This window comes from Lepisosteus oculatus, chromosome 5, assembly GCF_040954835.1.
Source record: "Lepisosteus oculatus isolate fLepOcu1 chromosome 5, fLepOcu1.hap2, whole genome shotgun sequence".
NCBI lineage: Eukaryota > Metazoa > Chordata > Actinopteri > Semionotiformes > Lepisosteidae > Lepisosteus > Lepisosteus oculatus.
The window spans coordinates 13,456,546-13,528,634 of NC_090700.1; the positions used below are offsets into that span (position 1 = coordinate 13,456,546).

The 72,089-nt window shown below is 34.9% G+C and overlaps 1 protein-coding gene across 2 annotated transcripts; it reads left to right on the forward strand.

The window, feature by feature from the left end:
- Positions 1-22,579: 22,579 nt before the first annotated feature.
- On the forward strand, positions 22,580-51,179 carry slco2b1 (solute carrier organic anion transporter family, member 2B1). Of its 2 annotated transcripts, none has more exons than XM_015342397.2 (15): positions 22,580-22,662; positions 27,091-27,191; positions 32,057-32,194; positions 32,628-32,790; positions 33,758-33,985; positions 34,823-34,921; positions 36,208-36,338; positions 39,715-39,814; positions 40,685-40,849; positions 42,557-42,746; positions 44,246-44,402; positions 45,599-45,768; positions 46,732-46,796; positions 47,726-47,846; positions 47,996-51,179. In XM_015342397.2, the coding sequence occupies exons 2-15, from the start codon at positions 27,105-27,107 to the stop codon at positions 48,204-48,206; spliced, it is 2,025 nt and encodes a 674-aa protein (XP_015197883.2). In that variant the 5' UTR covers positions 22,580-22,662; positions 27,091-27,104; the 3' UTR covers positions 48,207-51,179. The 2 variants fall into 2 exon arrangements, with proteins under 2 accessions (XP_015197883.2, XP_006628463.2); XM_006628400.3 differs by having other exon boundaries at positions 22,607-22,662; positions 27,096-27,191.
- Positions 51,180-72,089: the final 20,910 nt, after the last annotated feature.

Genomic DNA, 72,089 nt, shown 5'->3' on the forward strand with positions numbered 1-72,089 from the left:
CATTTCCTAACTTTCTCTTCTGTCCTAAAACACAGCCATGCCATCAAACATCCTCTATGTTTTCTAATAATACTAACCCTAACCCTAGGTAAGGGTTTGGGTAGTTAGGGTTAGGGTTCAGATTTTCTTCAATGCAATCTAACACTAATTTAAGCAGAAAATATAACTCACGGCATGAAAATATTAGTCTGAAAAGACTTAGCAGCCTTGCCACAACAAATAAAATGTATCAACTGAGGCACAATTTCAGTTTCTGACAAGTATTCTGCTATTGAATTTTGTGGAATTTTTGTGGGATTGTACTCTCCATAAGCATGGTATCAGCATTAAATAGGTTAAGACTCGTGAATACACAATAGATATTAGCTACACCTGTTAAAATGCCAGTGCATTCAATGCCAAATGCAACAGATTAAGACATTTAACCACTTTCTTTCACTCTTTTCCTTTCTTGGGTTTTAGACAACATCCCCACAAGGCCAATGCAGTACTGTATTTAGAGCCAAAAATGCAAGAAAAAAAATGTGAAGAGAACATTAAAATATTACATTTCCTAACTTTCTCTTCTGTCCTAAAACACAGCCATGCCATCAAACATCCTCTATGTTTTCTAATAATACTAACCCTAACCCTAGCTAAAGTTTTGGGTAGTAAGGGTTAGGGCTCAGATTTTCTTCAATCCAGCCGAACACTCATTTACGCAGAAAATATAACTCACGGCATCAAAATATTAGTCTGAAAAGACTTAGCAGCCTTGCCACAACAAATAAAATGTATAAACTGAGGCACAATTTCAGTTTCTGACAAGTATTCTGTTATTGAATTTTGTGGAATTTTTGTGGGATTGTACTCTCCATAAGCATGGTATCAGCATTAAATAGGTTAAGACTCATGAATACACAATAGATATTAGCTACACCTGTTAAAATGCCAGTGCATTCAATGCCAAATGCAACAGATTAAGACATTTAACCACTTTCTTTCACTCTTTTGCTTTTTCGGGATATAGACTGCATCCCCACTTAGGCCCATGCAGTACTGTATATAGAGCCATAAATGCAAGAAAAAAAATGTGAAGAGAACATTAAAATATCACATTTCCTATCTTTCTCTTCTGTCCTACAACACAGCCATACCATCAAACAACCTCTATGTTTTCTAATAATACTAACCCTAACCCTAGGTAAGGGTTTGGGTAGTTAGGGTTAGGGTTCAGATTTTCTTCAATGCAATCTAACACTAATTTAAGCAAAAAATATAACTCATGGCATCAAAATATTTGTCTGAAAAGACTTAGCAGCCTTGCCACAACAAAAAAAATGTATAAACTGAGGCACAATTTCAGTTTCTGACAAGTATTCTGCTATTGAATTTTGTGGAATTTTTGTTTGATTGTACTCTCCATAAGCATGGTATCAGCATTAAATAGGTTAAGACTCATGAATACACAATAGATATTAGCTACACCTGTTAAAATGCCAGTGCATTCAATGCCAAATGCAACAGATTAAGACATTTAACCACTTTCTTTCACTCTTTTGCTTTTTCGGGATATAGACTACATCCCCACAAGGCCAATGCAGTACTGTATTTAGAACCAAAAATGCAAGAAAAAAAATGTGAAGAGAACATTAAAATATTACATTTCCTAACTTTCTTTTCTGTCCTAAAACACAGCCATGCTATCAAACATCCTCTATGTTTTCTAATAATACTTACCCTAACCCTAGCTAAAGTTTTGGGTAGTAAGGTTTAGGGCTCAGATTTTCTTCAATCCAGCCGAACACTCATTTACGCAGAAAATATAACTCATGGCATCAAAATATTAGTCTGAAAAGACTTAGCAGCCTTGCCACAACAAATAAAATGTATCAACTGAGGCACAATTTCAGTTTCTGACAAGCATTCTCCTATTGAAATTTGGTGTGGAATCGTGCTCTCCATAAGCATGGTATCAACATCAAATAGGTTAAGAATAAGGAATACACAATAGATATTAGCTACACCTCTTAAAATATCAGTGCATCCAATGCCAAATGCAACAGATTAAGACATTTAACCACTTTCTTTCAATCTTTTCCTTTCTTGGGTTTTAGACAACATCCCCACTTAGGCCAATGCAGTAATGTGTAGAGAGCCATATATGCAAGAAAAAAAATGTGAAGAGAACATTAAAATATCACATTTCCTATCTTTCTCTTCTGTCCTACAACACAGCCATACCATCAAACATCCTCTATCTTTTCTAATAATACTAACCCTAACCCTAGGTAAGGGTTTGGGTAGTTAGGGTTTGGGCTGAGATTTTCTTCAATCCTGCCGAACACTCATTTAAGCAGAAAATATAAGTCAGGGCATCAAAATATTAGTCTGAAAAGACTTAGCAGCCTTGCCACAACAAATAAAATGTATCAACTGTGGTACAATTTCATTTTTTGACAAGTATTCTCCTATTGAAATTTTGTGTGGAATCGTGCTCTCCATAAGTATGGTATCAACATCAAATAGGTTAAGAATAAGGAATACACAATAGATATTAGCTACACCTCTTAAGATGCCAGTGTATCCATGCCAAATGCAACAGATTAAGACATTTAACCACTTTCTTTCAATCTTTTCCTTTTTTGGGTTTTAGACAACATCCCCACTTAGGCCAATATAGTAATGTATATAGAGCCATATATGCAAGAAAAAAAATGTGAAGAGAACATTAAAATATCACATTTCCTATCTTTCTCTTCTGTCCTACAACACAGCCATACCATCAAACATCCTCTATCTTTTCTAATAATACTAACCCTAACCCTAGGTAAGGGTTTGGGTAGCTAGGGTTAGGGCTGAGATTTTCTTCAATCCAGCAGAACACTCATTTAAGCAGAAAATATAAGTCAGGGCATCAAAATATTAGTCTGAAAAGACTTAGCAGCCTTGCCACAACAAATAAAATGTATCAACTGTGGTACAATTTCATTTTTTGACAAGTATTCTCCTATTGAAATTTTGTGTGGAATCGTGCTCTCCATAAGCATGGTATCAACATCAAATAGGTTAAGAATAAGGAATACACAATAGATATTAGCTACACCTCTTAAAATATCAGTGCATCCAATGCCAAATGCAACAGATTAAGACATTTAACCACTTTCTTTCAATCTTTTCCTTTGTTGGGTTTTAGACAACATCCCCACTTAGGCCAATATAGCAATGTATATAGAGCCATATATGCAAGAAAAAAAATGTGAAGAGAACATTAAAATATCACATTTCCTATCTTTCTCTTCTGTCCTACAACACAGCCATACCATCAAACATCCTCTATCTTTTCTAATAATACTAACCCTATCCCTAGGTAAGGGTTTGGGTAGTTAGGGTTAGGGCTGAGATTTTCTTCAATCCAGCCGAACACTCATTTAAGCAGAAAATATAAATCAGGGCATCAAATATTAGTTTGAATAGACTTAGCAGCCTTGCCACAACAAATAAAATGTATCAACTGAGGAATAATTTCAGTTTCTGACAAGTATTCTGCTATTGAATTTTGTGGAATTTTTGTGGGATTGTACTCTCCATAAGCATGGTATCAGCATTAAATAGGTTAAGACTCATGAATACACAATAGATATTAGCTACACCTGTTAAAATGCCAGTGCATTCAATGCCAAATGCAACAGATTAAGACATTTAACCACTTTCTTTCACTCTTTTGTTTTTTCGGGATATAGACTACATCCCCACAAGGCCAATGCAGTACTGTATTTAGAGCCAAAAATGGAAGAAAAAAAATGTGAAGAGAACATTAAAATATTACATTTCCTAACTTTCTCTTCTGTCCTAAAACACAGCCATGCCATCAAACATCCTCTATGTTTTCTAATAATACTAACCCTAACCCTAGCTAAAGTTTTGGGTAGTAAGGGTTAGGGCTCAGATTTTCTTCGATCCAGCCGAACACTCATTTACGCAGAAAATATAACTCATGGCATCAAAATATTAGTCTGAAAAGACTTAGCAGCCTTGCCACAACAAATAAAATGTATCAACTGAGGCACAACTTCAGTTTCTGACAAGTATTCTCCTATTGAAATTTTGTGTGGAATCGTGCTCTCCATAAGCATGGTATCAACATCAAATAGGTTAAGAATAAGGAATACACAATAGATATTAGCTACACCTGTTAAAATGCCAGTGCATCCAATGCCAAATGCAACAGATTAAGACATTTAACCACTTTCTTTCAATCTTTTGCTTTTTTGGGTTTTAGACAACATCCCCACTTAGGCCAATGCAGTAATGTATATAGAGCCATATATGCAAGAAAAAAAATGTGAAGAGAACATTAAAATATCACATTTCTTATCTTTCACTTCTGTCCTTTAACACAACCATACCATCAAACATCCTCTATGTTTTCTAATAATACTAACCCTAACACTAGGTTAGGGTTCAGATTTTCTTCAATGTAATCAAACACTAATTTAAGCAGAAAATATAACTCACGGCATCAAAATATTAGTCTGAAAAGACTTAGCAGCCTTGCCACAACAAATAAAATGTAACAACTGAGGCACAATTTCAGTTTCTGACAAGTATTCTGCTATTGAATTTTGTGGAATTTTTGTGGGATTGTACTCTCCATAAGCATGGTATCAGCATTAAATAGGTTAAGGCTCATGAATACACAATAGATATTAGCTACACCTGTTAAAATGCCAGTGCATCCAATGCCAAATGCAACAGATTAAGACATTTAACCACTTTCTTTCAATCTTTTCCTTTTTTGGGATTTAGACAACATCCCCACTAGGCCACAGCAGTATATAGAGCCATATATACAAAAAAAATGTGAAGAGAACATGAATATATCAAGTTTCCTAAATTTCTCTCCTGTCCAAAAACACAGCCATGCCCTCAAACATCCTCTATGTTTTCTAATAATACTAACCCTAACCCTAGCTAAGGGTTTAGGTAGTTAGGGTTAGGGCTCAGATTTTCTTCAATCCAGCCGAACACTCATTTAAGCAGAAAATATAACTCATGGCATCAAAATATTAGTCTGAAAAGACTTAGCAGCCTTGCCACAACAAATAAAATGTATCAACTGAGGCACAATTTCAGTTTCTGACAAGTATTCTCCTATTGAAATTTTGTGTGGAATCGTGCTCTCCATAAGCATGGTATCAACATCAAATAAGTTAAGAATAAGGAATACACAATAGATATTAGCTACATCTCTTAAAATGCCAGTGCATCCAATGCCAAATGCAACAGATTAAGACATTTAACCACTTTCTTTCAATCTTTTCCTTTTTTGGGTTTTAGACAACATCCCCACTTAGGCCAATATAGTAATGTATATAGAACCATATATGCAAGAAAAAAAATGTGAAGAGAACATTAAAATATCACATTTCCTATCTTTCTCTTCTGTCCTACAACACAGCCATACCATCAAACATCCTCTATCTTTTCTAATAATACTAACCCTAACCCTAGGTAAGGGTTTGGGTAGTTAGGGTTAGGGTTCAGATTTTTTTCAATGCAATCTAACACTAATTTAAGCAGAATATATAACTTACGGCATCAAAATATTAGTCTGAAAAGACTTAACAGCCTTGCCACAACAAATAAAATGTATCAACTGAGGCACAATTTCAGTTTCTGACAAGTATTCTGCTATTGAATTTTGTGGAATTTTTGTGGGATTGTACTCTCCATAAGCATGGTATCAGCATTAAATAGGTTAAGACTCATGAATACACAATAGATTTTAGCTACACCTGTTAAAATGCCAGTGCATTCAATGCCAAATGCAACAGATTAAGACATTTAACCACTTTCTTTCAATCTTTTGCTTTTTCGGGATATAGACTACATCCCCACAAGGCCAATGCAGTACTGTATATAGAGCCATAAATGCAAGAAAAAAAATGTGAAGAGAACATTAAAATATTACATTTCCTAACTTTCTCTTCTGTCCTAAAACACAGCCATGCCATCAAACATCCTCTATGTTTTCTAATAATACTAACCCTAACCCTAGCTAAAGTTTTGGGAGGTAAGGGTTAGGTCTCAGATTTTCTTCAATCCAGCCAAACACTCATTTACGCAGAAAATATAACTCATGGCATCAAAATATTAGTCTGAATAGACTTAGCAGCCTTGCCACAACAAATAAAATGTATCAACTGAGGCACAATTTCAGTTTCTGACAAGTATTCTCCTATTGAAATTTTGTGTGGAATCGTGCTCTCCATAAGCATGGTATCAACATCAAATAGGTTAAGAATAAGGAATACACAATAGATATTAGCTACACCTGTTAAAATGCCAGTGCATCCAATGCCAAATGCAACAGATTAAGACATTTAACCACTTTCTTTCAATCTTTTCCTTTTTTGGGTTTTAGACAACATCCCCACTTAGGCCAATGCAGTAATGTATATAGAGCCATATATGCAAGAAAAAAAATGTAAAGAGAACATTAAAATATCACATTTCCTAACTTTCTCTTCTGTCCTACAACACAGCCATACCATCAAACATCCTCTATCTTTTCTAATAATACTAACCCTAACCCTAGGTAAGGGTTTGGGTAGTTAGGGTTAGGGTTCAGATTTTCTTCAATGCAATCTAACACTAATTTAAGCAAAAAATATAACTCACAGCATCAAAATATTAGTCTGAAAAGACTTAGCAGCCTTGCCACAACAAATAAAATTTATCAACTGAGGCACAATTTCAGTTTCTGACAAGTATTCTGCTATTGAATTTTGTGGAATTTTTGTGGGATTGTACTCTCCATAAGCATGGTATCAGCATTAAATAGGTTAAGACTCATGAATACACAATAGATATTAGCTACACCTCTTAAAATGCCAGTGCATCCAATGCCAAATGCAACAGATTAAGACATTTAACCACTTTCTTTCACTCTTTTGCTTTTTCGGGATATAGACTACATCCCCACAAGGCCAATGCAGTACTGTATTTAGAACCAAAAATGCAAGAAAAAAAATGTGAAGAGAACATTAAAATATTACATTTCCTAACTTTCTTTTCTGTCCTAAAACACAGCCATGCTATCAAACATCCTCTATGTTTTCTAATAATACTTACCCTAACCCTAGCTAAAGTTTTGGGTAGTAAGGTTTAGGGCTCAGATTTTCTTCAATCCAGCCGAACACTCATTTACGCAGAAAATATAACTCATGGCATCAAAATATTAGTCTGAAAAGACTTAGCAGCCTTGCCACAACAAATAAAATGTATCAACTGAGGCACAATTTCAGTTTCTGACAAGCATTCTCCTATTGAAATTTGGTGTGGAATCGTGCTCTCCATAAGCATGGTATCAACATCAAATAGGTTAAGAATAAGGAATACACAATAGATATTAGCTACACCTCTTAAAATATCAGTGCATCCAATGCCAAATGCAACAGATTAAGACATTTAACCACTTTCTTTCAATCTTTTCCTTTCTTGGGTTTTAGACAACATCCCCACTTAGGCCAATGCAGTAATGTGTAGAGAGCCATATATGCAAGAAAAAAAATGTGAAGAGAACATTAAAATATCACATTTCCTATCTTTCTCTTCTGTCCTACAACACAGCCATACCATCAAACATCCTCTATCTTTTCTAATAATACTAACCCTAACCCTAGGTAAGGGTTTGGGTAGTTAGGGTTAGGGTTCAGATTTTCTTCAATGCAATCTAACACTAATTTAAGCAGAAAATATAACTCACGGCATCAAAATATTAGTCTGAAAAGACTTAGCAGCCTTGCCACAACAAATAAAATGTATCAACTGAGGCACAATTTCAGTTTCTGACAAGTATTCTGCTATTGAATTTTGTGGAATTTTTGTGGGATTGTACTCTCCATAAGCATGGTATCAGCATTAAATAGGTTAAGACTCATGAGTACACAATAGATATTAGCTACACCTCTTAAAATGCCAGTGCATTCAATGCCAAATGCAACAGATTAAGACATTTAACCACTTTCTTTCACTCTTTTGCTTTTTCGGGATATAGACTACATCCCCACAAGGCCAATGCAGTACTGTATTTAGAGCCAAAAATGCAAGAAAAAAAATGTGAAGAGAACATTAAAATATTACATTTCCTAACTTTCTCTTCTGTCCTAAAACACAGTCATGCCATCAAACATCCTCTATGTTTTCTAATAATACTAACCCTAACCCTAGCTAAAGTTTTGGGTAGTAAGGGTTAGGGCTCAGATTTTCTTCAATCCAGCCGAACACTCATTTACGCAGAAAATATAACTCATGGCATCAAAATATTAGTCTGAAAAGACTTAGCAGCCTTGCCATAACAAATAAAATGTATCAACTGAGGCACAATTTCAGTTTCTGACAAGTATTCTCCTATTGAAATTTTGTGTGGAATCGTGCTCTCCATAAGCATGGTATCAACATCAAATAGGTTAAGAATAAGGAATACACAATAGATATTAGCTACACCTCTTAAAATATCAGTGCATCCAATGCCAAATGCAATAGATTAAGACATTTAACCACTTTCTTTCAATCGTTTCCTTTCTTGGGTTTTAGACAACATCCCCACTTAGGCCAATGCAGTAATGTGTAGAGAACCATATATGCAAAAAAAAAAATGTGAAGAGAACATTAAAATATCACATTTCCTATCTTTCTCTTCTGTCCTACAACACAGCCATACCATCAAACATCCTCTATCTTTTCTAATAATACTAACCCTAACCCTAGGTAAGGGTTTGGGTAGTTAGGGTTAGGGCTGAGATTTTCTTCAATCCTGCCGAACACTCATTTAAGCAGAAAATATAAGTCAGGGCATCAAAATATTAGTCTGAAAAGACTTAGCAGCCTTGCCACAACAAATAAAATGTATCAACTGTGGTACAATTTCATTTTTTGACAAGTATTCTCCTATTGAAATTTTGTGTGGAATCGTGCTCTCCATAAGTATGGTATCAACATCAAATAGGTTAAGAATAAGGAATACACAATAGATATTAGCTACACCTCTTAAGATGCCAGTGTATCCATGCCAAATGCAACAGATTAAGACATTTAACCACTTTCTTTCAATCTTTTCCTTTTTTGGGTTTTAGACAACATCCCCACTTAGGCCAATATAGTAATGTATATAGAGCCATATATGCAAGAAAAAAAATGTGAAGAGAACATTAAAATATCACATTTCCTATCTTTCTCTTCTGTCCTACAACACAGCCATACCATCAAACATCCTCTATCTTTTCTAATAATACTAACCCTAACCCTAGGTAAGGGTTTGGGTAGCTAGGGTTAGGGCTGAGATTTTCTTCAATCCAGCCGAACACTCATTTAAGCAGAAAATATAAGTCAGGGCATCAAAATATTAGTCTGAAAAGACTTATCAGCCTTGCCACAACAAATAAAATGTATCAACTGTGGTACAATTTCATTTTTTGACAAGTATTCTCCTATTGAAATTTTGTGTGGAATCGTGCTCTCCATAAGCATGGTATCAACATCAAATAGGTTAAGAATAAGGAATACACAATAGATATTAGCTACACCTCTTAAAATATCAGTGCATCCAATGCCAAATGCAACAGATTAAGACATTTAACCACTTTCTTTCAATCTTTTCCTTTGTTGGGTTTTAGACAACATCCCCACTTAGGCCAATATAGCAATGTATATAGAGCCATATATGCAAGAAAAAAAATGTGAAGAGAACGTTAAAATATCACATTTCCTATCTTTCTCTTCTGTCCTACAACACAGCCATACCATCAAACATCCTCTATCTTTTCTAATAATACTAACCCTAACCCTAGGTAAGGGTTTGGGTAGTTAGGGTTAGGGCTGAGATTTTCTTCAATCCAGCCGAACACTCATTTAAGCAGAAAATATAAGTCAGGGCATCAAAATATTAGTCTGAAAAGACTTATCAGCCTTGCCACAACAAATAAAATGTATCAACTGTGGTACAATTTCATTTTTTGACAAGTATTCTCCTATTGAAATTTTGTGTGGAATCGTGCTCTCCATAAGCATGGTATCAACATCAAATAGGTTAAGAATAAGGAATACACAATAGATATTAGCTACACCTCTTAAAATATCAGTGCATCCAATGCCAAATGCAACAGATTAAGACATTTAACCACTTTCTTTCAATCTTTTCCTTTGTTGGGTTTTAGACAACATCCCCACTTAGGCCAATATAGCAATGTATATAGAGCCATATATGCAAGAAAAAAAATGTGAAGAGAACATTAAAATATCACATTTCCTATCTTTCTCTTCTGTCCTACAACACAGCCATACCATCAAACATCCTCTATCTTTTCTAATAATACTAACCCTAACCCTAGGTAAGGGTTTGGGTAGTTAGGGTTAGAGCTGAGATTTTCTTCAATCCAGCCGAACACTCATTTAAGCAGAAAATATAAGTCAGGGCATCAAAATATTAGTCTGAAAAGACTTAGCAGCCTTGCCACAACAAATAAAATGTATCAACTGTGGTACAATTTCATTTTTTGACAAGTATTCTCCTATTGAAATTTTGTGTGGAATCGTGCTCTCCATAAGCATGGTATCAACATCAAATAGGTTAAGAATAAGGAATACACAATAGATATTAGCTACACCTCTTAAAATATCAGTGCATCCAATGCCAAATGCAACAGATTAAGACATTTAACCACTTTCTTTCAATCTTTTCCTTTCTTGGGTTTTAGACAACATCCCCACTTAGGCCAATATAGCAATGTATATAGAGCCATATATGCAAGAAAAAAAATGTGAAGAGAACATTAAAATATCACATTTCCTATCTTTCTCTTCTGTCCTACAACACAGCCATACCATCAAACATCCTCTATCTTTTCTAATAATACTAACCCTAACCCTAGGAAAGGGTTTGGGTAGTTAGGGTTAGGGTTCAGATTTTCTTCAATGCAATCTAACACTAATTTAAGCAGAAAATATAACTCACGGCATCAAAATATTAGTCTGAAAAGACTTAGCAGCCTTGCCACAACAAATAAAATGTATCAACTGAGGCACAATTTCAGTTTCTGACAAGTATTCTGTTATTGAATTTTGTGGAATTTTTGTGGGATTGTACTCTCCATAAGCATGGTATCAGCATTAAATAGGTTAAGACTCATGAATACACAATAGATATTAGCTACACCTGTTAAAATGCCAGTGCATTCAATGCCAAATGCAACAGATTAAGACATTTAACCACTTTCTTTCACTCTTTTGCTTTTTCGGGATATAGACTGCATCCCCACTTAGGCCAATGCAGTACTGTATATAGAGCCATAAATGCAAGAAAAAAAATGTGAAGAGAACATTAAAATATCACATTTCCTATCTTTCTCTTCTGTCCTACAACACAGCCATACCATCAAACAACCTCTATCTTTTCTAATAATACTAACCCTAACCCTAGGTAAGGGTTTGGGTAGTTAGGGTTAGGGTTCAGATTTTCTTCAATGCAATCTAACACTAATTTAAGCAAAAAATATAACTCATGGCATCAAAATATTTGTCTGAAAAGACTTAGCAGCCTTGCCACAACAAAAAAAATGTATAAACTGAGGCACAATTTCAGTTTCTGACAAGTATTCTGCTATTGAATTTTGTGGAATTTTTGTGGGATTGTACTCTCCATAAGCATGGTATCAGCATTAAATAGGTTAAGACTCATGAATACACAATAGATATTAGCTACACCTGTTAAAATGCCAGTGCATTCAATGCCAAATGCAACAGATTAAGACATTTAACCACTTTCTTTCAATCTTTTCCTTTGTTGGGTTTTAGACAACATCCCCACTTAGGCCAATATAGCAATGTATATAGAGCCATATATGCAAGAAAAAAAATGTGAAGAGAACATTAAAATATCACATTTCCTATCTTTCTCTTCTGTCCTACAACACAGCCATACCATCAAACATCCTCTATCTTTTCTAATAATACTAACCCTAACCCTAGGTAAAGGTTTGGGTAGTTAGGGTTAGGGTTCAGATTTTCTTCAATGCAATCTAACACTAATTTAAGCAGAAAATATAACTCACGGCATCAAAATATTAGTCTGAAAAGACTTAGCAGCCTTGCCACAACAAATAAAATGTATCAACTGAGGCACAATTTCAGTTTCTGACAAGTATTCTGTTATTGAATTTTGTGGAATTTTTGTGGGATTGTACTCTCCATAAGCATGGTATCAGCATTAAATAGGTTAAGACTCATGAATACACAATAGATATTAGCTACACCTGTTAAAATGCCAGTGCATTCAATGCCAAATGCAACAGATTAAGACATTTAACCACTTTCTTTCACTCTTTTGCTTTTTCGGGATATAGACTGCATCCCCACTTAGGCCAATGCAGTACTGTATATAGAGCCATAAATGCAAGAAAAAAAATGTGAAGAGAACATTAAAATATCACATTTCCTATCTTTCTCTTCTGTCCTACAACACAGCCATACCATCAAACAACCTCTATGTTTTCTAATAATACTAACCCTAACCCTAGGTAAGGGTTTGGGTAGTTAGGGTTAGGGTTCAGATTTTCTTCAATGCAATCTAACACTAATTTAAGCAAAAAATATAACTCATGGCATCAAAATATTTGTCTGAAAAGACTTAGCAGCCTTGCCACAACAAAAAAAATGTATAAACTGAGGCACAATTTCAGTTTCTGACAAGTATTCTGCTATTGAATTTTGTGGAATTTTTGTGGGATTGTACTCTCCATAAGCATGGTATCAGCATTAAATAGGTTAAGACTCATGAATACACAATAGATATTAGCTACACCTGTTAAAATGCCAGTGCATTCAATGCCAAATGCAACAGATTAAGACATTTAACCACTTTCTTTCACTCTTTTGCTTTTTCGGGATATAGACTACATCCCCACAAGGCCAATGCATACTGTATATAGAGCCATAAATGCAAGAAAAAAAATGTGAAGAGAACATTAAAATATTACATTTCCTAACTTTCTCTTCTGTCCTACAACACAGCCATACCATCAAACATCCTCTATGTTTTCTAATAATACTAACCCTAACCCTAGGTAAGGGTTTGGGTAGTTAGGGTTAGGGCTGAGATTTTCTTCAATCCAGCCGAACACTCATTTAAGCAGAAAATATAAATCAGGGCATCAAAATATTAGTTTGAATAGACTTAGCAGCCTTGCCACAACAAATAAAATGTATCAACTGAGGCATAATTTCAGTTTCTGACAAGTATTCTGCTATTGAATTTTGTGGAATTTTTGTGGGATTGTACTCTCCATAAGCATGGTATCAGCATTAAATAGGTTAAGACTCATGAATACACAATAGATATTAGCTACACCTGTTAAAATGCCAGTGCATTCAATGCCAAATGCAACAGATTAAGACATTTAACCACTTTCTTTCACTCTTTTGTTTTTTCGGGATATAGACTACATCCCCACAAGGCCAATGCAGTACTGTATTTAGAGCCAAAAATGGAAGAAAAAAAATGTGAAGAGAACATTAAAATATTACATTTCCTAACTTTCTCTTCTGTCCTAAAACACAGCCATGCCATCAAACATCCTCTATGTTTTCTAATAATACTAACCCTAACCCTAGCTAAAGTTTTGGGTAGTAAGGGTTAGGGCTCAGATTTTCTTCGATCCAGCCGAACACTCATTTACGCAGAAAATATAACTCATGGCATCAAAATATTAGTCTGAAAAGACTTAGCAGCCTTGCCACAACAAATAAAATGTATCAACTGAGGCACAACTTCAGTTTCTGACAAGTATTCTCCTATTGAAATTTTGTGTGGAATCGTGCTCTCCATAAGCATGGTATCAACATCAAATAGGTTAAGAATAAGGAATACACAATAGATATTAGCTACACCTCTTGAAATGCCAGTGCATCCAATGCCAAATGCAACAGATTAAGACATTTAACCACTTTCTTTCAATCTTTTCCTTTTTTGGGTTTTAGACAACATCCCCACTTAGGCCAATGCAGTAATGTATATAGAGCCATATATGCAAGAAAAAAAATGTGAAGAGAACATTAAAATATCACATTTCTTATCTTTCACTTCTGTCCTTTAACACAACCATACCATCAAACATCCTCTATGTTTTCTAATAATACTAACCCTAACACTAGGTTAGGGTTCAGATTTTCTTCAATGTAATCTAACACTAATTTAAGCAGAAAATATAACTCACGGCATCAAAATATTAGTCTGAAAAGACTTAGCAGCCTTGCCACAACAAATAAAATGTAACAACTGAGGCACAATTTCAGTTTCTGACAAGTATTCTGCTATTGAATTTTGTGGAATTTTTGTGGGATTGTACTCTCCATAAGCATGGTATCAGCATTAAATAGGTTAAGGCTCATGAATACACAATAGATATTAGCTACACCTGTTAAAATGCCAGTGCATCCAATGCCAAATGCAACAGATTAAGACATTTAACCACTTTCTTTCAATCTTTTCCTTTTTTGGGATTTAGACAACATCCCCACTAGGCCACAGCAGTATATAGAGCCATATATACAAAAAAAATGTGAAGAGAACATGAATATATCAAGTTTCCTAAATTTCTCTCCTGTCCAAAAACACAGCCATGCCCTCAAACATCCTCTATGTTTTCTAATAATACTAACCCTAACCCTAGCTAAGGGTTTAGGTAGTTAGGGTTAGGGCTCAGATTTTCTTCAATCCAGCCGAACACTCATTTAAGCAGAAAATATAACTCATGGCATCAAAATATTAGTCTGAAAAGACTTAGCAGCCTTGCCACAACAAATAAAATGTATCAACTGAGGCACAATTTCAGTTTCTGACAAGTATTCTCCTATTGAAATTTTGTGTGGAATCGTGCTCTCCATAAGCATGGTATCAACATCAAATAGGTTAAGAATAAGGAATACACAATAGATATTAGCTACATCTCTTAAAATGCCAGTGCATCCAATGCCAAATGCAACAGATTAAGACATTTAACCACTTTCTTTCAATCTTTTCCTTTTTTGGGTTTTAGACAACATCCCCACTTAGGCCAATATAGTAATGTATATAGAACCATATATGCAAGAAAAAAAATGTGAAGAGAACATTAAAATATCACATTTCCTATCTTTCTCTTCTGTCCTACAACACAGCCATACCATCAAACATCCTCTATCTTTTCTAATAATACTAACCCTAACCCTAGGTAAGGGTTTGGGTAGTTAGGGTTAGGGTTCAGATTTTTTTCAATGCAATCTAACACTAATTTAAGCAGAATATATAACTTACGGCATCAAAATATTAGTCTGAAAAGACTTAACAGCCTTGCCACAACAAATAAAATGTATCAACTGAGGCACAATTTCAGTTTCTGACAAGTATTCTGCTATTGAATTTTGTGGAATTTTTGTGGGATTGTACTCTCCATAAGCATGGTATCAGCATTAAATAGGTTAAGACTCATGAATACACAATAGATTTTAGCTACACCTGTTAAAATGCCAGTGCATTCAATGCCAAATGCAACAGATTAAGACATTTAACCACTTTCTTTCACTCTTTTGCTTTTTCGGGATATAGACTACATCCCCACAAGGCCAATGCAGTACTGTATATAGAGCCATAAATGCAAGAAAAAAAATGTGAAGAGAACATTAAAATATTACATTTCCTAACTTTCTCTTCTGTCCTAAAACACAGCCATGCCATCAAACATCCTCTATGTTTTCTAATAATACTAACCCTAACCCTAGCTAAAGTTTTGGGAGGTAAGGGTTAGGTCTCAGATTTTCTTCAATCCAGCCAAACACTCATTTACGCAGAAAATATAACTCATGGCATCAAAATATTAGTCTGAATAGACTTAGCAGCCTTGCCACAACAAATAAAATGTATCAACTGAGGCACAATTTCAGTTTCTGACAAGTATTCTCCTATTGAAATTTTGTGTGGAATCGTGCTCTCCATAAGCATGGTATCAACATCAAATAGGTTAAGAATAAGGAATACACAATAGATATTAGCTACACCTGTTAAAATGCCACTGCATCCAATGCCAAATGCAACAGATTAAGACATTTAACCACTTTCTTTCAATCTTTTCCTTTTTTGGGTTTTAGACAACATCCCCACTTAGGCCAATGCAGTAATGTATATAGAGCCATATATGCAAGAAAAAAAATGTAAAGAGAACATTAAAATATCACATTTCCTAACTTTCTCTTCTGTCCTACAACACAGCCATACCATCAAACATCCTCTATCTTTTCTAATAATACTAACCCTAACCCTAGGTAAGGGTTTGGGTAGTTAGGGTTAGGGTTCAGATTTTCTTCAATGCAATCTAACACTAATTTAAGCAAAAAATATAACTCACAGCATCAAAATATTAGTCTGAAAAGACTTAGCAGCCTTGCCACAACAAATAAAATTTATCAACTGAGGCACAATTTCAGTTTCTGACAAGTATTCTGCTATTGAATTTTGTGGAATTTTTGTGGGATTGTACTCTCCATAAGCATGGTATCAGCATTAAATAGGTTAAGACTCATGAATACACAATAGATATTAGCTACACCTCTTAAAATGCCAGTGCATCCAATGCCAAATGCAACAGATTAAGACATTTAACCACTTTCTTTCACTCTTTTGCTTTTTCGGGATATAGACAACATCCCCACTTAGCCCGACGCAGTATGTAGGGCCATATATGCAAGTAAAGAAATGTGAAGAGAACATTAAAATATCACATTTCCTAACGTTCCAATTCCAAATGCCCAATGTAACTCAGGGCATCAAAATATTAGTCTGAAAAGACTTAGCAGCCTTGCCACAACAAATAAAATGTATCAGCTATGGAACAATTTCAGTTTTTGACAAGTATTCTGCTATTGAAATTTTGTGGAATTTTTGTGGAATTGTACTCTCCATAAGCATGGTATCAGCATCAAATAGGTTAAGAATCAGGAATACACAACATATCTTAGCTACACCTGATTCATACCCTAATCAAATAGGTTATGAATCAGGAATACATAATAGATATTAGCTACACCTGTTAAAATGCCAGTGCATCAAATGCCAAATGTAACAGATTAAGACATTTAACCACTTTCTTTCAATCTTTTGCTTTTTGGGGATTTAGACAACATCCGCACTTAGGCCAATGCAGTATATAGAGCCATATATGCCAGAAAAAAAATGTGAAGAGAACATTCAAATATCATATTTCCTAACTTTCTCTTCTGTCCTACAACACAGCCATGCCCTCAAACATCCTCTATGTTTTCTAATAATACTAACCCTAACCCTAGCTAAAGGTTTGGGTAGTTAGGTTTAGGTCTCAGATTTTCTTCAAAGCAACCTAACACTCATTTAAGCTGAAAATATAACTCAGGGCAGCAAAATATTAGTCTGAAAAGACTTAGCAGCCTTGCCACAACAAATAAAATGTATGAACTGTGGTACAATTTCAGTTTTTGTCAAGTATTCTGCTATATGAAATTTTGTTTGTTATCGTACTCTCCATACGCATGGTATCAGCATCAAATAGGTTAAGAATCAGGAATACACAATAGATATTAGCTAAAACTGTTAAAATGCCAGTGAATCCAATGCCAAATGCGACAGATTACGACATTTAACCACTTTCTTTCAATCTTTTGCTTTTTGGGGATTTAGACAACATCCCCAGTTAGGCCACTGCAGTATATAGAGCCATATATGCAAGAAAAGAAATATGAAGAGAACATTAAAATATCACATTTACTAACTTTCTCGTCTGTCCTAAAACACAGCCATGCCCTCAAACATCCTCTATGTTTTCTAATAATACTAACCTTAACCTTAGCTAAGGGTTTGGTTAGTTAGGGTTAGGGTTCAGATTTTCTTCAATGCAACCTAACACTAATTTAAGCAGAAAATATAACTCAGGGCATCAAAATATTAGTCTGAAAAGACTTAGCAGCCTTGCCACAACAAATAAAATGTATCAACTGTAGTACAATTTCAGTTTTTGACAAGTATTCTGCTATTGAAAATTTTGTGTGGAATCGTACTCTCCATGAGCATGGTATCAGTATTAAATAGGTTAAGAATCAGGAATACACAATAGATATTAGCTACACCTGTTAAAATGCCTGTGCTTTCAATGCCAAATGCAACAGATTAAGACATTAATCACTTTCTTTCAGTCTTTTGCTTTTTTGGGATTTAGACAACATCCCCATTTATGGCAAAGCAGTATAAAGAGCCATATATTGTATTTGAGATGTCCACGTTGTCCTCATTTTCTAGACCAATGAAACAAATGTTATTGTCCTTCTGTACAAATTGTAATGTACTGTATAAATTATTTACTATGTCAGCTCATGATATCGAAAATACAACATATAGAATCAAAGGCTTATTTATCACCTCTCAAAATAGCTTGTCTTTTTAAATTAACAATTATATTTATGTACATTACTAAATAAAATAAAAAAAAATATTTGTCTGGGCATCATGAAGTAATCTTGAAGCTTTTTTTTCATTTTAATTTATATGCAGCTACATGTGCTATCCATCGCTGCATAATTTTTCTCAATAATACCTTGAAAAAAGAAAAAGTATATTTTCAAGGAAATCTTTAGATTAGCAAGAAGCTATATTAAGTTAAGAGAGTGAATCATGTATACATTTTACAATATTTGTAAGACCAAAAAGAATGCACCTGAAGCTCAGGAAGGCAGATTTAAGTCAAGTACAGTAAGTCTGTACTGTACAGAGTTTAAGATTCAATATGAAGATTTCTACTGCAATGTTTTTTTAGTGGACATTTAAAATTTATTATAAATATTTTCATATTTTTAAAATATTTACACCCTCACAATTAACTGATCATAAATCCGAAATAAAAACAAAAATGTCAAGAGTATGTAAACACCTAAATATTCCGTCTAAAGTGATGTGAAAGAGAATATGAGAAAATGTCGTATAGTCGCTCTGTGTTCATGTGAAGAATTTTCTGTTCTGATTTGTTTATTGTAATATGATTTCCAACATTCTGTGTTTAAGATCCTGATTTGTTTTGGCTCTTGAATCCTACCTTTGGGGTGTGTTATCTTTAAAACAGAAATGCAGGCCTCATTGTTTCCTGTTTCTGTTGCCAGAAAAGTATTTGTCATGCAGTAGTGCTTATTTTATTTTCTTACCCATATTCAGATTTTATCCGGGTTTTGTTTTTGTAGTTTCACTTTTCCAAGGTCTGAAAATACAGCTGATTCAAAGACACCTACTGTATATAAAACCTGCTGGCCTGCAGAACTCCAGGGCTGAGCCTCACCTACAGTTTTTATATAGATTTCCTACCTCAATCATTTAAAATGTTAGCTGTGCTAAAACATTAGCTGTGCTAACATTTTGAGTTGTTCTCAAAAGCAGTTAGAATTTGACCTACTCTTTTCTTAAGACATGTAGCAATTATCAGAAAGATTATGCCTTTTCGTGCTGTGGACAAAACAGTTAAAAAAGTTTAAACAAGTTAAAATCCTGTATGCAGTAGCTTCATGTCCGGTATAGCTATACTCTACAAAGCTCTAGGTCTTGGCAAGCAGCTTCTATGAACTTTAGGGAAATATGATGAATGCAAGTACTGAACACATATCACAAAGTTATCTTTTGGCAGTCCACACTCCTTGGAGCTGTCTTAAATTTCTGTTTAATTACTGTTACCTCTAAGATGGTCTATATTTCCTAGCCAATACAGCCTTAAGATACTGTGTACTGTAAATGCAAATATCCAAGAAAATTCAGGCCATGCTGAAGGGCTTTAATCTGTAGTTAATTTGCAAGAAACTTTATTACTCTCTTTTTGGATGACAATTCTTTAAAAATGAAACAAATTATGCATTTGCATAAGATTTTTTAAAGAAGCATATTGATCACATATCATATTTATCTTTGATTCTGTGTTACTTAATATTCACGTTCGAATTTAGTTTTTACTCCATAATAATTACTAATAATAATTACTGTGTTATGTCTCCACCCAGTGGCAATCTAGTTAAATCACAAGCTTTGACCAGCTTTACAGCTGGATCTTAAAAGTCTGATAGGAAACAACCTATACATCGTTTCACTTTTTTTCCTGGTGAAAAACTATTTCACTTTTCTACATGAAAAGCAGAATTTTAAAGTAAAAGCAACTGTCTTCTGCATCCAAAGAGAGTTCTACAAGAATATGTAGGCTGGATTTTGGCACATCTAATAAATATGCTGTGATGGAAAATAAAAAACCACAGCATTGTTAGAACTGATTTAAAATGTTTAAAGAGCTTTGGTGTTGAGTTTGCTTTATATATTAATTATATATAAATATAACTATATATGTTTGCTTTAAAACATTTAGTTTTAAATAATTAGCAGTATCTTGTGTATTCAGAATATGAATTAATAATAAGTCAAATAAAACAATCAATTTAAGACATTTCAATTAGTAGATAGTAAAGAGGAACCACTTATTCTTTGGAATATATTAGCTAAGACTTTCCAACATGAGGAGACTTGCTTCCTGAATATTTTGGAGTATGACATGGATATCAGTCATAGACCTGCGTCAGGAAAGCTGCAAACTTTGGTTGCTATAAACAAGTCCAAAACTAGTTTGCTCCTGATCAAAACGACAGCTATGTTAGTTTTATAGAAAATGGTAATAACATTAAACTTGTCTTATATGTTACATATAGCACATAATAATGGATTTTCATTAAATTATTATTCTGTACTTTTAAACTACTTTTAAATTAGAATTATTTATCTTATTTAAAATAATTAAATCTATCAAAATCTAAATCGTTACTTGTAGTAAATACCTTGGGATGGTTAACATAAGCATTCATTAATAAATTGGAGATTTTTATGATTGTTGATTATGCATATTACAGTACAGTATGTACATTAAAATAATGTTATGTATTAAAAACAGATTAGAAATAATACAGAACACTGCAAGTCATCATGTTTTATTCATTACAGTTTTCTGTTATATCATTTTACTTTTACTTGATAACACCTCTGACTTCAGTAGAAAAATGCGAAGCAGTGCCTTTCGCCGTGTGAAATGCTACTGTACTGCATGTGCAGACACTTTTAGCAGTTATGACTGAGTTGTCAGCACCTGTCCTGTGAAATGTTTCTCCATTTTTTGAGGCAAGCAAATGAGTGCAATCACACATTGATTTTGCAATATACGGTACAGTACACCGCTTACTTCCAGACCACCCAAAATATCCTCACGATATTCAGGTCATAAGTTTTCTTAAATTCATAAGAAACTGTGCATCCCTTTCTTATGCATTTGCAATAAAACAGATTTTTTTCTTCAATAAGGCCTGTATCTGTACGCTTCCATTCTTCCATTCTGAACCCATATCACTTCCAGAGCCTTTTAAATTGAAATGTTTAATTACTAACAAAAAGGAACACAAAGACAGTCCATTACTTAAACAGAACCATTTATAAAGGGATCTGATGTGAAGTATTTAAAATCTTCAATGGCATTGAGTCGAGTCAAAGCCAATGGACCTCTTTAGAATCTAGAAACAACAAGGAAATACAAACCCTGAAATAGAAATGAAAACTATGAGGACATGTCTTTAAAGTTGGGAACAGATGGGACGGTTTAACACAAAAACTGGTTTGGAGAGTCTGGCACAAACTACCCAGCCATGTTGAAAAAGCTAAATGTTGTTTTCTTTCAGCAAAAACAATATAATGAGCCAACAACAATAAAACAGATCGTAGAAACCAACTTAGCTAGATAATCATGAGGTGTACACTCTCATTTGTAACATTTCTTGAGTCCTATGTTAATGTCTTAGGGATCCAGCATGAAGCAGTTAATCCCTTGGCCTAAGGTGTTTTTTGTTGTTATTGGAAATACAGTATACCCTGATATATTTCTGTCTGAACAAACACATGACTTTATATGGCACTTGTAAAAAGAATTTGAATTCCTCAATCCCTGGCATTCATCAAATGGTTTTAATTTGAGGTTAAATGTCTCACTGTAAATTACAAAATTGCATGTTCAGCATGATTCAATGTGAAGAGCAGAGTAGGAAAATGAGGAACCTCTTCTGGAAGTGAAATAAAGTTTTTTATACACTAAGAGTGTTTTCTTAGTTTTCTTGCAGAGTGATTTTAAACAAGTTTAGATGTGTCTTCACAGCTGTAAATACATTGTTTAAAAAATGATGATTGAAACTAACATTTTGAAGCAAAATACATACAATCCAAACTTAATTTTGAATTTAGATAGAATTCTCATGCTCCCACAAACTTTATTGCAAATATATTGCAATGATTTGTAAGACATAAGAGTAAAAATGCAAACATACAAACCATATCACCATATGGCTGGCAGAGAAAGTATGATCATAAAATGATTGCATGACTGAAAGACATTATGTGTTTTAGGAAAATGTAGTAGAAAGTAGCTCAAATTCCATTTAAATGCTTTGTCCCGCCCATTTCCTCTTTTGAGCAATAAACCTCCTGCTTCTCTTCAGAGTTCATTTTGGAATTCCTTCTTGTAAGAGTCTGAAGACTGCATTATCCAAAAAGGGTTTTCGTCAACTACTGTAAGTTTCTTGCTATTACTATTATTGGTAAATTCATTATGGTAATAGTGAAATCACATACTGTATCTGTTCTTTATAGGAGTGTAGCAGTAGAAACTGAAACATTTGTTCTTTACACCAATAAATTGTAAAGAAAATGTAATTATTTATGTCTGCACAGTGCACAGCTGTAAGTGTTAACCAATCACTTGTTTTACAAGCTGATGTTTGCATTTGTTTTCATGAAAAAGGAAAATCTCTTTTCTCCTTAAGCATAGCTTATAAACCAGCAACCACACAAATGCAGATATAATATATACTGTAATTCAGCAAATTAGTTAATCTTTAAGCTTTAAAGTTTCACTTCAATATATTATTTACCGTTATAGCACTTTCTGTGGCACACATTTTGCTTCTAGTTCATTGGTTTCTTCCTCCTGTTTGTCTGACTGAAATTTACTTTAAAAAAGATTTCACTATAACTATGGATCCAGGCTCACTTATGTGGGAAAGATTCAGTTTTCTTTATGTGTTCTACATTTTTTAAGAATGAGATATGTTTTTTCACAGCCTGTTTAGTAATATATTTGTGCTTAAACATTTAAAAATGAGTTTAGGTAATTAGTTTCTCAAATAATGCAAAAAGTACAAAACCTGCACTAGAAAAGAACTCTGGCTGTTGACTTTCTATTCTATATAACCCACGTACAGTACCATTCAGTGCTGGTTTTCTATTATTATTTCTGTCGATATTGTTTCTATTGTTTCTAAATATCAGACAGTGGAGGTCTTCTATTATTACAAGTGAGATGTTGCATTTACTCATGAAGCATGTACTGCAAAGTCGCTGACACTGTGTTCTGACCCAGAATCGCCTGTCACTGTGTATTGAGACAGTTCTGAAGGGTTCTCTTCTCGAGGATATAACCAGATTTACACCTCGTCAGTTCTTGCTCTTTCATGAACATATTACTTTATGCCATACTGTAAGTGCACATCTCCACTGCTGCTAGAATACATTTTTCTAGGGGTCTAAAATCATCATCTGAAGCCTTTTGAAAAGTGTTACAGTATTGGTGCAAATAAGCTGATGTTCAGTTCAATTAGGTCAGCAGAAATGGGAAGAAAACCTGCTATTGGTTGTATGGTATTACAGTATATTTGTTGATGTATGACCCTAGATCACCAGATTGATTTCTTTTTCCTGATGATCTTCATAGCAAATGCTCTAGAAACTGCAAGAGAAATGGCTGATAAATCTGATGAAGTGAAGTCACTTAATCCTCTCCCATGCCTTTCCCATCAATTTCACCATGTTGGATATCAGTTTAACTTTTGCCCCTAATTACAAAGGTTTATCCATTTCACTGGCTTGGATTTTCACTTAATTCTTAGCTCTCTTTCCTTTCAAGGGTTCTCTCTCCAAGTGAACATGAATTGAAGGTGCACATTGTTTAATTGATAATTTCTCAGTTAACTGACTCATCTTTATTTGCTGTAGAGTCTTATACACTCTATAAGAATTTGCCAGAGATTGAATTTAGGAAATGAATTGACATAAACCATAAAATGTTATCATGCTACCAACTTCCAGATAAGATTACCTTGTTTTCTACTTTTGCTTTACAAAATGTAAAGTCTGGCCACACGTGAGTTTAAAAATGGTAAAATTACACCTTACAATGGATAAGAACCATTTTTATTGCATTTATAAAATAGAAATGGTTACTTTCTACAAATAACTTCAGGGTAAATTGCAGATATCCTTAAGGATTAGATTACTCACATTCAATTAACATACAGTGATGGTTGTTTTTTATCTAATTAATGCCGCTTTCTTATCTCTGCATCAAGTTAAAAATGAATCAAGTAAACATTTAAAAAGAACTTTTGAACTCAATTAATGTTTATTGCCTAAAGGTAATTTTTTATCCTTGAACCTTTGATCCTTAATCTCTTGCCCTGAATTTTTAAAAGGCTTTATGAATTTTTAAAAATTGGCTCAAAGTACATGAGTTACTCCATTTGGAAAACCATGAGAACAAAAAAAAAAGTTACAAATGAGAAGATGCCATTGGTCATCTACTATAAATTTGCTTTAAGTTCCTAAAAGGTCAAATGGGATTTATTATTATCGTATCAACCCTATACAAATTTCTTAATTTGAGAACAGTTTGAAAGTTGCTTGAAACGTAACCTATTGGACCTATGCAGAGGGAAAAAATGCTTACTGTGGGAATGACTGATAAAATGTCTTTCTCACCTGTTTCTGTTCATCATAAATTTATCAATGAGTACATCAAGTAGCTGGGTCAGAAATAAGGCCACACTTAGAAGAGGCAGCATAATGCACTGTATGCTAGGGTTATTGGAAATAGTACCCCGAAAGAAGGGAGGTTTTGACTCTCAGGACTGACTGAAAAAAATAGTTAAAAGTACAGTGTAAACAATCAGATAAAGTCATTGATTAACACTGGAGACTTACTGTAGAAATGAAATCTGTCAGGCACAGTGTTCCTCAAGGACCAGAGTTGGGAACCACTGATATTGTTACTTCTGTCAGAATAGGATATTCCTTTAGGTGGGAATGTGTATTATTAATCATTGAATCTAGAGCACTCTTCACTATTTTGTACTGTGGAGATGGAAATTGAACACAATTGTCTAAATAAGGTCTTAATTGTGCTTTGTTCAATTTTAATATAGCATCCCTTGAATTAAAGTTTTAAGTACTGAATATAGACTATGCAGTAGCTATTATTTTAAATGCTAAATAGACTGTTTGATGTTGATTGCTTCCCTTCATTGTCAGAAATATGAAATTGATCTGTCAGCATAAACACTGTTTTTGCTACCTCTATGTACCCGCTGTTTTGCTTTGTAATTAACTACTTTACTGACTTGTAACTACAGTACTGTATGTTCCAAGGACTTGCTGTAGTTCGTAGTTAGGCAAGATCTGCCTGGTCTAAATCCATGTTTATGATCTCCTTGAATCATATTGCCATACAGCTGAACCTCTAGTTTAGGTGTCATGATCATGTCCATACCATTACATGTGATAGAACTACTGTATTGTTATACTTTTAGGCCTATGATTACTTGATTCAGTTTTGTCTCTCTTTTTCTAAATGGGTGCTACCTGTCCTGAGCAACTATTGAAAGAGTTTTGCCATTGGTTTATGAATAACAATCTGATTCTGCAGCAACTCATTATGATGCTCAACACTGAGAAATCCACGGAAGGATAAATGTCATTGTAAATTGTTAATTCTGCCTGTTGTTAGGTCATATAAGCTTTATTTTGTATAACTTAAAATCTTGTATACCCTATATGAGTGCCATGAGAACATTTTACAAGAACAAAAACATTGTTTTCTATTTATTTTAAATAGATCATATATTTTATTTGTTATTTGTAACAGTAAAATGATGATTGAACAGAATGTAAGGTACATCAAAGCCTCAAGAAACAAGGATAGACATATATTGTATTACAAATTAAAACAGTTGCTCCCTTACCATATATCTAAATCAGGTAAAATATCCAGAGAGTTACTAAAAGTTCAAAGAGTATAATTTTCCAGTTGTATTTAAAACCAGAATTACCATATGTTTTTGTTTTTTTTGCTTTTGGAGATGATTTCATTGCACAGAGATAGTAATCGTGATCAAATATACATTTCATTCATTACCACTGTATATTGAATTTATATTAAACCCCATTACTTTTAGAACACATACTGTAATCCATTTTCTTTAGAAGTAAACTGCTTCATCTTACAGCTGAATGTGATTTAATTAGAAAGTGTTTAAATAATAATGCATTTAATGTTTTAGACACATTCTCCTTTTATGGTGCATGTGCATGTAAAGCATCTAAAATTGTAAAATGCATGCATAGGTGTAAAAGGATAGCGTGCAATCTTTCACAGGTGTTGTGTAAGAAGCCTTGAAGGCACTGAGTAAGAAAGAAACTATGATGTCACTGGAATCAAATAACAAGTGAAATTTGTTTTCGATTTGAAATATAAAGGTAAACATACTAATGCCTAATTTTAACTGGCTGGAGAGATTTTTGTAATATGCCAGTTTGAACATATTCAGGCTCTTCTACCTTAAATGCAAATAATGAATTGTTATTTTTAATTGATTAGTAAATTGATTTTCTTTTAATTTTGGCATAAAATGCCTACTTTAGGCATAATAGAATAGCAAATTTACAACTTTGCCACCTTCCTAAGGGATGCTCTTTAGGACTAAGCCATGCAAAGACATATGTTCAACTGAACAGTTTGGATTATGTGTTCCACTCTGGAGTTAATCATCTTAGGCCATTTTACTTTCTTTGAAGGCTGTGAGAGGGTGCAAAGTACAAAGATAAGCAATATCCACAGAGGGCAAACAGATGTCCAGTCTCATTCTTTCCTTTTGTTGTTTTGATTGAAGAAAAGGTTGACAACATGACTGCTGAAAACCCCCAGAGTAGCAGCCCTGCTGACCAAAGAAGACCCACGACACGATGGAGAAATCCATTTTACAGTATAAAGGTAGAGTATAAAAATTTAGCTTTTGGGAGCACAGGAAGTGTGAGTGATCTCATTTAATGCTAAAAAGGTAACAACATTGGAATCTCACTCTATAATATAGAATATTATAGAGTACCCTAGTATATAGGGTACTCCATGATATAATATTATAGGTATATAGTACCCTAATTCTGTTTAGGTGGAGCAAAACTGTTCTAAATATGAGCCAACCAGTTTGACAATATAACATTACTGACACTCTTTCTATTCTTGCTGCAATAGAAATGGAAAACGATTAGTTCATTGTTAACAAACTTTGGTAGCACACTTACAGTACACACCCCAATTTTGAATCCTTCCTCTTCACTTGCATGACTTTTTTTGTGGAGTCGGGCTGTTGTAAAATCTGTGAATACAGCTTATTTTGATTTTGAGAAACCCACCCCCTAAGGGGTAAATACGCTGGGAAAATAACTTGCAGATTTAGTTTTTCTTGAGCTGAAAGCAGGGCTGCAATTAATTTGAAATCGTTGAGGAGAGTTTTCAGCATGACTGTGTTTAACTGTGTATACTTTTTTTGTAAGATACTACTAAAACTGCTCTCATTCTGCTGTCCATTGTATAACAGTCACTATGTCACTGTATAAGTCACTAACTTGTTTCGTAATGGGAAATACTGTATAAGGAAGTCCAGATTAGCAATTTGTGTTTAAGGTTTTCTTTTATACTGTATGCTTTGAAATCAGGTTGCACGCAGTTAACATTGCTGCCTTGTAGTGCTGGACCCTGGGTTTATTTCCCATATACAATTTGTATCTTCTCCCCATGCTCAGATACGTTTTTGTCCAGGTGCTCTGGTTTCCTGTTATAGTCCAAAAACATACTGATGGGTTGATTGGTTGCTGGGAAAATTAACTCTAAAGTGAGTGTGTCTGTGATCTTTCTGTATGGTGGGATGATGTCCTATCCAGGGTGTATCTTGATCAAGCTCATGTTGCTTGCCGGGATAGGCTCAATCTATCCAGTGGCCCTTTAGTGGATAAATAATCTAGAATTAAATCATTGCTAGATAAATATTTCTATGTTATTAGAGAACAGTGAAAATATTGTGCTTATTCTATTTCACTATACTAAAAATACATTTAATTCTTACTGTACACACAAATCTACTTTTAGAGCTAGTCGTGTCATACTTAAGATAAAAGCATATTTATAGTGCTTAGCTTTTATGTTTAAAACAACAGCTGTCCTAAATGCCATGTTCGTGGTAACAAATTATTTAAATATTTATGAGATAACACGTATTAAAATGATTAGAAGCTCTTGTTAAAACTGTGCTTCTTTGTGAGTCAAGAAAAGCATTACATTTCTTAATGGGAAATACTGTCTTACATAAAATGTGGTATTATATTTTGCAAAGTGAAGTACATTAGGCTTGCTTTAAAAAACTCCACTTTAACCATATTTTTGCATATATGTTTGAGATTTTTATGTACTGTAGTTTATAAGGTCTGTTTAACAAATAGTATACAGTGTATGCATTAACATTTCCAACAAACAGTGAAATGTTAGAGTCTACACATAAGAGTTAATTTTAAGAAGATGCACATATCAATTCACTGGCAATAAATAAAGTAAGATACCATAATGTTTCTTGTTACTTATTTTGTTTCTGTCTTGGATTCAAAATTGCAGGTAAATATCCAATTAAATAAATGTACAGTTGTGAGAAAAAAGTTGCGAACCCTTTATAATTATCTGGATGGCTCCTTAAATGTAAGATATGGCAATGTAAAATGTTGTGTGTGTTGTTTGTTAAATAAGACTGTCTTTATTTATTATTATGGCATAGCTGAAGATCAGATCACATTTTAGGAGCCATTCATGCAGAAATCCATATGAAACAATCAACGGTTCACAAACTTTTTCTCACAACTATATATGGGAAATTCAGCTTGTGCTTGGAAATTCTCCAAATGTAGGTGTCCTTTCCCAGAAACCTGATACTATAAGACAAGGAAGGGAAGCCATGTGTTTTGCATCATTGAAAGCATGCATACGTATTTTTTTTATTATTTCCTGAAAATCATTTTTGTGCAGGATCATCAGTTCTGTGTGGCCTGTTGATTCTTGAAGGACAGTTTTCTGTTTAGACTTTTATTGACCTCGCAATCATAGTTACAGAAACTTATCAGAAGGGATTAATCTAAATACCTATTTTCTTACTGAAGAAAGATACTGTACAGTTCTAGTACGTAACTCAAGACACCTCCTCTTTCCATATTCCTGTCAATATATTACTTAACCAAAACTAAACATTATATCAGTGGAATAAAAAATCTTCATTGATCTGAAGCTGCAGTACCATTCTCTGATTTTCAAGGCTTTATATGCTGCAGGTTTTACACTGTGTTTCCTGCCCAGAAATAAACATTAGAATTGTTTATGCCAGAAAATCTTTTGATCTTAGTAACACATTGTTGAAGGGGGAAATGATAAAAAATAGAAAGCCTCTGCTCCTGCAGTGTAAATTTACACATTAAGGTACCACTGACATGAAATTGTAATTTAAGTGACAGTGCCTTCAGGTGATAAATATGGCAATAAGGCAATACGAATATATAATTTTTTCCCATTTAGCTATTTTGTTTGCTGGTCAGTGATTGATTCAAGGATCAAAACTAAAAATGCTCAATGTGCAGGGGTAGCTCATTCTAGACCCTCAGAACCTTCTGTAGCCTCCAGATGATGTTCTTCAGTTGATCTTGTAGAGGTCCGTTGTGCAGACCTTGTCAATACCTTTTTAAAGGATTATAAATACTTCAATTTTTCATTAGAGAAAAAGATAATTGACAAAACATATCTATTACATTGAAAATAATCATGAACAATCTAACATACTTCCCTGACTATTCTAAGGGCCAAAGAAGTACATTGAAAGCAAGGCAAAATGTCTTAGAAAGCAGAACATCCCAAAAATCTGTTTAGCAATGCAAATGATCATATTTTAATCAGGATACAAAGAAGAAGTAGTACTTTTAGTCTCATATTAGTGTGTGCGTTAGAATTTTTCATAACTAGAAAATGCATTACTTCTCCATGATCCTCTTGAAAAGGGAACAAACACTAAACGAGCTCAAGGTTTAGACTTGGCACTTTATGTGTAACAGGAAACACTTCTTCATTGTTACATTATTTAGTTGCTAAGAGGTCAAACATTTTACCATATGTCAATTAAATAATGTACAGTAGCAAAGGGACTTCATCTGAGTATCTTGTATTTCTAATGATTGTTTTGCAAATAAAGTAAACTGTAATTTTAAGGAAAAAAACTATTAAAACTGGAATCTTAAAACAACATGACAGATTGTGGTTTAAGAGAATTGGGATGTTTGACTCATAGGAAATATTATTTAAATGAAATAAGCTTAGTCAGTATTACCTTTCCCCGAGTTGCTGAAACACAGACAAGAACTCATGACGTCATTAAACTTCCTTTTTAAATTTTCGATTGTTTTCATGTGTTTCTTAGAGGATTTTTGTTTTCAGCAGACACTTAAAAATTGTTTCCTAATACGGCTTCTGCCACCCTTTACTGTTCTGCACACATTGTATTAATGTACACGTCTGTATTTTCCTCAAGATTTAATGTAGCATAAACAGAGCAAACATCTGGTGCACAAATAAAAATAAAATAAATTCGCCACAAAATGGTGCTCTTAATACACTCAAGGAGTGCATCAAGTGACCTGAAGTAAAATGATTCAAACAGTGGCTGCAATAATTTATGGTTTAACTGGTAACAGATATGCAAAAATATTTTTTTCTTACAGAAACATGTAATGGTGAAATGTGTTGATTTTTCTCAAGGACTGTGTTGCTTACATTTCTTTCGCATTTAATAAAAAAAATGTAGCAGAGTGTTTGAACGCACTGTAAGAGAAATTAGGTTTTAACATAGTTGCTTTTAACATAGTGAGTTTCAACAGATGCATTTCAAATGGCACTTACAATGTGTATGCCTTGTGTGATATACTACTGTACATTCTCAATACATTGCTCAGTGGGAGCTGCACCCACTTGCTGCATGAAAGGCAGATGAGACTTAGGGCACTGCAGGCAGCACGCTGGCAAGAGAACAGAGCAGTGCTGCGCACAACCAGACGGGTCCTACAGCAGGCTAGGGACTCTGGGAAGCAGTGCAGGTCAAATTCATGGTTGAGCAGGTGGGGGTCAGGCCAGTGAAATCATAAAACACAGTCCAAAAAACAATGGGGAAATCTGTAAGACAAGATTTAAGCATGACACGCTCTAGGCCAAATTAAGCTAGTTAGAGATACTGAGCCGAGGCATGATCCTGGAACAAGGTAGGATCAAAGCCGAGGTCAGAATTCCAACAAAGCATGGAAGAGAAAGAAAGCTAGGAAAGCTCAAAGATAAAAATCTGTAATATACTGTATCTCTGAGAAGAGTCAGAGAAGCCCTTAAATATCCCGCCTGAGGAGGAGAGGTAATAGTCTCCAGGTGATCCAGGTCACCAGGTCTGTCAAATTGCTGTCAATGGCAACCAGTGCTGAGTACTGGATAGATCAGTGGCTGGCTGCCACACCAATGCTAGCTCACCGAACAGAGCAGCAGGAGCAAGCATGGCAATTGGTGAGGGTGCATTAGTGGTAATGTTAAAAAGCAGGGAAGAGGTGGATGCTGCACATTGGTGGTGGTGGAGGGGAGTCCCCATTACCTGTAAAGCGCTTTGAGTGGAGTGTCCAGAAATTATTATTATTATTATTATTATTATTATTATTATTATTATTATTATTATTATTATTATTATTATTATTATTATTATTATTATTATTATTCAACCTTTTCCATTTGTATTACAGGTTTTTGTCTTCTGCCATGGACTTCTTCAGCTAGCCCAGCTTCTGGTCTCAGGTTATCTGAAGAGTTCCATCTCCACAATTGAAAAGAGATATGGACTTTCCAGCCAGACATCAGGCCTTTTGGCTTCCTTTAATGAAGTAAGTATAGATGTACAGTATATATACTTTATCTTAGGTGCACTGTAATAAATAATTTTTAAAAAAGTACTGTAAAGCTTAAATAACATTTTCATTGATTAATGGATTATAATAGCAGTGCACTGCAGAATTATTTATTGACTTCAGACATAAATCATGTGATACTATTCCACCTACGGAAGTGAATTGAACTAATCCTCCTGATATAACTACTGTTCATAAGACAAACTGTCGTAACACGATTGAGGAACAAGTCTTTAGTTGTTTTTAGCTTTAAAATGCTTTGTTTGAGGGACAGCTGCCTGACCTTATGGAAGAGGAAGTCTGACCCTCACTGCTTCCCGATCAAGCAATAGGATATTGCAGTGGCAGTAGATCCAAGTCTACATTTTCCACCAAATGCCTTAATGTTCGATGTGTTTGTCCATTTCAGGTGGGGAATACAGTGCTGATTGTATTCGTTAGCTTCTTTGGAAGCAGAGTGCACAGACCACGGTTCATTGGAGGTGGTGCTTGTATTGCCAGCTTGGCTGGGATTCTGATGGCCTTACCGCATCTAATCACTGAACGTTACGAGTATGACCAATCCATTAATAGTGAGTTAAAGCACTGCTTGTGCTGTGTTAGTCATTTGTTTTCTCACAGGTTACTGCACTAGAATGAACTTTGAAACTCTCAGCTGAATATGTTTATTTATCCTATAAAGAGGTGTTTCTTTTTTTTTCTAATACACTGACATATTAACTGCAGTGGGTGTTTCTTTTTAAATATGTTGACATTAACTACCGTACAGTGCTTTTTTCTTAAATGCACAGCACAGGTACTGAGGAAACAGAAAAGGCAAACAATGAAGGCTTGTTTGAAGACATAAAGCATGAAAGATTAGAAAACAATAAACTTATTTTCACCTCACTCAGAACTAAGGCACTTATTGTACTACAGTATGTTGGACTTCAGGAAGTGCAATATTTTTAGTGTTATCAGATTGCTCTGTCTTGGCTTTAGGATAATGATATTAAAGTGGTCTTTAGAATTCTATTTCATGATTATTTCATGATTGAGGCATAACTGTTAAACAGAAATAATTTTAAATCTATTTCTCTATTTCTCACTTTATTATATGTAAAAATCAGTTTCTCTTTGAATCATTTATTGTAGTATTCTGAAGTTATTTGTTCTTTTCAATGTTCTATATCATAAGGCTAACATTCAACATGAGAAGCTCCTTGATGAAAATATTATCCTTCAATTTACTGTGGAGAAATAAGATAAGGACTCCAGCAAAATAGATTATAAATGAGTCTGTTCTGTTTAAGATTACTCAAGCTGGTAGTGCTATTTCCACCCACAGTGCATAAATGTCAGGTAAAATGGATTACTTTTGTGGGTGAACATGCAGCAAGGTTTGAAAATTAAATAAACATTGAAAACATCTGCTTTGACATTTCATTACTGAGTGAAATCCAAGAAATGTGATACAGTTGTTCAATAACTAATCTTCATTTTAATATGGCTGCAGAACCTTCATACAAACAATAAACTTAAACTTTTTTTTTTCTGCAGACCACGACAACAACAGCACAGATATCTGTCAACTGGATGCAGGATCCTCACATATGGAACAATCTCATCACAACTGCTCTGCAAGGAAGGAGATTGGCCATGAGAAGGTCCTGCCTATTATGTTTCTTGGCCAGCTGCTATTGGGAATTGGTGGCGTACCAATACAACCGTTTGGTATCTCTTATATAGATGACTACGCAAGCAAAAGGAATTCCCCATTGTACATTGGTGCGTGCAAATTCTAACATTTTTGTGTAAAATATATTGTGAAATTCAGAATACAAAATGAAACATAAAACTGATTAGATGTAATGTGTATACAGTACATACATTTTTTGTTGTTTTCCATTCAAACCTTATATATTTTTTAACATATATACTGTATATGCAAATATATGACAAGAAACCATAGATTTCACATGAAATATGCACATATTTAATCAAGAGGTGCACAAATGCCTAGATATCCCAAAAACCTGTTTTATATACCACAGTCACATGTTAAATATTTTAGGATTTAATGAAATTCCCAGTTTTACATTGATACAGTTATACTGTGTATTTTTGTGTGTGTGTATGCAAAGACTAAGAAACTAAAGTCTTCTGTTAATCGTGAAGTCTAATCTTCTTTTTTTAATGCTTGCAAAACACATAGTAGTCACACTTGTTTTATAATTTAAGTTTCAGTTTATGGTTTTCATTAATAGTTAATCTGCATTACATGGAATTTTAACCAAGAGTGTTGGAGATCTAATCTCACCCACTCCCTCTTAGCTCTTACTCATTGTGCATCATTTTTGCATCCCCCTCTTTGCCCTCTCTTCACCCCTGCAGAAGCTCATTAAAGAGAAAAGGGGATGTTTACAACAATCTTATTTTTATGGATAGGTAGTCATTCTCCTTAGACAGACAAGTTACATCAAAAACTTTTTGAATCATGTCTCTTCTTAATCTAAATTTGAGTTTGACCTACTGTAGTAACTAAACTATTAATAGTAGTTTAAATAAAATTTCAGGAAAAATACAACTTGATTAAACGTTTGTTGTTTTATTCTTCCTTCACAGGAATACTCTTTGCCATCACAGTTATTGGGCCAGCTGTAGCCTTTTTGTTAGGATCCTTCATGCTCCGTATCTATGTGGATATTGACAAGATTCCCTTTGGTAAGCAAATGCAGAAAACAAGCAAATGGAAAGATTAAAATTATCTTTCTGATTCTAGATGCAGGGATTATTTACACTGAGATCGTTATCTAGTAAATAATGTTCTTGCCTTAGAAGGGAGGCATTCATTAATGGAATTTTATAATGAACATTTGTGGTCCAAGACAACCATTTATACTGTACTGTATATGGCACTGTCCAAAATGCATGATCATTGGTATTCATCGTTAACCCTACCATAAGGAGGTCTGTATGTGATACAGTATGTTCGGTGTCTGCAGTTATTCATTAACAGGAAAGAATACAAACCTAAAACATTTCTCTGGATTCTTAGTGCAAAAGACAAACCAAAGACAAGTTCACTCAAAAACCACTCTAAACATTTACTGTAGTACCATACAGACCATTATAGCAAGCTTAGTGAACAATGCAGTTCTAATACTGGGGTATACCGGGCTATTTATAAACAATCATAGGCAACTGAAATATTATGTATAATATTCAATTTTGTTTCAAGATACTATAATCATGAATCTGTAATGCTATACATACTGTAGCAGAACCCATAAATAACTTTTATATATGAACAATATAAAAAATTCTTACTTCTGCATTTTCACTGTATACAAGTCAAGAGCTCTGTCTCACTGAAGCACTGGGCATACTATCATGAACACTCTGCACTACCTTGAAAGCACACTGTCTTTACAAAATAAAGCATAAAAAATCAGAGTAATCATTCCAAAAGCACATTAACCTAGGGATAAAGTATCCTGCAACTCTGTCCAACTGTTGATAACAATAATACTGTAACAAATGATGGTGTCACAAGGGAGTTTAATAGTCTCATTGGTCATTAAAAGTCCCACATTATATCTGCATACAATACATGTGTTGACTTCCTTTCTAAGGGTGATGACATTCTTACTTGTAAAGAGATCTCACTCTGGTAGAAGTTTAATTCCAAAAAGTATTCCAGAAAGGGGATTCATCAAGTTCATTTCGGCAATTTAAAAAAGTATTTCTGTCCACATTGTTTCTAAACTTATGAATTAAAGTTATGAATTAAACACCAATGGGCACACCTTGAGTAATTGGTAGTAATTTAAATGCAAATGGTATGTTTGGGCTGCATATTTAAGTGGCCTGTGATTTTAGTAATGAGTCATTCACATAACATAAACAAATGGAAGCATAAGCGCAGGTGAAAAAAAAAAACTTATGTAAGAAATGTTCTCAGTGGGGACACAGAAAGATTCTTTTGATACTTCTCTCTTTTTTTCCAGATAAAATAGTTTTAAAAAATGATGATCCCAGATGGGTGGGTGCATGGTGGCTGGGCTTCTTACTGGCTGCGTGTCTGCTTGCCCTGGCATGCATCCCATATTTCTTTTTCCCACGTGAGATGCCCGAAGAGGTGAGAGCATCATGTGTTTGAATGCCAACAACCATAGAACAGAACATTTACCATGACACGCTTGTGCTTTGATGAAGCTGCCATGCAAACAATTATATTTTTTGTTATTAATGAAACTGTTTTATCTCTTCTCCATTTTCTAACGGCTTCTTCCAATTCGTGGTTGCAGGGGATGGCAGTTTATGCCCTGCAATGGATGCGAGTCCATTGCCGGGCACACACAGGCACAAACAGTCACAAACACACACTCACACCAGGGCTAATTTTCCCTGAAGCCAATTAGCTTACCTGTAAATCGATAGACTGTGGGAAGAACCCCTTTAAATTTATTATGGTTTCATGCTACAGATGTATTAGTATTATAGTTTCTGTTATGTAGCACTGTAAAGAAAATGGACATTCATAAACTTTATCTCAGTTGCATTAGCGATTCAGCTTCAATTTAACAACTGTCCTTAATTGCACAGATGACGTTATTGTTAATTACGTTACACTATTGGAAACAATTGGAAGGCTAATTATGCTATATAAAGGCAACATAATGCTACCCAAGAACATACTGTAAAGACATTTACCATCCAAGTGTTTTTTTTTAATATTATCTATAATTAATCTCATACATGTGTGCATTTTGCAATATGCATTGTCCCAAAGATTAGTTATTTTTCAAGGAAATTTGGAGTGTACCCAATGTTAACTCTCATAAAATCTCATAAAATCTCTGCTTTCAATGGATTTTTATGTTCAAAGTCGCTCTTAACAACACTGTAAGGAGGAAAAGTTGTGTTCTGCTTTGGTTTTTCAGATTCCTTTGTTGATTGAAGTACAGTATTTCTGCCCACCAGACTAATTAGTTTATTCTTTTACAATCATTTTTCTTATACATTAAAAAATGTATACAGCACTTGTTTTGGAAGAGTTTTGACAAGGTTAATTTAGGCTATCTTCATCCGAGTCAGAAAGTTAATGCTGTATGAATGGAACTATTAGGAAATGGTGTGATATACAGTACAATGCCATCAAGAACGAAGCTTATTTGACTTTGTTGAAACTTGCTGTTCTGTCTATGGGCATAATTCCATGAAAATGACACCTTCATCTCCCTGCATCAAGGTCTTTGACGTCAGAAGTATTTTATTAGTCTGAATGTTGCCAAATTATTGTGTAATTTTTACATCACTGCCAAAATTTAAAGAAATCTGTTTTTGATACTAACTGTGAGAACTAAACAGAAAATGTAGAAGAAATGTTAAACTAATTTCTTAGCAGTTTAGTGAATGTCCCAAATCTAAGATAACCCATTAAAAGCTGTTCATTTCCTGAAGGGTTATGGTTACCTTAAAGGTATACACCAGGTGAGCAAGGCAAGCCCAACAAGAATTGTTGTCTTCTTGTCTTGTTCAGAAGCCAAATACCAAAGTGTTGTTTTGAGTGAACATTCCCATGGTTCCAATTTAAAAAAGAATTTGAAAAATTAAAGTCTACTTTTAACTTTCAAAGTGTTCAGTTTGTTTCAGTTGCTACCGGAAAGAGACAAGGTTAAGTTGCTAGGAACTGGAAACATTTTTAGATCCTATTCCGTAGACAATATTGAAGGAAAAAAAATACATCTCACTTAGATAAGGATTTCAACTGCAGAAGTGAAAAAATATTGTAATAATACTAAAGAGGACGTGTCCGAGCCAAGATTATACTGTGATGCTCTTGACAAATGGGCAAGTTACAATCAAACCAATGATTTTAACAATGGTTATTAATGTTACTTACTGTAAATCACACAAAAAAAAGAATTTGTAACAGAAATTTTAGCCACCCAATGAAAAGCATTGTTATTATCTCAGTAAAGTGAATGGGAGTGATCCTTGGTTTTGCTGCTGTGTACAGTATCTTCTAGTCCTGGGAAAATAATAGATTTACGAAATTGAATTCATATCATTTATTCAAAATGTTCTAAGTTGTTTTATTTAACAACACCAGAAATGTCTCATGGAGAGCAAAAAGACAAAAAACGAAGACAAATTCCTAATACAAGAAATTGTGCAGTTTATGGCCAATAAAGTGATCTAATCTCATACATGATATGTGATATGTGATATGTGATATGATCTTATCTTATACAGAGGTGGGATGGCTTCCTATAGCACAGATACTGTATCTAATGTTGTTTTTAGTAAAATTGAAATGTAGTCCCTGAAAAATTCCAGAGCTAAATACAATAGGTTTTAGTTATTATGTTTTTACACACAATGGCCTGTTTGAAAGCAGCCCTAGTTTCTTTTGGTGGTCAAGCACTTAATGTCCAGAGCCACATGCTCTCTTCAGCCAGAGAAACAAATTCCCTTCTTCCGAATTAGAATATTTTTAAAGCATGACTTGAAGGTTTTAGTCATTGAGGTCAATAGGAATCTAAGCAGAAAGGTAGAGTGCATCCTGTAAGCTTCTTTTTTTATTGTTCTCATTGTTCTCTTTGCTGGGAATTACAGTTTCCTTCCCACTTTTGCTGGTTCTATAACAAATGGGAATTTAACAATTGAATTAACACAATTCTCAATGGAGAAATGGGCTGGAAAAAATGGGCTTTCATTGTTTGTAACAATGGCATTTTCACTGAAGATATAAAAAATACAATTATGAGTAATACAAACGTGTTTTGAGATATGTGACAGATATAATTTTAAGAAATGGAATTATTGAAGTATTTATGAATGCCTCTTGGAATAGTATTAATCTGAGAAATGCTAATTAAATGCTAATTTTATAGGGTCAATTTTTTTAAATAAAAAATAATTTCATTAAATAACAAATCACTATTTTGTATTTGTGGAATAATATTGGGAATATTTAAGATAACACTGAAAAAGACATAGCCTTATTGTTAAAAGATAGCATTATACTGTAAATAAATGAACATTCACCCTATGTAACAGGTGAGGAATAAAACATCACTCATCATGGAGCTTGTTCCTACACATTTGATTTTATGATTCTGTTGACAGAAGAATTTATTGATAATGGTGAATTAAAATAGCATTTTTAGTCATGCAAGACATTTACCTTTAAAGCACACATCACAAATTTGGCAAGAATAATGTTTTGTTTCAAACATAATACAATTTAGAATCATGGTAGTAATTGTCTTGTTATGCTAATATACATACTGTGACACATGTTCAGATACATACTACAAGACTAGCAATTGCCAAGTAGGGCAAATACATTAATATTAATACATTACAGTAGTTGTGTAATGCAGCTGAATTTCCAGTGACTCAGAAACACAGTGTTTCCCCATTAAGAAAACATCTTACTGCATCACAAGAATTGATTATTTGATCAAAATGTTTGTGAAGATTCACAATGTACATCTCTTTTAAAGCAATCTACAGAGAGCACCATGGAAACAAGAAATTCAGTTCAGGAAAAGAACTCCAGATCTGACCCACTCAAAGAACTTTCACTTCCAGAATTCATGAAAAGTAAGTTGTTTCACAAAGTGAAAAATTATGTACAGTAAATAGTAAGCAACCATAGGAAATGTATACCCTGGTGTGTTTGTAATGGGAAATGGCATGCGGAGACACTTGTGCTGTACATAAAGAATAAGTGATTGTAAACAATTATGGAAATACACAGTAAGATGGACAGTATTATAAAGGTACAGTAAGTATGCTGGTAACAATGTTAGTGAAGAAAAGCAATGACAATGTCACTTCTGGAAGAGAATAAATCATTTAAAATATTTAAGCATTACAAATCTTATATAAAATTTTGGATTTTTGTAGTGTTTTGCAGATAATTCTTCTAAGTTTAGGTCAATACATTCTCCATGTTCCCTGGGACCATCTTATTAATGAACCATGCATATCTGCACTGCACACTCTACAAATCTGATTAACAGGAGGCAAATACGTTACACAATGTTTCCCATATTTGGCTCATTAATATGTTTTTACGTCTAGCATTTGTGGAACATATAGAACATATAGTTTAGAACTAGATGACAGAAGGTGCAACCCCTGTGTTTTTTTGTCAGGTAACACAGATCAATTTTAGATTTATGACTCATAACTGCTGTGCTAATGTTTTGGGTGGTGGTTTCTCTAGCTGTTTCATGAGTCTGTATGTCAAGACAGAACTAGTTCAGACTTTGGCATATTATAAAAGATAAAATAATTCTTTTCACAAGCATAAATGCTAGAACTCAAAGGGATCCATTGTACAAGTCATTATAAGTGGACATTCCTTTTTTAAATTAACTCACAATTTGTTCATGTGTGTTGAACCCACTGATTAATTTTCACAGTCCTTTGAGCTTAATTTTAGATGTAATTCTCTTTCTGCAACAGGTTTCCCAAAAATAATGCTGAGGACTCTTAGAAATCCCATATACCTGCTGGTGGTTTTGGCACAGGTAAATCTGTCTGCCATGGTAGCAGGACTGGCTACATTCATGGCGAAGTTTCTGGAGAAGCAGTTCACCAAAACAGCATCATTTGCAAACATGATGATAGGTAAGCAGAAAGATATGAATTGTGAATAAGGGAAACTGTACACCTTACCCACCCATTACAAGGTAATGCAGACTCAGTGTTTGATAGAGGGTTTCCATTAGGTAGAAAAAAAGCATGTGGTATACGATACAATACAATGAATATGATTATAGCGTTATTAATTTCTTTATATACGCGATTCGATATTATATTCCCTTTTAATCAAATTTTAAAAGTATACTAGTTGACTCCAATATCACGTTAGTTAAAGACTTCGATGCTTAAAATGTTTAGGGAGAAATGGAATACTGGTGTGTATTTTTTCTTTAAAGTACCGAGACCAGCCATATACTGTATGTTTGTGTTCCAAAATTAATATCGTTTATGGCCTTCACACGCTTTACAGTATGCTCCTATGCTTTTTATGCTCAGCTACTAAGATTTCCCTTCAGTGGTAAAATTCCATATAAATATTCAATACTTAAACGGGCACAGTAAAGACATTAAATATACACATACATACTGTATACAGTACAGTTTGCATACAGTAATATGTTTATGTTCCTAAATCAATCTCTTTTATTAGCATGTGAAAGGCATGGTGAATCGGAGATTCTCAAAAATTACCGTACTTTGCTTGATTGGAAACAAATGCATGATTGCGAAATGATGTGGTTTTACTTTTACAAAGACGGTCAATGAGAAAAAGAATGTGGACCAGGGCAATACTTTGAGTTTACAGCTTGTCCAAGGTCATTCATTATTAATACTATTAGTAATATCTCCATTAAAGACTTTGATGGCGACAGCTCAAACATAAGAGGTTGAGCTTTATTAGCTCCACCTTGCGGAAATTCCGGATACTATTATTTTACTTGAGGTACTATATGAGAATTTACGGTAACTCGCGGTAGACTGTGTAAACCGCACCGGAAAATAATGCGGTATCGCCTGCATCTGTACAGTACCTGAATATTGGATTTGTGATTTGTAATTAGCAGAAGCACTGACAGTCTAACCCTCTGAGAAAATTACTAACAAGAAAATCCAGTCATTTGTTCAGGATTGTGGGTTTAAAACTATAAAAGGATGATAATACAAATTTTTTAAGGTTATAATTGCCCTTTTATTCACCAGGACACAGTGTGATGGGACATGCAAATAAAATGATACTCTAATACAATGATTCTCACAAACAAATTAGCAGCATGGCCTGATTGATAGCAGGAACAATGATCAGTGCTGCCCATGTTCTGCGTGTGGAAATTTTCATCTGAAATGTTTAATTTTTACAATATTTTCTTGGAATTTGGGATTCAAGAGCAGGTTGAGCTCTGTGATTGCAGGCACATGTGCTGTTAGACAGGGACATGCTTGTCATAGATGCAGAAAACAGCTTACTATGGGGCTGTGCTGCTAGTAGTGGCCTGTTAAAAGACAAATGGCTTGAAGGTGGGCAGGTCAGATAAACCTGCCTGCACTCTCTCACTGCTCCCTCCCCATGTGCTGTTGCATGGTTTACAAATCAGATGGATATAACAAAAGAATTTGTGATTCAAAAATTAAACAGTTAAAAATTCAAAAATTCAAAAATTACTAGCAGTTAAAGACAATTTCAAAACCCTTGTCCCGTCTGTAAGTGTCCCTGTGAATGCTTAAAGTCATGGCTATAAATACAGCAATATGGAAAGTGAACATTGAGAATGTTTCTGTGTTTCCCTCCATCAGGTGGCATAAATATACCTTGTGCAGTGTTGGGGATTGTTGCTGGGGGAGCAATCATGAAGAGGCTGCGCATGTCTGTGAAGACCTCAGCTTTGATGAGCACCTTTGCTGTGTTTTCTTGTGTCCTGCTGGCCATCCCCTTGCTCTTCCTTGGATGTCCAACTCAAAAAGTGGATGGTATTTATCCCAAAAGGTAAAGAGTTTTCAGCCTGTTGTAGTTTATTTTCCAGTCTGAATCCAGTGGCTCTAATCAGCACAATCTCACATTTTCTCTTTTAGAATACAGTGCATATAGTTAATGCTTTGCATATGAAAAGAAGTTTTCAAAATAATACATTAATAATACTGTAAATACTTATGCTTTATGTACTGTATTTGTATTAATACAAATTTCCATGTACAAGAATTTCAAAAGCATCTACATGTCTTTGATGGATCACTCAATTGTAACACACATTTGGGTGATATTCAGCAGCCATTTGACACATTACCCATTGAAATGATAAATTATGTTAAATGTAAGATGTAGGTACACTATAGTAACTAAGTGGAATTAAGCCAGGACACTGGCCTTAGTTCAATTAGGACTTTTAATATCTGTCTTACAGCACAGTGTCCCTATTCACTGAACTGGGACATTGTATCAGTAATTGAGTCCAGATTGCAGAATGCCATTTAGACTATTAACACTGCTTGCAACAGCAACTTGATAATATCTTAAAAATATACATTTATGTTATGATTCTAATCCCCAAAAGAATGTTAAAAGCAGAAACAAGATGGCAAAATTAATGTTTTATTAGCTTATCAGTGTAACAAGGGACTATATACATTATGCATATCCTACTGTATATACTGACATAAACAGAATTTCTACCTTTTTATTTTGTTTTTAATAACATTACTTCTGACTTCTTGTTAGTGTGATTCTTCTAGCTGCATCAACATTCTGAAGCTTTATGCTTTATCAAGACCCGCCACAGTGTTGTGTAATGTTTTCCTGTCTTTAAACACTTTTCACTGAAAAGTTCAAATCCCTGGCTGTAACAACTTAGTACTCTCTCATTGTTAATATTGAAAAATGCACATAATTCTTAGTCATTTTGTTAACATGTTTTCCTTGGATTGAATTGCTTTTTCTACACCATAAGACTTTTCTCAAGAAACTAAAATGGAAATGTTTTAAAAACACTTTTTATATTAAATTTATGAACTGAGCCCTATGAAAATGCGCTCTAAATAAAATACATTAAGTTATTTGCAGGCAGAACCCAAGCTTACTATGTACTATATATGACATTTTAGAAATGTACACAGGTGTGGTAAGAACAATAAAAAATGCATTTCAATTTAATATAAATCTGAAAGGTTATAATGGCTTATATGGTTTATATATGGCTTATAATGGGTTTATTGAGGGCTGTAGGCCTGTTTTTTTATTCTCCAAAGTAATTTCAAATTAAATCAATCAGATAATGGGCCCAGACCAGTATAAAGTATCTAATGTTTTTCAACATCTTTTTATAGCCGATTGATACTGTATACAGTATATCAAAGTGGATTCCTAGACATATTTCTAAGCTGTCGTATAGTGACATTAATCATGTAAAGTAAGTGGACCTTGGGTAGTACAACTCTTTGTGAGCATAGCCAGACCTTGTAACACACTTTTAATAACTTCTGCTTTTCCAGTAATGAGCAGGGATCCATGTCAACATGCTTCAGTAATTGCTCCTGCCAAGAACATGCCTTTAATCCTGTGTGTGGTTCCAATGGTGTGGAATACCGGTCACCTTGTCATGCTGGCTGCAGGACTATAAATATGGACACAGAAGGACTGAAAGTATTAGTAAGTATCAGCATTGCTGTTTTGAATGATGGAACCATTCTCTTTTTTAGAGAAACTGTTTAGTTCCTGTGTGGTGCAAGCTGATTCTTCAGCGGCAGTTTTCATGTTTATACACTATTTGATAATAATTGACACCTGAAGAAGGCTCCACGGCCGAAACGTTGTGTTCTCTTTCTTCTTTTTTTCAGCATGGAATAAACCCACTATTTAATAATACCACCTTTCTTTTCTTGTTTCTGTTAATCTATTACTTGTCATCTGGTTTGTCATCAATCATTTATGAGATTTTAACAGGGTAGGATCTACACAACTCCTAGCCACACCAAGCGCTCTCTTTCAGACAATACAGCCAATTGTAGCATTGCTCATAAAAAGATCCATATGGAACAGAATTCCTAACCAACACAGAAAATGAACCATCTTTCCATTTGATCCATTTTCTGACTGCTTATTCCAATACAGGGTTGCAGGGGAGCCAGAGGAAAGCTACAAACACAAGGCAGGATGCACCCTGGATAGGATGCTAGTCCATCGCAGAGCACACTCAGACAAAAACACAAGACACTCATACCAGGGTGAATTTTCTCAGAAGCCAAATCACACCCAGAGTAAACCCCCCTAAAATGGGGACAACATACATAGGCCATGCAGATAGCACCTCAGGAACTGAAGCGAGGGACTCAATGCTGCAAGACAGCAATACTAACCATTGTGCTATCATGCTGCCCATGAAAAAGAACCTCTTTAACTTTTGTTTCCCTGCAAAATGGCTAACTCCTCATAAACAATCTGCACTGTGTCTTCTTTTATAATGACACAGGAAATCACATAATCAAGAATTAAGTACAATAACAGAACTTCTCAGAGGATTGCAAATACAATATGACCTTCTACAGAGTCACTACAATCATTTACAAATGGTCTGCTTGTATTCATTTTGCTCTGAAAAGGTACACAAAAATACCTTTGTAGGCTTACAAAATTTGTACACTTTCTTTTACATAATGAAAGTTATCATCAAGGATGCAGGCTTGTCTGGACACAGTGTTGATTGGAATGAGAACATTGATTATGTTTTTCTTTTTAAACTCATAGATAATACAAAAAAAGAAGTTACCACTTAATTACAATTTTGTCTGTGACCTTCCTTTCATTTTGCAACATACTGTACTGCAATTTTCTCTGTCTTGTAACAGAATTACTCTGGCTGTACCTGCATCTCCGTGCATCCTTCGAAAGACTATGCATATCCAGGCTCATGTGGGACAAACTGCTCTAATTTCTTCATTCCTTTCATGATATTATCAGCCTTAACAGGCTTTGTGGCATCATTCTCTCAGACTCCATCCTTCATGATGGTGTTAAGGTATTCTTTAATAGTTTTTAAACTATTGCAGTCATTACTGAAAGTGGTGCTATTTTGAGAATTGAACTTAACTTTTTTGTATTCTGTTTCTTTCTGTGCTTATAAATATTAAGTTTAAGGTTGCAGAATTATGATATGTACTTAAAAGTACATCATAGCACACGAAGAATATGAAAGAGGAATGATTAGAGAAAAAGATAGGCATGATGAGAGGAGAAAACCTAGTTTAACTCAGTAAAAACAAAACAAGTACAGCATGAAATAAAGAAAGACTGTCTGAAAAGCAATGTGTCATAGTCATGCAAGATCTAGAGAGCTTTTCAGTGTTATTGTACCATGCCAGTCATTTCTCCTACCAATCCCAGTATAGCCCACAAATAACCCACATCTCTAATTGATTGATTGTCTGTAAGGCTGTTGCAACTTAAAACAGTGTAATTATTCCTTTATTCTTGTGCAATGCTGCCAAGTCCTTATCAAAACAGCAAAACATACAGGCTCCTGCATGAAAAGTAAACCTTCTTTTATGACAGAAAAGTAAGAACATTTTGCCAGATCAATTCTCCTACATTAAAGTCAATTTCAGTTCCTTCAAAGAATAGATTTATTTTTTTTATTTTTTTAAGGGAGAAGTTAAATCTCACTTTTAATTAAGAAACTATTATTTGAATTTATTATCTAAAATGTTGTTAATGATGAAATACAAGTATTAATATGCCTTGACTTTAGCAAGGTGAATTGCAAACCTTCTCCTTATTTAAGGCTAATTTTACAAAATTGAATCATAATTCACTCCCATCCCAAGAGATCAACTTCAAGGAGACTTACTTATGCCTATAACTTTTGATAGCTGCTGTTGCTGCCAGTTTTTCTATATATTATGTACAGTAGCATTCTGTAGATACACGATTCCTGTGATTTCAAATCTTGCTCATGTCTACCAATGTGTCATGTCTTGTACAGGACAGTTCCACCAGAAGACAAATCCTTGGCTCTTGGGATTCAGTTTATGCTTTTCAGAGTGCTGGGTGAGTAAGAAAGGAAGAGTTGTTTAAAAAAATGAAATTGCTGCCAAGAACAACTGGTTGTTTTTGATGTCGGTTTTTCATACTGAGGAAATATGATCTGCATGGACAAGTTATGTGGTGCTCTTCATAGGAAGAAAATACAAACTGGTAAACTGTTGCTATTCAACATTCCTTATGGGCAGATCAATAAATCTCCATGATTTTAAGCATGACGGTAAATTTGTTTTTACCATTTAAAAGAGATGTTCACTCAACCTCATTTTTTTAGGGAAAGTGTTTTAGATTATAGAGCAGAGTCTCTACTTTTTGGCTCCCTTGACAAATACTTAGTAGCAAGCAATGACATGTCTGAAGGTTTTGTTTATGAGCTTCATGCTCTGTAACTAGGATAAGCAAAGTTGAACCATGTCACCGACTAGTGTATAGGATAGACACTAGATAGAAAAGATAACTATAAGACAGGTTAGGACATGAGATGGTTTGGAATGGCCCCTACATAAGCTTTAATTTCATTCTTTAGTTTCTGTATGTGTATATATTGTAAATTCCCACCCCAAGAAAATCAATGACTGATTTAGCATGCAGTGAGAGGAAGAAAGCATGTCTTATGCACTTAAAACATGCATGGATCAATTAATCAGTGAATCAGTCTCAGACAGACACTATGTAAACAGTACAGTAACTGGCATTTTTCTGATGAAGTTCATGGTTTTACTGATTTTTTATTCCATCCATAGGACAGCAGGTGGCCTAATTACAGTTAGTATTTTTGAAAGCAAATACCTAAGTACTGTATAATTTCACTGAATAAAAAAATATCTTTAAATATTCCATTTCCTTTAATCATCCAACATGGTAAACAGGGTATTCTCAGTTTTGCTATACTGTTTCTTAAAGAAATAGTACTAACTTATCATCTGTTCCTGAAGCTTGGATGCCTGGTCCTGTTTTGTATGGAAGTGCCATTGACACAACATGTATTCTTTGGGGGAAAAACTGCCAAAAGAAAACTTCTTGCCACTATTATGACTTGGATCTTTTTCGGCACAGGTAAGAGCCTTCACACTGCATGGAAAGTACATGTATACTAAACTCCTAAATGAGCAACTGTGTTGCATAATAGAACAAGTAAATTGTCTTCTTCTGTAGAAAAATATATAGCTATTAATTATTTTTCTCCCTGAAATTTTGTCTTCTAGGTATCTTGGACTTCAGGTATTTTTTGAAATTGGTGCCTTTTTGTGCTTCCTGATGGTGTTTTTGATATTGAGAAACTTAAAATCTCTCAAGGAAGAGAAAGAAAAACAGGCAGAAATGGAGACAAAGGAAAAAAGCCTTGAAGCCATCAAAGCTGTCAAAGAGCCTTTAATGGACAAGTCAAGTGAGAGCAACACACCACAGAAAGTGTGAAAGACAGGATAAGACACCTCTCAAGACCTCTTAAATTGTCTTAATGCTCTAATACAGGAAAGAGAAAACTGATTTTTCTCCTGCATTCCACTTGAAGAGTTCAGAAGAGTTCTTTCCTTGTAGAACCAGCTGAGCTTGATTTGCAGCTGCAAAGGACAAATGACAGATGATTGGTAGGTGAAAGGTGGCAAGAGGACGACATGTATTGAGAAAATGTTCTTAGCAGCCTTACTTTGGGAGTGCCACCTTTAGGCCATTTTCCGTTTTTTTGTTTCTTCAAAAATCTCCTCCTTGGTTGTGTAACAGCAGTGATTTACACACAACTGAAATATACAGTATAAACAAACTGTATGGATGTGCACAGAAACTTAAAATAAAACATATTATATTGCACATGTACATATCTGGAAACAATATAGCTACAGAAGAAAAATACTACTTCTATAAATCATAATTAGATGCTTTTTTTTTTAAAGAAAAGTGATAAAGTGTATGTCTGCTGCTTGCTGGTTTAGGATCCAGCTCTCCCATCACCCTGATTTGGATAAAGCAGTTAGAAAATAGATGGTTGGATATTATAAGTCCATACCCGAGTCCTGCAAAATAATGTGTCAGAGTGTTGATGCTGAGGAAATAAAACAATAATTGTCAGGCATTCTACATGAAAAGTGCATTACAGGGAAGATTATACTGCTGATCTTCAGGTTCAATATGTCCCCCTTTCATCAGGTTAGAAGGGTGATTTAATGTTTGATGTACAGTACAGTATGAGCCAGCTGAAGATGTTCTATTGCATTGGTAACCCTCAAGAATGTCTACACCCATTAATTTGTGTTTCAGAAGTCCAGGTATCAGAAGAACCATCTGTTATCCAAAGCTCCACAGCTTTATTGAATTAAAAACACAGTTCGTTTTCATTGCACTGGATCTCTTTCTTATGTATTTGAAGCAAATCCTTCGCTTAGTAGGGATTTTTTTTATTACGCACATACTCAAATTAAACCTATAAATCTTCTAGATAGTGGTCCTTTAGATGGGGATCTTTTCCTGTAGTGGCTGGATAATCTAAGTAGTCTCCCATATAGGTTTCTCCTCCTCCCACTTTCATGCAGAAATATATTTCAGATAAGTTGTCCATTGGACTAGAATGTTCTATAATCTTTCCAGATCCCCAGTGTGCAATATTCTAAAGAATGCTGTATGTGAAACACATTCTCTTCATTCCTTACGAAACTTCTTCATTAAAGAGGCATTAAAATAGCTTGAAATGTCATTGCTTCCAAAATCTATCCATTGCATTTTTGATGCCTCCCAATATATAATGTCAAAACATTTTTCTATTTTTATAGACACAAACCTTAATTTTTAAAAGTACACTACTAAGCAGTATATATTAAAATTATTAAAGGACTGATTTGTGATTTATGTTTATGATATGTAATAATCAATGTTTTATAATTATTATTTTTTTATTATGGAAATTATTCAGAAACATTTTAATTTCTCATATTTACCAAAGAAAGACTAGGTTTATTAACTCTCTGAGAACACCAGCCTCTTTATCTTGGCTCAGATGTATAAGCTTGCTGTTTTACCAGTTAAAACTGAATAAATCCAGCGTCCAGTGCTTGAAATACAGTGAGCATTTCAGAGTACTACTGTTTGTGCTTTCATCAGTTGTTCTGGGCAGACAAGGGTGCTGTCAGAGTGGGCAAAGTAGAGCAACATTTAGAAATCCCAAAATACAGAGGGGATATGGAATGAGACATTTTTTTTGTGAGTTATTTCATAAAATATATTGCTGAACCACTTTCACATTGTTTCAAATTCCCCATAAAATGCCCCCTGGAAATTGTAGTAGTATGGAGCAGTGGTCAGGGTTTTGGTCTCATCACTGGACGTTTGTGTGTTCATGTCCCAGGTGAGAAAGTGCTGACATACTGTACCCCTGAGCATGGTACGTCATGGTACAAGTAAAATACCCAGCTTTGTACAATAAATGGATGCAAAAGTAAGTTGCTTTAGGTCAAATTGTCAGCTAAATAAGAAATTAAAGGCCAGGCTTTTAGATGATCTAAAGACAACTTTGATTTAGAACATAAACTATTAGATAATAAAGGATTATCTAATAGTTTTATGTTTTAAATAAGAGTTTAAACACAATTACTTTTTTGTAATTTTGACAATTACTACTGAGTACTTTTTAAGAATGGATTTCTGTATAGAGTAATTACTTTGTGACTGAAATCAAGACCTACTGATTTTTATAATATGTGAAATTTTATTTTGAGACTAGAAAGGATTCCATCTGGTTAGCAAACCTTTTTTGCTATAAACAGCTACTGATATTCATGAAACATTAATTCAGGTGTTCATAAATTCCATAAAATGTGAAAAAGTAAGCTTCCGTAGTGTGCTAGGTCTCATAATGTGAAACATAAAACTTTCACTGTAGGCTACAAAATGACCTTTATAACATTTAATTTTTGCTCCCAGAAATGTGTATAATATGTATAAAAAATACTGCAATTTAGTTAGAAATATACTAATTACACATTAAAATGTTGTATTTGTTATTGCCTTTCACATATTCATGTTTATAAGAAAATGTAATACCTATAGCTTTGCACATATTTGTTAAAGATGATCATATCAATGGAAAACTAAATACAGCCTTTAGAAATAAGTCTTAGTATTAAGTCAAATGTCTTCATAACATAATGTATTTTTTCTGCAAAGTATCCCAGATCATCACCACCAGTTCCGTTTTTAATCATAGAAGTGGTTGTATACAGTTTAAAACATTCTACTGCTAGATTTCAGGAAAAATAGTTCACACTAAATTTTAAGTGAAAGTGGAAGTTTAATCAATACTTACTAAACTGTTGTGAAGTGTAAAATGTATTTCTGAGCCATTTTGTGTGTTTTAAACTTAAAGGAAAATTTAAAATAAAATATCATATTCTCCTCATACACCCTATGTATTCCTCTTTCTTTTCCCCCAGTATTGCACCTTCAGTATTAAGTCGGAATATATTCACATGGATTCTAACCCTTTAATTAAAAGACTTAAGTTAAAGTATTGTAAAATACAGAGTAAACATTTTTTGGTTATTTTTTTAACATAATTTTTCAGTGCTACAGTATATACTGTACTACAGACAATTCTAGGACACTTCAAACATTGAAATACAATTGAAGTGGTATGCATTTTGGATGACACCAGCTAAAATAGCCATCTCCTGAACTGTATTTATAGTCCTGTAGATTTTTTCTCATGCATTTTTAACCTGGAAATCTAAATCTATAAAAAAGGATGTGATCTGTTTCCTCAAAAGGTATTCCAAGTTAAACCTCCATGTAAAGTTAATAATAACACTGCTATATTTAAACAGAATTTGATATTATTGAATGAATGAATAATTCAGTGATAAACTGAGGAGGGAAAAGTGCCTTAGAGAAATGGTACATTATGAGGAGCTCCTCAGAGTTTCAGGAGGGTCACAAAGGACAAACTGCACATAAAGAGCAAATCACTAGATGTCTCTGGTGATTTATTTCAATTTTCAGCCTTGTTGACTAAATGGCTCCCTTGCCACCAGACAGCAAAAGGGAAAATTAGTACTACTATGTAGGTAAGCCTCATGGTGCCATTGTGACTGTTAATTTGCTAGTCCCTAGTGAGGCTGGTTTAAGATTTCTTGGGTTAAGCTTGTCCTATAACACTGTTTGTATTCACACCTATTTTCAATGTCTATTTTTTTCTAGTTTGATCCAGATGATCTACAATGGTTCTCCTTACATCCCATGCTTGCTCGTAAATATATAAGGGAAAAAGCGTTTTCTGACACCAGCTCATCAGCACTTTAATCTGTTTACAAATTTAATTGGAATGGGAACAGTAAAGCTCCCTCTGATTAGGGATGGGACCCCTTTGCACTTGCTGTACATATAGTTGTGCTGCTATTGCAGATAGCACTGCTGCAAAAATGATGCAGGCCTAGTCCACTTATAGCAAATATATAAGCATAACCTAGTTTTGCTGTAAAATGATCACATCATTTCAGTGATAAAATCTAGTTGATCATATTGGGAATATTTGTATTTAAGTATATTTGTATTTACTGTAAGGATTTGGCATGGTGCTATTTTCAGAAACAGCTCAAATCACTACTGCTAACTACACACTATCCTTTCATTATGAGGAAGCCATTATTGTGATTTGGTGGAGGTTGTGGCAAATCGGAGCCAATCCTGAAAGTACACTATAGGATACAAGCTGAGAGAATGAGAGTGCATGACTGTTCACCCGAAATCAGTTTGCTGCTGGGCAAAACCCAGCCAGCATGACTTTTAGACATGAGAAAAACCCACAATCTAGAGAGAACATGCAATGTCCGGAAAGACAGACAAACTGTACAGCGCCTCAATTTAATTCAAGATCCTTGAACTGTGAGGCGATGGTGTTAACTACTGTGCTAGTAAATGCGTATATTTAATACAACTCATAATCAGAGACAAAGCTTGAAGAGGGTCTTACAATTGGACATGCACATTATACTGTAATATCTCTTCATAAACTTGCATTTGTGTGATTACTCCATTGGATTGTCAAGAAAGTAGAAAAGAAAATCAAAAATAGCCAGTGGGTTTGCTAGTTTCTCATAGAATATCTTATTTCCAAATCTTTTAGACTTAATATTTTTTCTGCAAAGCCCTATTCCTTCAGGAAAAAAAAAAATACACTATCATGAAAGCAACCAAGATATCTTACATCCGTGGAACTACCATGGTAATTAGAAGAGACCACAGATTGTTCTGTGCACTTCAAAACAGAGTTTACCTTTTCCAAAACACTGTTGTAAACTACGCATGTGAAACTGGGTCAATTTAGAGATTTAGCTGTTACTACTTAGGACAAATAAGACACAGGACAGAAATGATTCATTTGATCCAGATATCTGGTGACTATATTGTCCTTGCCCAATCGAGTTTTTCAAAGTCAGGGCTTACAGTATATGAAGGTTCTGGTTTGTCAAAAAATTGGAATTAAAAAGTAATAAGGAAATTGCTTACAATAATAACATTCATTTTTTTGCTTCCAGTACATACAGTAAGAGGGTAGTCAGTTGGGTTCAGACCACTTTTGGGGGTGATCTAGGTCCCCTGTTTTCAAAACCTGTACTGTACAGGTCATTTTGTAGTGCATTATACTGAGCTCATCTTTATTGGTTTACCTAATGCCATTAATTTCTCTATTACTATGTCCTAGTAGTAAAAAGAAAGAAGACATTTACAGAAGTTTTAAAGGGCAACATTTTATTTTGATGCATCGTCATGTGTTGAGGGCTTTGAAAATAATTTTATTGGGAATATGTGTTTTAAGAAAAACTGCCTCACTGTTATTTTTATGTGGGCTATTGGCACAACAGCCATGATTAATGAACCCTTCAGATATACAAAGTCTGGAAGCTTAAACATTGTGGACAATTGTGCAATCTAATGAGTTTTCTTATAAATTGCTTCACAGAATGAGTCACTGGCAATCTGCACTCACAGATTTACTTTGGTATTTTCTGTATTCATTCAGAATGTTATCTTGCCTAATCTATCATGCTAAATATAAAGAACACAGTTGATTTTTCATTTGCTATTACAGTATGTGAAATTACATTCAATGTTTTCTGAATTAATTAGATATGACATGCTGTAAGGTCAATGTGCTTGCTGTATTTAATGTGACAGCCGACTTTTAGAAGCTATTTTGTACATTTCTAATATATTGGGATTCATTCTTGAGACCTTCCTAGGAGCATTACCACAGCTTCACAGAAGAGAAATACAATTGTGTTCCTTGTGCTTTTTTATCTCTCTTATTTATCAACTGATTAAGTTTGAAATTAATTTCAATTGGAAAACTATAGTGTGTCCTTTGGGGTATGTTAAAAGCAAGTGTGGCCATAGACTGCTCTAAATAAGCTTAGCATTTATGCTGACAGATTGATTTTTAAATAGTGGGCAGCAATTGTCATTGTTGTAAGGAAATTAAGAGTTGTATACAAATACTGTATAAAACAATGTTAGGAAATAAAAAAAATACTTTCTGTACATAAGAAAAATGGTCTGATGGTTGACCCTGATTGATTCCAAAATGTATTGGAAGGCGTCCATCTGAAAAATTAAGCAATAACAAAATTTAATAGGGAGTTATTTTAGTATGGAAGTATGCCAAATTTTTTATTTTTGAAAGCATGCTTATTTTCAGAGAAAATGGCATACATTACTGTAAGGGCATACACATATATTTAATCAAAGTTAACTTTTTTAGTTTACTTTAGGCTGCCCATAGTCTAGGCTGGGTAAACAAAATGTCCACCAAGACCAAAATGAGTGACTGCTCATTCTCTTTGGTTCTCTCTTGTGGAGCCCTTAATGCCATTAACATTAAATTCATGTTATTCAAAATTCAAATAATGTTTAAAACATTAACAGAGGCTAGAAATAATGTTTGTGATGTATCTATCAAAAGACCATCTTACCTATCTTGGTAATAGACAGTTTTAGAAGTGGTCATTACAAGAGTACAGTAAGTCAATAAATAAATGACCCGATATGACATTGTGACTGACCGTACTTTTGGCTAGGGTGGCCCTGGGAATCAGAATGTTTTTTACAAAAAATTATTGCAGGCCCAGTCCTCCTCCCCTTTATTACAAAATCTTCTTGAAGCACATCCTTTTACATACTTAGCATCACTTATGAGCCCCATGTGATTAGATGGAGACTACTCCTTCACCAATATCCTCATAATTAACTAATAATAAAATAAAACATAACATTACTTTATTAACCCTTTACAATTTCTTGCATTAGGAATTATATTTTCGCATATCCCAGCTTGCTCTCCATGAGACACACAGACAGGGAGAAAGCTTGGGGTCAGAGCACAGGGTCTGCAATTGTACAGTGCCCCTGGAGCAGTTGGGGTTAAGGGCCTTGCTCAGGAGCCCAATGGAGTAGGATTCCTCTGCCGGCTGTGGGATATGAACCAGCAACTTTCCAGCCACAGGTGCAGATCCTTAGCCACAGAGCCACCGCTCCGCCCCAAATTACCACCCACTGAGCCCCTTTATGATTGTTATAGGTCTTTTGGTGGCCTCTAGAGGCAGGCGGACTGCTTCTACAGTCCCCTTATAAATCTGCCTGCCACAAGTATACTTTTAAAAAGAGGGAGCTGTGAACAAGGAGGTTACGCAGATTAGGTTCACAGCTCCCTTGACCGCCCTCAACAACCATCCACACCAGGCACTTTCCCTTGCAACAGAGCTCGCTGTATCACCTGCAAGTACACAGCCACCACCACACTCATTCAAGGCCCCTCAAGACAATTCCGGATCACCCAGACAGCATCTTGTACCTCCAGCAACCTTATTTACTGTATCTCTTGCAGTAAATGCCCAGCCATCTACATTGGAGAAACAGGAAGGAGACTCGGAGACCGCTTCAGAGAACACGTCAGGGCTGTGAAGATTAAAGATCTCTCCAAGCCCATTGTTTCTCATTTCACCTCTGACGGCCACGACCACACTAATCTCTCCGTCTGTGTTCTCAAAGACGGTTTTCCGAACTCATACATCAGAAAGACCACCGAAACTAAAATTATTCTGCAGTTAGGATCACACATTCTCCCTTCCCTCAACGACAGACTACTGTTCTTTTAAATTGTCTCCATTCATTGGAAGTTTCATTTCACACCTCTCTGCAGCCATTCTGACTTCACACCTCTTGATTGGCCTCTCTTTCTGTCCCCTGCTCCCGCCTCTCACTCCTCCTCCCTCCCAACCTTTGTTCTCCCGCTACTTTACCTTTTCCTACTGCCCTGTCTCTCTCACACCTGAAGAAGGCTCCACGGCTGAAACGTTGTGTTCTCTTTCTTCTTTTTTTCAGCATGGAATAAACCTATTACTTGTTCCTTTGCAGCCTACGCATGCTGACGCAGCTACCCACCTGAACTAGAAGTCTTACTGTCAAGTCATCGTAAATTCCGTTCAATGTTTAAAGAACAGGCAAAAACCTACAGTATGTACAGTACATGTGTCTGCAGTTTCACATTAAGAATAACATACATGTACATTTGGAAAGCCGTGTCATTTCCAATTTAACCTGGGAATGTTCACTAACACTGTGTCGTACTTCGTGTATACAAAAAAATAGTGTGATGATATTCTTGTTGCATTAAGTTTAATAACTTGACATGAGACAATATTATTTTATTGCATGTGCAAGGGTTCTAAGGGTTTCCACCCTTGCTGCTCCTGCCCTGCAAGTTCATCCCTCACTGCCTGGGTGCCAACCTGGGTCTCCAGCGTCACGCAACCGGGAACTTGCCGACTGAGCTAAAGGAGACCTCCCTCAGCAGAGGTGTTTATTCATTACATGTGTAATGCAAGATTAATGTAGTAGGCAATATTGTTCACAAATGAACTCTCTCGTTTGAACGCAATACTATCTCATATAAAAGCAATGAATATTTTTTTCTCCATGGCACTAATAAGCTTTCATATATATTGCCACTAGAGGGGATATTGTTTGTTGTTATTGTTATATTCACTGCCTGCATAAACTCTGCTTCTCTGTAGCTAACAGCACATATTAAGATTACGTGGCAAACAGCCACATTTGCTCAAACCCAAGAAACTGCCGACCAAAGTAAATGCAGACTTCATGAAAGGGTTTTAATATTAAATTACTCTTACTGGATCTGACTTTTGTCGATGAGATTTTGTTTTAACGAGTTTGCTGATTAGTAGCAAATAAAAGTCAGTCATTCAAGCACTGAATATCAGGAAGAAGTTATCTTACTGTACATTTCTACTGTTTAATTGCTGTACAAAAATTTCCTTATACAGTAGTTGAATAAATTCAGTAAGTATTTTGAATTATATGTGTAGTATATAAAACATTCTCATACCACCTTTAGGATCTTTATATGCCTGGTGCCCCATAGGCTTAGAACTCCTGAATTAGACACGAAAAAAGAAATAAACTAGATCTTTGCAATGCTCTGTTCTCACTTGTCACTATTTTTAAATTCTAATGTAGCCTGCAGTAAAAATACCATCTTTTAAATCTAAAAAAACTTGAATGCTTCCCATAATACTATAGAATTTCACCGTGACTACCAGTTGAAGCTTCCTGACCATTACATACAATATGTACTTTTTAAGTATTAATCTTATATTATTTTGTATAACCTTTGTAAATTTGCACGGTTGTAATTTGATTGTGGTGTGTTTTTATCATTACAAAGCTTTTTTAGAAAAATATTTTTAGTAAGTATTGTTTTATTGTAAGTAATACTTTGTTTATTGTCTCAACCACAAACATTTTTGTTTTAGTATGTCATACTGGGAGTTAGTCCAAATAGCATATCCACATCACTCTGTTAAAACCAAAGTAATGCTAAGTTTCTTTTTACTGTACCCCTAAAACCACCATGCAATTATGTTTAAAGTGATGGAAATTACCAAATTAGCAATACTTCCACAACCAATAAAAAGTCAATATGCCTGTGAAATTGCTCAAGTCTGATGACAGAAGAGACTGCAAAGCTTGCCGAAATTCAATTGAATGTTTCATAAAGATAAATTAGCATTAATTATGTACTTAAGGACTAAGAGAGGTGTTTGCTGAAAAGACAGATACTGTACATTGATTGACGTTTAGTAATTTAGAAAACCCACTGGGCATAATCACTACTGAGGTCACATTTAGCCAACTTCATTAGATTTGGGAATGTGACTATAATGTAGTATCATTATTCCATAATTATCCTATATAGTGATATATAGGAAACATAGGAAATCAGCAATACACCCAGATAATAATATTTTCATAATATGGAATATTAGTAGCTTTTTAATTACTGTATACTGTTCAAGTAGTATTGTTTTTGTTGTAAAAATAGATTTTTGTGTATTTAGATTCAAATTTCTAAAGTTTTGTGAAAAAGCCCTATACAAAATTTCTCTGAATGTATTAAATATCAATAAGAACATAACATAACACAAGAGTAAGCCCCAGCTAATCAGCTACAGTAATTGAGCAGCTACAGTTTCATCCAGTCATTCCTTCAAAGAAACCAGGGTATTCCCTTAAAGAACTGCATAATCCCTCGTGGTTTACTACAGGTTTCTCTGTCCAGCTCCTAGTAAAGTTTTAAATTTCTTTTTATCTGTTGAGCTGAAGCATTTCCATTAGTGATTTTTGTGATTGCAAGATAGTTGAGATCACTGGTTGAGAAAACTGATTTGAAAGTAGATAAACCCTCTTGGTACCTATGCTGCCTTCAGAAGTGAAAATTGCACTTTGATTGCATTACTATACTTTGTGAACAGAAAAACACACATATACAATACATTAACATTACTAAAAAAATCCCCAAAAAATTAACATTACTAAAAAAATCATGTCAGACACATCTATTCTGTAAAAGTAGAATAAAATAACATTAAACTTTTCCTCCTGAAAAGCCTATAGTGTGAACTCCACCAGTTAAGCAGATGGTATTTTAAATGCTGGCTAAATGAATTTACCAGGATTATATATTTTTTAATCACTTTCATGTGCAAAAAATAGGGAAAAGGTCATGGTAATGCAACAACTATTCCAGGAAACAGTAGTATATTTTCATAGCCCTGGTTCCTTGGAAAGGAAAGCAGTTATCAGCAATATGAAGTCATTTGCTGAAGTCATTTGTCAAACCAACCAAAATGCTCTCGATCATATTATACTGACCCATCTTTTATTACCTAGAAGACGGCAAGACATGATTGAATCTATTCCCATTTTTAGGCTGATTAGAAGCTGAATGAGAACAAACCAATAAGGGCAATAACTCCATTCTTTTTTTCAGGCAACCACGGTTGTGTAGAAAACCTAGCTTTCCTTTTCAAGGATGAGATGCAGGCAATAGGTATAAACATAACACTAATTACCAGAATAGTTCAGGCTCTACAGGAAGGAATGAGTTAGAGAGGCAGCAAGATTAAATTAAGGTCCCAAGAGGGTTCTAAATATTTAACAGGAAGTTGAAATGTCCAAGCTCCATAAGAGAACTGAGTAGCAAGGTGGTATAAGCTAAAAGTTTTTCATTCAATCCTACAAATGCAACAAACCTTGAGCACAGAGGGATTCTTCCTGTCACCCAGTGGGAATGTACTGTACTGTAGAGACAGGACAAGTGGATGTGCCCTGGTTCAAAATCACATGCCAGGAGGAAAAAGTCTCCATTTTGTCAGAATACTGGTGCCATGTGGAATCTGTTTGGTCACACAGATGGGACCTGATCCAGATTGAAGCCTGGGAAAAAAGACAGAGTGACCACAATGCTCCCTCTTGATTTATATAATGGACCAAAGTCATGTACTGTACCTGGGTAAACTGGGAATAATGAGGAGAAGCTCCAGAAAAAAACTGCTCGCAACACATTTGTGTGAAGTAGGAACCAAACCTCACAAGTGCCATGTCCTATCCATACAGTGGCCACTCTAAGGAAAGTTCTGTGTCTTATGAAACTTCCATAGGCACTTCTTGGTCATGAAAGGCTTGATCAAATGGGGCACCTTCATCAAGATTTTGAGGACACACTTCTTTGTTGGTAGACAGGAGTTAGAGATTGTCATCATCTAGTTAAGAATTAACCACAAAAATTGTCACACATATAAAAAGCCCAACAGTAAGACCTGCAGAGTTGTCACTATCTGTCCCTGAAGCTGGTGATACCCCTATAAAAGTCTTGTGATTTTCCAGCCTGGGGGAAGGAAAATATTCAAGTCATCATTCAAGTCAACAGAAAACAACCACTGTTCAAGATTAAAAGCATTTAGCAAGCAGACAGCAACTGAAATGTTCCCCCAAAAAAGAAAGTTTAAGGGACCACAAACGTGGAATGGGCTGTAGAGAGACGTTTCTTCTTAAGAAAAGAAAGTGTTTTGAAAGAAAACACTCTTCCAACAACAAGGATCTGCTATATAAAAGGTGTTGATTCAGTGTCATTGAGGAACCGTTTTGGCTTTTTGAGAGTAAATGAGAAGCTCATTAAATGCAGGGTAAAAAAAATGGTTGCTTTGTCTTCATCTTGAACTTTTCCCTTTGTCAGCCAAGGCAGTCCTCCAATATGTACTTATTGATATATGAAAGTACTTAATTCTAGCAATAATATTGTATATTATTGAATGACACTGCATTTTACAGTTATTACTTACAAATGTATGCAGTGAATTTTCATTTTAGTTTCATTTTTCAGGATTTTAATGATTTTGTACAGTATAAAAATTAAGTACAGACTAAGAAAATAAAGATTTTATAGATTTATTCCATAAGTGTGAGAATAGCAGAGGCAGGAAGTCTTGTGTGACTGTCAAGAACCTCTACTGATTCATTCACTGGAGTCTTGAACACTGTTGCTTGAACTAGTTTGTTAAAGTGAGAACTAGTTCTTCCTTAATCAAAAAATATATTTATACAGTATACAGTATATTACATTTACATATTTTACTATGTGCACAAAAAATATATTTTTGAGGTGCATTAAATTGAAAACATGGAAATTAAGAGCAGGTAAGTTGAGATTTACCTCTGCAGCAGTACTGTTTAAGATTTAGAAAATTTGAAAAAAATACAAAGGCATGAAAAGCAGAAAGAAGTCAGTAACATTCAGTTTCGTCAAGCTGCTGGCAGGAGGCAAGAGTCTGACTTACAAAGTATTGCTTGTTCAGAATTCTCGGTAAGAAGCATACTGTAACTGATACATTACCAGGGTTTGTTTTCTTACGGAAATTTGTTCTAAGTCAAGGGACGAGCGTCTTGCGTGGTGTGAAAATGATCAGGTGCTCTCAGTCTTGCCTTCCTGCCTGTGGTTCACAGACAGGCTTCAGCATGCTGCACCACTCGGCACAACAGACAGCTTTCTGGCAATGCATGGAGATTTCCTGCACTGGGAAAAATATTCCAGGTGCACTTTCATCTTAAGTTTCTCTTCCCATGCAATAGATCTGAAGCATATTCAGGAGTCAGGTGTCTACTAATTACAGCAAAAGTGAGTGATGAATGGCATACGGTATCTCCAAAATAAATGAAGATATGGGCTTGGTCACCTGTGCCTTTATACTGTATGATAATGCTGCTTGTATTGCACAACACTATAATCCCTCTCTTAACGTTCTGTCCATCAGAATTAAAAAAAATGTACAGTAGTTTAATGAATTAGAAATCAAAGTAATCAAAATTAACATTTAGAAGATACAGAAATGTTATCTTATGTAATAAAGTTTTGGGTTTAGGGTGAGTTAAAATATAACTTCATTTTTCATTATGGTTACATTTCAGATTATAAAAATGAAGACAGGATACTGTGTAGAATGGATTTTTTTTTTTCAAATTTGATGTGACTCCATTTGGGACTGTAGTCACTGTTAGGAATAACACAATGTAATATGCATCTATATCTGGAAAAAAATAAGATAAAACTGAAGTGTCACTCATCCAACACAGATTTTATATATACAATATATACATTTTATCACATAGTATTTGAATTTCAATCTTATTGCTTAAAGCAGGCTGTTGTAGCATGTTACTGTCTCTAGGTGATTCATTCTTATTTAACTAACATTAAATGATAATCCAGATAGAACCAACAGCACAGATAAAAATGGTTTTTTTTTATAGCAATCAGACCTTGATAACCAATAAGCATGAAAATTAAAATTAAAGTTGACGACAAATATTTTGACAATTATAAAACTCCTGGCCTTGGCAACAGTTGCAACATTACATTGATTTCTAAGTGCTATTGAATATAAAACCACAAAGATGCAAGAGATCTAATCTTAATTTAATTTTGTCAGACTGATGAACTTTTATGAAAAAGAAAAATTCAATGGCAGATATGTATTTTAGATATGTATTAAAAATGTACAGTAAGTATAATTAAAATCCAGTTTGCATCTAAAAAAACAAACGTAGTATATGAATCTGATTAGGATAATTTTATAGTCCCCACTTACAAAATAAACTTCGTACTTTTTGTTTCATGACCTATAATTCCAATGAGTCTGTTTGTAAAACTGCAGTAAGCAAAACATCTGGGAAAGTGTTTAGATGGTATGATCAGAAACAGCTTTTGGCAAGATCCTTAAAAGGCTTAGGAGGTAATTACAGAGTTGGAAAAAGTAGTGGGAAAGTACGTAGGAAATACAGTACTTCATTAGGAAGGGAAATGATACCAAGAGATACAAGTTGTTGAGAAAAAGTGACCACGTTAACTCACCTAAAACAAGAGCCAGATCTACTAGACCACAGATTAGAAAGGCTAGAATGTCATGTTTGTCAATGAGAACTAGAGGTCCTCAGCATCTGTAGAAGCTGGCCATATCATATCAATGTATGAAATCATCGTAAAGTACGGAAACTGTGGTAATGCATAACACAAAATATGTGAAGCCATAGAGTAAAATATGGGGGTTAGGTGAACTTTTGCATTGTATTTGCTTATTCGGTCCTTTGCAGTTTTGGCTGCAGAAACCAGAGCAAAAACAGACAGAAAACTACATCAGACTCAATAGGGTATTATTTTCAGTTGGGGAACTCACTTATCTAACCTGTTACTTCATATAAAGTAGACGAAACACTTATTCATTTTGCTATATGCATCAACTTGCCAGCCAAGTCCCACGTAACTTATACCCAGTACCCACGTACTGTATCTACTTTCATACTACTTTTTTCCAACGCAGTAATCACCTCCTAAGCCTTTTAAGGATCTTGGCAAAAGCTGATTACATTTGATCTAATAATGACAGGGGGAGGGTAGGGTTTGAACCTACCTTGATGAGCTTGTCTTTTGAATTAGCCTTCTCCTCACTAGACATCATTTTCTTTATTTGGCTTTATTTGGCAAGGGGGTAGTGGCATATCCAGCCTCCTGGCCTCCTGCCAAGGCTTGACATTGATAAGATAAGGCCAAGCCCAAATGATTCTGTATGGAAAATCAATGTAAAACAGTAATGGCTAATGATGATATACAGTACTGTATTATTGTGTCTGCCCTGAGACAAACCATCGCAGAAATTTGCCTGACCTGAATAAGAAATTTAAAAACCCTGATGCAAAATCTGATCATATCATTCATACACTGCAATTTACTTTTAGTAGTCTCATATTAAGACCGATGACTCAAGCATCTACATTCTAACCTTCAAAACAAATTTGCAGACTGAAATAAATGAATAACTAAGGACAAAAGTATTGCATGCTGTATTGGTAGCGCATTTTTTATTTTTTTATTTTTATTACACTCTAAAATACCTGTCTTCTGCCTTATGCCATCTTATTACTATCTTATTGATTGTGAACGTTCAGCACAAAGCTGTGATACATAATGCAGTTTAGTTTATTTTTAAAATTTCATACAGTAAATAAAAACATGATGTAGTAAATCAAGAATTATATAATTATTGATAATAGGTGCTGTTATAGAATTAGCAGTCTATTGTACAATTTGCTTTAAATATTCTCTACTGTACACTTCCAAACCAGAAATCAGGGAAAGTTTCTTAATGATCCACTGGAAAAGCTAAAACTGAAATTCTTCAATATCATTACACCCACTCCCCCTTCATAATTGCAAATATTGTTATCACTATCAGTAAAGCATTATGTATTTATCAGAATTGAGAACTTTTTGGTTCACTACATCTTGGCTTCAGACAGCAACTTCAACTGAGGGGATTTCTAGATAATTTAGCTCCACAGAATACTCTGCAGCAAACTTGGAAGATTTAAGTTTGGCACAAATACCCAAGTTATTGTTTAACTTCTGGAATGTCCCGTTATTTATTATAATTGCATGGCAGGATTTCACTTCGTCTGCAGATGTAAAACAGCAGGAAGAGATTAGAAGAGAACATGGGAATACTTATTGCTTCTCTTTTTAGAGCTTTTTTTGGCCAACAGACTTTTCACTTCCCCTTCATCTGGCCTCCCTCAGAATTGAAAAAAAGACCACCCTCCCTCAGATGACTTTGTCACTTTCCAGTAAAGAGGGTTATTAACTGAAATAGTATGAATGTGTATACACTAATCCTACCAGCTAAGTACACACTTCAGAATGATTAAGTCATCATATGCATAATGAATAGGTCTACTAAGAAAGCTCCACCAGGTGCCAGTATAGCACAGTTATCACAAACCTCTATTTTTGTTATCGAATAGGACTGTTGCGTCTGTTTAAAACTGAATAAAAATCTGATCTTTTTTCTGTATAAGAAATTTTGAAGGGATTTTTTTTTAAAAGTTTAAACTGGGAGGTTTCAGAATGGCGCTATGTCACGATAAAAAAACAATTTTCCACACATAATGCAATTTCTTGAAACAGTATTTTTGTGAAAATTTTTAATTTGATTTAGTATATTACAGATGCAAAATGGAATCAATCCAGTTCTATCTTCCTGCTATCTGTGGTTGCTGACCTTGACTATACAGTATATATATACACAAAGCAGAATTACTATTTTATTAAGATAATTCTATTTTCTACTGCTGTGAAATGGCATCTATTAATTAACTCTGAACGACTCTAACTCTGGTGTCTGGCCAATGCAGATCTTACTTGCCAGACTAAACTAATTAGCAGGATTCTCAGTCGACAATGGTTCCTTATAATTTTAATCTGAAGGCTGAGAAGCTATATATTCAGCTAATATTTAACAGTCATATGCTGATGTGAAACTGTTTTCATTTTTACACCGTATATAAAATTTCAATGAGAAAAGAAAATCTTATACAATTCTACATTACCGTAGCTGACAAAGATAGCTAGACCACTGTATCTGCACTGCAAAGATTATGGAATAGGGCAACAACGAGGGCAATGCATAAAGCAATTCTGCCTCCATGCAACATATCACCAATGAATCACTTCTTGCAACAGAGCAGTGAGCTTTTTACAAGTGTAAGGTTAAATAAAAATCAGATATATAAACATTCTCTGACTCAGAGAGAAATGTGCTGAGCTTTGGTAGATTTCAGTGAGCACAGGATTATGAACTTTAAACCAGATGCTTCTAGAGAAGGTCCGTTTGTCACTGCCCGTCACTAACAATTACACAGTCTAAATAAGTCTAGTATGAAAAAGTCACCCCACTGAATCCGCTACCTTTACTATTAGCCTGAAGGACAAGATTTTGACACTTTGAATTGAGGCATTCCTCAGGGCCTTCAAATCCTTCTCTATAACTAAGGTCATGGCCTCGAATACCAAAGGACTCAACCAACTGCACAGAACTTTAAGCTAAATTAAAGAACTAAAACATTTTATTATTCCATGGCAGAGATAAAAAAAAGGTTTCTCTCACATAGGCTGAGAGATGTCTCCATTCTGCTACTTCCCGTTTAAAAGCAGAAGCTTAAACAGGAAAGGGCAGCGTTAAGAACCATTCAACGTTGGTCAGATGAATCAGATTTATACTAAATCACTGTTTTGCTACCACTGACTGGCAGATCTTCAGAGAAGCTGCCGGAAATAATATCAATCTGTAAACAGACTATGTTACTGGCTACATCAGTAAATGCATTGAAGATGTAGCTCCCAGGATTACCGTTCATACATATACAAATCAGAAACCGTGGGTAAATGGTGAGATAAGTGCTCGGACATATTCAATGTCTCTCTAGCTCAGTCTATAGTTCCTTCCTGCTTTAAGAAAACCACCATTGTCCCTGTTCCTAGGAAACCCAGAGTCATCTGCCTGAATGACTACCACCCTGTTGCACTCACATCAGCTATCATGAAGTGCCTTGAGCATACATCACCTCCTCACTGCCTGACACCCTAGACCCACTGCAATTTGCGTATCGCCAGAACAGGTCAACAGAAGATGCTTTTGCTGCCACTCCCTTCCATACTGCCCTCTTACACCTGGATAAGAAAGGAACATATGTGAGAATGCTGTTTCTTGATTACAGCTCAGCATTCAATACCATAGTGCCCTCGAAGCTTGTCATCAAGCTCCAGGACCTGGGACTGAACACCTCCATCTGTAATTGGATCCTGGACTTCTTGACAGAACGTCTGCAGGTGGTAAGGGTGGGCACCAACATATCCTCTACCCTGACTCTAAACACTGGAGCCCCCCAAGGCTGTGTGCTTAGCCCTGTCCTCTACTCCTTATTTACCCATGATTGTGTCGCCAGGCATAATTCAAACTCCATCATTAAGTTTGTGGACGATACAACAGTCATCGGCCTGATCACAGATGGTGAAGAGTCTGCATACAGGGAGGAGGTTGAAGCCCTGGTAGCATGGTGCCAGGAGAACAACCTCTCTCTGAACATCAGTAAGACTAAGGAGATGATTGTGGACTATAGGAAACACCAGGGAGGAGATCACATTCCTATCTACATCAATGGGACTGCAGTGGATAGGGTCAGCAATTTTAAGTTGCTGGGAGTCAACATCTCAGAGGACTTAACCTGGACCCACCACACCAACACCGTGGTCAAAACAGCACGGCAACGCCTATTCTTTCTCCGTAGGCTAAAGACGTTTGGCATGCCATTACATATCCAGGCCAACTTCTACAGGTGCACTATTGAGAGCATCCTGACTGGTTGCATCACTGCCTGGTATGGGAACTGCACCACCCGGGATCCCAAAGTACTGCAGAGGGTGGTGAAGTCAGCGCAGCTCATTATCGTCTGTGAGCTCCCAAACATCCAGGATATCTACTCAGTTAGATGTCTTAAGAAGGCCAGGTCCATTCTCAAGGACCCCAGTCACAAACTGTTTTCCCTCTTACCGTCCGGTAAAGGGTACCGAAGCATTCGGTCCAAGTCCAACAGACTATGGAACAGTTTCTACCTCCAGGCAATAAGACTGCTAAATAGCCAACCTGCAGCTCCTTTAGCAAATCACCTGTAATGGCTACATGGACACACAGTTTTCACTGTATTCAGCATACTGCACTACTTGTACGGTATATATTGCATACACCATAAACACAAAGCAGCTCTATTCATATTGAGTTTTATTCAATTTCTATTACAGCTATTATTACGTAACCTTATTTTTTGTAACCTTAATTTTGTGATTGTAACCTCAATTTTGTGATTTTTGTGAGCTCACAGAAAATACATTTCATTGCCAGCAACTACTACTGCATGCTGTATTGTTGTGCATTTGATTAATAAACTTTAATTTGATTTGATTTGAGATGTTGCTCTTGAACACTGTCACTTTTTGGAAGGTTGGGAGCCTGTCTTTCTTCTCTCTTTGAACAATTTCTCACTTCATTTTCAGACCTGCTGGAGGTCCTCAGTGGTGGGCTGAACAGGTATTCACAGGCCACAGGATCAGAAAGCAGCTGATTTCTGTCAAGGTCACAGCCATTTTAAACCGCCATGTATGCCATAGACAGAGCACAGCATGGCATTTCATTGCAAGAGGTCCTTTGATAATTTCTTCTCTGCCTTTATAAAAAAAATAACCTTCAATATTTAATATAGGTACAAACATAAAAAGAAAAGAACATTACAACATACAGTTTGAAAGGAAGAAAAAGAAACCACTGCCTTCAAAAATATATGTACTTTATACAGTAATTAAAAGAGGAGATCTACTGTTGGCTGAGAAATCATTGAATTGTACATTTAGTCCCAGTGGATATTGTAAAATTCACTTTTTTTTTTCACCAGCACAAGCAAGTGTTTATTTTGCTTTAGGGAGCACAGCACCATTTCTGCCAGTCTCTAAAAAAACAGACACCTGACTGGAATTTGAAATTTACTGGATACACAGACTCTTGTAGATGATGCCTCCTGGGAAAGTAGAAACCAGTAACTTTGGAAAATAAGCCTCTGTTACTATGTATGAACCTTTTCATTAATGAAGAGGTCAGTTATAGGAGAGTGCTAGAAAAATGAAAAATAGAAGTACTTCTAGAAATAGAAGTACAGAATATACTGTACATAGCTGTGATGGAGAATGAAACCATATTTTATAACTGGAGAGTTCAGATTAAACACATTCATGTATTTATATTCACAGTACTGGCATGTGCTTGCATGCATGTGCTTGAAATGTAATATACATGACCTCTTCTTTAATTATGAAATGTAATTAACTATTTTATTAATTGGTTTTAACAATGTAGTGTTACATCAAACAGGCATAAGTTGCTATCTAAAAAATGCATGTTTTCAGATAGTATCTTATCTCATTCAGACATTGATGTTGTATCTGAACATTATAAAAAGAAACAGAATCTTTAAAACTGTCTGGCATTTACTGTAGTTTTCTGGTACGTACCACAAATTGCACAGTTTTGTTACCGAGTACTGTATTTTAAAAATAACTTGTCACACTAATATGATGTAATGTAACATAATCCAGAAGTAAGTGGTGTGGTTCTATGAACTCTATTGATAGGTTCTGTGAAACAGATCTGATTTAATCAAATAGGACACAGTGCTCATGCTGAGAAATTAAATGAGAGAGAATTGCTGTACAATTTACCCTGGACTACCAATTTTAAACTGTTATAGAACATTAGTTCTTCCAGAGTATAAGAGTATAAAATATATAAAAATGACAGAAAAAATCAGTTTGATCTTTTGTCTTGCATATCTTACTTGTGTTCTATAAAAGCACAGATCTGCCCAATAGTTACAGTACCTACTGTAGACCATCTTGATCCCTGTAATAGACAGGGTTAATCTTAATAAAATAATAAAACCTCAATTACACCCTTCTTACATTATTAAGACAATAATAGATTATATGATCTTGTACAAGTAATCCATTATCTTTTGTATAAATATTTAATGAATTTAAATTAAAAATAACTTCTGATGTACTCATCTAAGATCTTTTTATCTACTGAGGAAGCTGACAAGGTGAACCACTAATGTCATTAAGGGCTCTACAAATACACAGGGCACAGGCTTAATTATGTGCAAATTACAATTAATTGTAAAAAGAACAACTTTGCACGGAGACTGATGACATGCAGACCAAAGTATCAAGCGATTTAATGTATGTAAGCAAGCTGGGTATATTGCAGAGCTGACTGGATGATTTAAAATTGTTAGATGAACTAATAATTAATAATAGTTTCTTGCATTTGTATTGCTCGGTTTGTCCTGGAGAATCTCAAAGCACAAAACAGCCCTGGTTTCTGGTATAGACTCATGTTTGCTTTCATTAGCAATGAGGAATTACTTTTTTAAGCATACTGTATTTCTGATAATGGGTGGTTTCTGATAATTTACTTAATGAAAAACGCTCTCACATTTGGACAGCTTAAATAAGGTCAGACCTGTTATGCATGGGATTATTTTGAGTACAGTACATTACAAATAATTATTTGAAAGAAATTAAAAAGAAATGTAACAAACTGGAGCTGCTTTTATTAGAAATTTGCATTTTTATATGACCTTGCTTGTGCTAACTGCAAAGGACGTTATTGGGGAAAAAAGTGTGATCTTCTTCTGGTATGTCTGATAAATCCTTAACTTTCTGAGGTTAAATTAGTTCTTTTTTCTCAGAACGGGCCTTAGCCAAAAATGCTTCTCATTTCAACTAACCACTGTCCAACATTCCTGTCAAAACATACTAATTCAACAAAAAGCTAAAACATTTTTATCTTCATTATTTTTCTGAATAAATATTTAGTTTAAAAATGATAAAAAGTTATGTAAATAGCTATGAAGAAATATTGCTACTACCTAATGTGTGGTTTCCTAAGCATAACTGTCTTGCCATTCTTAATTTAATACAATGAAAAATATTCCCCCGTCCATAACAAGCAAAAATGAAATATCTATACACTACAATTAAGTACATTTACACACAAATTAGAAATTAGATGTTCATCTAACATGTCTCCATGCTATTAAATATTAAGAAGTATGCAAATGTGTAAATTAACTTTCTTTGTTGGAATGTGTAACATCGTTTTTTATGGGAAGATCCTCTGCTGGTGTGTAGCATTTCCTAAAAAGGTACAGCCCAGTTTGTGCTCTGCAAATGAAAAGGCAGGTACTGTACCAAACTCATTCCATTTAAATGTTGGCAGGCACTCACATTTTTCCATCTCATCTTGTCATGTTCAATTTTTCTGTCTTTAAAACAGGTTGAAAGAACATTATTAGACACAATTGAATTTCTGACTTGGATTGAAAATCTTGTTTTACAAGACTAAGCACACATCTGCTTTCTGTGTGAAAAGGCAATCCACTACTTGCCATTATTTTGTCAGTGTAGTCTCGAAAAAACCCCTGTGGCAGCAAAGGCAAGTTCCTAATTAGCAAACGAAAACCCACCAGTCACCTTACGGTATTAAAACTTATTTTGAATCAGAACATTCTGTTACCCTTGCAATAGCAGCTGGTGGAGATAAATGAGCATCTTGCTGCCCAAAGTTAGATTGATGCCTCTTATTTAACATGTACATTCCACAACTTTGGTAACTACAAAAAAAGTTCCCAAACAACACTGGGGTTAAAATGTAGCACCCTTGTGTTATGAATTTCTTTACAGCGGACATGGAAGAGTATATGCACACTTCACAGTAGGCACATTACATTTTGACTCGCCATGTGACTAAACTGTTTCAGTTTAAGCTCATACTGTATATCGACCACATTATTTTATTCCACCTATTCATTTGTTTTCTAACCACTTCATCGAATGCAATCTTGGGTTAATCATGGTTTTGGGAGCCAGGACCCATCCAGGCAAGCAACGTAGGCAAGGTAGGATTTGTCCTGGACAGGACGCCAGTCCATCGCGGGGCACATACAGACAGAGGGACACAAGCACGAACACACTCACACCGAGGGCCAATTTTCCCAGCAGCCAAGTAACCCACCTGGAGGAAATCTACACCGACATGTAGAGAATATGCAGACTCCACACAGATACTGAATCACCCCAGGCACAGAATCAAACCCAGGGACCCAGAGCTGCAAGGCAGCAATACTAACCACTTTGCTACCATGCTGTTCTTGAGCTGCCCTTTAAGACTCTTAAATTATGTACTTGTAATATATACAGTATTTGTCCCTTTCCAACTTTACTTGCACTAAGAAAAAGCCATATATCGTTTGGAAAAAGAAGAAACTCCCATACAATGAAATGTGCAAAACTTGAAGAAAGATGACATTTCACTCAGAAGCTTCTATCACAGCACTGAATTCATACACCAACACTTTATTAAGCTATTTATGCAAACTAACAAAGTTTCTTTAGAATTAATAATATTATCGATTCTGCTCTTTTATACGGTGATTTTAGTTGGAGTGGCATGGCAGTCTGGCAGGTTGTGTTGCTGCCCAACAGAACTTTGGATCTGGGATTCATTCAAGCCTGTGGTGTCTTCTCCATCAAATGCCCTGCAAAACTAATGCTACCGATGTTACTCTGGATCTTTACATTTCCTTCAATATGTGTTTGTGTGTGCGCGACAGGTCTAGTGTTTCCTGCCTTTGCCCTTTGCCCTTCCATCATCATCCTTTTTGACTTAGCAGTTATTGAAAATGGAAGTATACAGTTTGTGATCTTTGATAAAGCTCCGCAGACTTAAATGTACTCTTCAGCAGAGGCAATGTTATTTTTTCCTCTTCACATTTTTTGGCAATGTTGTTTCAATACTTTCTAACATGAAAATATTAAATACAATTCTCATTGAATATACACATACAATAAATGGGGAGTCAATTTACAGGAGCATTTTAAAGATCCCTTTATGATACAGGCAGCAATTCAGGGAGCTCATGGCTTGCACAAAAACGCAACTTTATGTATTATTGAAAATTAGAAAG

Coding starts and splice junctions, on each gene's coding strand:
- slco2b1 (XM_015342397.2), top strand. CDS start 27,105: ATGACTGCTGAAAACCCCCAGAGTAGCAGCCCTGCTGACCAAAGAAGA. Junction 45,769..46,731: donor TCCTTCATGATGGTGTTAAG/GTATTCTTTAAT, acceptor TGTCTTGTACAG/GACAGTTCCACCAGAAGACA. Junction 47,847..47,995: donor TTGGATCTTTTTCGGCACAG/GTAAGAGCCTTC, acceptor TTTGTCTTCTAG/GTATCTTGGACTTCAGGTAT.